Source organism: Oncorhynchus keta, chromosome 35 (genome assembly GCF_023373465.1).
Source record: "Oncorhynchus keta strain PuntledgeMale-10-30-2019 chromosome 35, Oket_V2, whole genome shotgun sequence".
In the NCBI taxonomy this organism is placed as follows: Eukaryota; Metazoa; Chordata; class Actinopteri; order Salmoniformes; family Salmonidae; genus Oncorhynchus; species Oncorhynchus keta.
This window is the reverse complement of record NC_068455.1, coordinates 9,116,789-9,175,433: the sequence shown is the minus strand read 5'-3', so window position 1 is coordinate 9,175,433 and position 58,645 is coordinate 9,116,789. Positions and strand designations below refer to the sequence as shown.

Below are 58,645 nucleotides of genomic sequence, written 5' to 3'. Positions count from 1 at the left end.
TTTCTAAGTGACCCCAAACTTTTGAATATACAAGCCCTGAAACAACAATGAAGTTTTAAGAAAAATACGAGTTAAGAAAATTTAAAATAGCAATAACGAGGCTATATACTGGGGTCAATGTTTACTACAGGTTAGTAGAGGTAATTGAGGTAATATGTACAGTACATGTAGGTAGGGGTACAGTGACTATAAAATAGACAGTGAGTAGCAGCAGCGTAAAAAAGGTGGGGGTGGGGTCAATGCAAATAGCCCAAGTAGCCATTAGATTGACTGTTCAGCAGTCTTATGGCTTGGGGGTAGAAGCTGTTAAGGAGCCTTTTGGACCTAGTGTAGAAGAAAAAGGCCATTCTGCTCCTCTCCTCTCTAGAGTCCTTCCTCCCAGACAGTTCTTGGAGCTTGCTCAAGCACAGAGTCATTTACGACCCTGTGGCACCAGGCCACATCTGATAAGGTCTCAGCCTGGCAGATCCTCACACAAGGCTGGAGTGAGAGGGTGCCGTAAACATTGATCATTTGTCAATCCAAGTAATAAGTGTTTCTTTCTCTCTCCAAGTAGTGAATGTTTAAGTTTATATCGAGGCTGTATTTATAGCCTTTATAGACATGGTGTAAGTAAAATGCCCTTTGTCATTGATTCATGTACGTATACAGTACCAGTCAAAAGTCTCCAAGAAGGAGAGTGATGGTGCTGCATCAGATGACCTGGCCTCCACAATCACCTGACCTCAACCCAATTGAGATGGTTTGGGATGAGTTGGACCACAGAGTGAAGGAAAAGCAGCCAACAAGTGCTCAGCATATGTGGGAACTCCTTCAAGACTGTTGGAAAAGCATTCCTCATGAAACTGGTTGAGAGAATGCCAAGAGTGTGCAAAGCTGTCATCAAGGCAAACGGGTGGCTACTTTGAAAAATCTCAAATATAAAATATATTTTGATTTGTTTAAACACTTTTTTGGTTACTACATGATTCCATAAGTGTTATTTCATACTTTTGTTCTCTTCACTATTATTCTACAATGTAGAAAACATTTTTTTTAAATAAAGAAAAACCCTTGAATGAATAGATGAGTCCAAACTCTTGACTGGTACTGTATGTATATTTTATAGTTATAACCCTTAACTAATACTGTTTACATGTGTGAATATCATTGTCTTATAGAACCACAGCAATAAGATTCCAAGTATCTTTCAGGTTACCAAACACAGCTGTGTGTGTGTGTGTGTGTGTGTGTGTGTGTGTGTGTGTGTGACTGTGTGACTATCAAGAGTACCGTGATGGGCCTGAACATCATGTTCTAACCAGAAAGCACTATAGAGGACAGAACCACACCAATCAGTTGTACAGTAAGTATATAACGGGTGAGGACATTCACAGCCGACCACTCAGACGGGTGAGGGCAGCCGACTGCTCAGACAGGTGACGGCAGCCGACTGCTCAGACAGGTGACGGCAGCCGACTGCTCAGACAGGTGACGGCAGCCGACTGCTCAGACAGGTGACGGCAGCCGACTGCTCAGACAGGGGAGGACAGCAGACAGGTGAGGGCAGCAGACGGGTGAGGGCAGCCGACCGCTCAGACGGGTGAGGACAGCCGGCCGCTCAGACAGGTGAGGACAGCCGACTGCTCAGACAGGTGAGACGGCAGCCGACTGCTCAGACAGGGGAGGGCAGCCGACTGCTCAGACAGGGGAGGGCAGCCGACTGCTCAGACAGGGAGGGCAGCCGACTGCTCAGACAGGGAGGGCAGCCGACTGCTCAGACAGGTGAGACGGCAGCCGACTGCTCAGACAGGGGAGGGCAGCAGACTGCTCAGACAGGGGAGGACAGCAGACTGCTCAGACAGGGGAGGGCAGCCGACTGCTCAGACAGGGGAGGGCAGCCGACTGCTCAGACAGGTGAGGGCAGCAGACAGGGGAGGACAGCCGACTGCTCAGACAGGTGAGACGGCAGCCGACTGCTCAGACAGGTGAGGACAGCCGACTGCTCAGACAGGTGAGGACAGCCGACTGCTCAGACAGGTGAGGACAGCCGACTGCTCAGACAGGTGAGGACAGCCGACTGCTCAGACAGGGGAGGACAGCCGACTGCTCAGACAGGTGAGGACAGCCGACTGCTCAGACAGGGGAGGGCAGCCGACTGCTCAGACAGGTGAGGACAGCCGACTGCTCAGACAGGTGAGGACAGCCGACTGCTCTGACAGGGGAGGGCAGCCGACTGCTCAGACAGGTGAGGACAGCCGACTGCTCAGACAGGTGAGGACAGCCGACTGCTCAGACAGGTGAGGACAGCCGACTGCTCTGACAGGTGAGACGGTAGCCGACTGCTCAGACAGGTGAGGGCAGCAGACAGGTGAGGACAGCCGACTGCTCTGACAGGTGAGACGGCAGCCGACTGCTCAGACAGGTGAGGACAGCCGACTGCTCAGACAGGTGAGGACAGCCGACTGCTCAGACAGGTGAGGGCAGCAGACAGGTGAGGACAGCCGACTGCTCAGACAGGTGAGACGGCAGCCGACTGCTCTGACAGGTGAGGACAGCCAACTGCTCTGACAGGTGAGGGCAGCAGACAGGTGAGGACAGCCGACTGCTCTGACAGGTGAGGACAGCCGACAGATCAGACAGGTGAGGACAGCCGACAGATCAGACAGGTGAGGACAGCCGACAGCTCAGACAGGTGAGGACAGCCGACAGCTCAGACAGGTGAGGGCAGCAGACAGGTGAGGACAGCCGACTGCTCTGACAGGTGAGGGCAGCAGACAGGTGAGGACAGCCGACTGCTCTGACAGGTGAGGACAGCCGACAGATCAGACAGGTGAGGACAGCCGACAGCTCAGACAGGTGAGGGCAGCAGACAGGTGAGGACAGCCGACTGCTCTGACAGGTGAGGACAGCCGACTGCTCTGACAGGTGAGGGCAGCCGACTGCTCAGACAGGTGAGGGCAGCCGACTGCTCAGACAGGTGAGGGCAGCCGACTGCTCAGACAGGTGAGGGCAGCCGACTGCTCAGACAGGTGAGGACAGCCGACTGCTCAGACAGGTGAGGGCAGCCGACTGCTCAGACAGGTGAGGACAGCCGACAGCTCAGACAGGTGAGGGCAGCAGACAGGTGAGGACAGCCGACTGCTCTGACAGGTGAGGACAGCCGACTGCTCTGACAGGTGAGGGCAGCCGACTGCTCAGACAGGTGAGGGCAGCCGACTGCTCAGACAGGTGAGGGCAGCCGACTGCTCAGACAGGTGAGGACAGCCGACTGCTCAGACAGGTGAGGACAGCCGACAGCTCAGACAGGTGAGGACAGCCGACAGCTCAGACAGGTGAGGGCAGCCGACTGCTCAGACAGGTGAGGACAGCCGACAGCTCAGACAGGTGAGGGCAGCCGACTGCTCAGACAGGTGAGGACAGCCGACAGCTCAGACAGGTGAGGGCAGCCGACTGCTCAGACAGGTGAGGACAGCAGACAGCTCAGACAGGTGAGGACAGCCGACAGCTCAGACAGGTGAGGGCAGCCGACTGCTCAGACAGGTGAGGACAGCCAACTGCTCTGACAGGTGAGGGCAGCAGACAGGTGAGGACAGCCGACTGCTCTGACAGGTGAGGACAGCCGACAGATCAGACAGGTGAGGACAGCCGACAGCTCAGACAGGTGAGGACAGCCGACAGCTCAGACAGGTGAGGGCAGCAGACAGGTGAGGACAGCCGACTGCTCTGACAGGTGAGGACAGCCGACAGCTCAGACAGGTGAGGACAGCCGACAGATCAGACAGGTGAGGACAGCCGACAGCTCAGACAGGTGAGGGCAGCAGACAGGTGAGGACAGCCGACAGATCAGACAGGTGAGGACAGCCGACTGCTCTGACAGGTGAGGGCAGCAGACAGGTGAGGACAGCCGACAGCTCAGACAGGTGAGGACAGCCGACAGATCAGACAGGTGAGGACAGCCTACAGCTCAGACAGGTGAGGGCAGCAGACAGGTGAGGACAGCCGACTGCTCTGACAGGTGAGGACAGCCGACTGCTCTGACAGGTGAGGGCAGCCAACTGCTCAGACAGGTGAGGGCAGCCGACTGCTCAGACAGGTGAGGGCAGCCGACTGCTCAGACAGGTGAGGGCAGCCGACTGCTCAGACAGGTGAGGGCAGCCGACTGCTCAGACAGGTGAGGACAGCCGACTGCTCAGACAGGTGAGGGCAGCCGACTGCTCAGACAGGTGAGGGCAGCAGACAGGTGAGGACAGCCGACTGCTCTGACAGGTGAGGACAGCCGACTGCTCTGACAGGTGAGGACAGCCGACTGCTCAGACAGGTGAGGGCAGCCGACTGCTCAGACAGGTGAGGGCAGCCGACTGCTCAGACAGGTGAGGACAGCCGACAGCTCAGACAGGTGAGGACAGCCGACAGCTCAGACAGGTGAGGACAGCCGACAGCTCAGACAGGTGAGGACAGCCGACAGCTCAGACAGGTGAGGGCAGCCGACTGCTCAGACAGGTGAGGACAGCCGACAGCTCAGACAGGTGAGGGCAGCCGACTGCTCAGACAGGTGAGGACAGCCGACAGCTCAGACAGGTGAGGGCAGCCGACTGCTCAGACAGGTGAGGGCAGCCGACTGCTCAGACAGGTGAGGACAGCCGACAGCTCAGACAGGTGAGGGCAGCAGACAGGTGAGGACAGCCGACAGCTCAGACAGGTGAGGACAGCCGACAGCTCAGACAGGTGAGGACAGCAGACAGGTGAGGGCAGCCGACTGCTCAGACAGGTGAGGGCAGCAGACAGGTGAGGACAGCCGACAGCTCAGACAGGTGAGGGCAGCAGACAGGTGAGGGCAGCCGACTGCTCAGACAGGTGAGGGCAGCAGACTGCTCAGACAGGTGAGGACAGCCGACTGCTCAGACAGGTGAGGACAGCCGACAGCTCAGACAGGTGAGGACAGCCGACAGCTCAGACAGGTGAGGGCAGCCGACTGCTCAGACAGGTGAGGACAGCCGACAGCTCAGACAGGTGAGGGCAGCCGACTGCTCAGACAGGTGAGGACAGCCGACAGCTCAGACAGGTGAGGACAGCCGACAGCTCAGACAGGTGAGGACAGCCGACAGCTCAGACAGGTGAGGGCAGCCGACTGCACAGACAGGTGAGGACAGCCGACAGCTCAGACAGGTGAGGGCAGCCGACTGCTCGGACAGCCGACTGCTCAGACAGGTGAGGGCAGCAGACAGGTGAGGGCAGCCGACTGCTCAGACAGGTGAGGGCAGCCGACAGCTCAGACAGGTGAGGGCAGCCGACTGCTCAGACAGGTGAGGGCAGCCGACTGCTCAGACAGGTGAGGACAGCCGACTGCTCAGACAGGTGAGGACCGCCGACTGCTCAGACAGGTGAGGGCAGCCGACTGCTCAGACAGGTGAGGGCAGCAGACAGGTGAGGACAGCCGACTGCTCTGACAGGTGAGGACAGCCGACTGCTCTGACAGGTGAGGACAGCCGACTGCTCAGACAGGTGAGGGCAGCCGACTGCTCAGACAGGTGAGGACAGCCGACTGCTCAGACAGGTGAGGACAGCCGACAGCTCAGACAGGTGAGGACAGCCGACAGCTCAGACAGGTGAGGACAGCCGACAGCTCAGACAGGTGAGGACAGCCGACAGCTCAGACAGGTGAGGGCAGCCGACTGCTCAGACAGGTGAGGACAGCCGACAGCTCAGACAGGTGAGGGCAGCCGACTGCTCAGACAGGTGAGGACAGCCGACAGCTCAGACAGGTGAGGGCAGCCGACTGCTCAGACAGGTGAGGGCAGCCGACTGCTCAGACAGGTGAGGACAGCCGACAGCTCAGACAGGTGAGGGCAGCAGACAGGTGAGGACAGCCGACAGCTCAGACAGGTGAGGACAGCCGACTGCTCAGACAGGTGAGGACAGCAGACAGGTGAGGGCAGCAGACGGGTGAGGACAGCAGACAGGTGAGGACAGCCGACGGCTCAGACAGGTGAGGGCAGCAGACGGGTGAGGACAGCCGACAGGTGAGGACAGCCGACTGCTCAGACAGGTGAGGGCAGCAGACTGCTCAGACAGGTGAGGACAGCCGACAGGTGAGGACAGCCGACAGCTCAGACAGGTGAGGGCAGCCGACAGCTCAGACAGGTGAGGGCAGCCGACAGCTCAGACAGGTGAGGGCAGCCGACTGCTCAGACAGGTGAGGACAGCCGACAGCTCAGACAGGTGAGGACAGCCGACAGCTCAGACAGGTGAGGACAGCCGACAGCTCAGACAGGTGAGGGCAGCCGACTGCACAGACAGGTGAGGACAGCCGACAGCTCAGACAGGTGAGGGCAGCCGACTGCTCGGACAGCCGACTGCTCAGACAGGTGAGGGCAGCAGACAGGTGAGGGCAGCCGACTGCTCAGACAGGTGAGGGCAGCAGACAGCTCAGACAGGTGAGGGCAGCCGACTGCTCAGACAGGTGAGGGCAGCAGACAGGTGAGGGCAGCCGACTGCTCAGACAGGTGAGGGCAGCCGACTGCTCAGACAGGTGAGGGCAGCCGACTGCTCAGACAGGTGAGGACAGCCGACTGCTCAGACAGGTGAGGACAGCCGACTGCTCAGACAGGTGAGGGCAGCCGACTGCTCAGACAGGTGAGGACAGCCGACAGCTCAGACAGGTGAGGGCAGCCGACTGCTCAGACAGGTGAGGGCAGCCGACTGCTCAGACAGGTGAGGACAGCCGACTGCTCAGACAGGTGAGGACAGCCGACTGCTCAGACAGGTGAGGGCAGCAGACAGGTGAGGACAGCCGACTGCTCTGACAGGTGAGGACAGCAGACAGCTCAGACAGGTGAGGGCAGCCGACAGCTCAGACAGGTGAGGACATACCAGCCAGCCATTCTTATATGGCCCTTAAGACGGATTTAGCGAACAACAGTTTTTTACATGGTCTGTAAATTCTGTGGATTTAACAACCAATACATTTTACAGCTTGGTGCTCCGGTAACGCTTTCCGTGCGGCAGCAGAGATAAATGAATAGGATGGCTGGAGTATTTGACCATTTTAGGGCTTTCCTCTGACACCGTTTGGTAAGGAGGTCCTGGATGGTAGGAAATCACATTTAAAAAATGATTTGAAGCTCCTGCCCCAGTGATGTACTGGGCTGTATACTGGGCCGTATGCACTACCCTGTGTAGAGCCTTGCGGTCGGATGCTGAGCACTTGCTCTCGATTGTGCAGCTTTTGACATTTTTGAGGATCTGAGGACCCATGCCAAATCTTTTCAGTCTACTGAGGGGGAAAAAGTGTCGTACCCTCTTCACAACTGTCTTGGTGTGTTTGGACCATGCTAGTTGGTTGGTGATGTGGACCCGCTACACTACAGCCCCGTTGATGTTAATTGTGGCGTACTTTGCCCTCCTCTTCCTGTAGTCCACGATCATCTCCTTTGTTTTGATCACGTTGATGAAGAGGGCGTTGCCCTGGCACCACACTGCCAGGTCTCTGACCTCCTCCCTATGGCCAGCAGGCTCAAGACAATATCCATAATGACTATAGAGGAAGTATTAACACTTCCAAGACCCTATGGTCAGATGTCTTTTTATAAAGATGTCATGGGAAGAAACGGAATCCAAGTTTCTGGTGAGTGCAGGGGAGAAAGAACCAGTGGAGGCAGCAACAGGTTGGTAGCAGGTAGAGGGGGACAAGGAGGGATTGGGCAATCTCATCCAGGTGTCAGGCCAGTGTGTCCTCAGCTGCGGTCCAAGATCCTCAGGCCCTCTGGAAGGGGAGACAGGATGATACAATTTGACGTACCAATTAGGATCTGGATAAAAAATACTTGTAATCAGTTATAGAACTCATTGCCCTTTATGGTAGTGAGGTCTGGGGTCCGCTCACCAACCAAGAATTCACAAAACAGGACAAACACCGATTTGAGACTCTGCATGCAGGATTCTGCAAAAAAAATAAAAGCTGAAATAAATCATTCTCTCTACTAATTATTCTGACATTTCACATTCTTAAAATAAAGTGGTGATCCTAACTGACCTAAAACAGGGAATTTTTACTTGGTTTAAATGTCAGGAATTCTGAAAAACTGAGTTTAAATGTATTTGGCTAAGGTGTATGTAAACTTCCGACTTCAACTGTATGTCCTGTTCCTCAGTATCTTAGTTGGTAGCACATGGCGCTTGAGTCGTGGGTGTTCCTTTAACCAAAAGACATGGGAGTTCCTTAAAACCAGTTGAGCTGACAGACGTTTTGCACTGTTTCGCTATGGTTTTAGTCATCAGTCTAGCAAGAAAGTAATATTGATTAATGTAGTGGTGATCATATGAAATGTTTCTGCTAGCAACGTAAAACAAATGTTTGATATCCACACAAAATTACTTCTTTACTTATTTTAGGTTTAGGGAAGTGTGTAGGTCGCATTGTTTATCGAAGAGCTATGAAAGTTATGTATTAATTAAGACCCACCTGCTTGAGACAAATTCAGCGATTACTTTGCTAAGTCTGTGGCATGAAGCAGTAGAGTTGGTTAAGTGTTTTTCTAAGGACCGCCCCTGTGACGTAACGTTGAAGTGATGTGATATAAACTGATGTAATAATGCAGCCGACCACCAGAGGGAGGCAAATACACGTTTTTTCGACAGAGGACGTTTAAATGGCTGTGTTTTGACAAATAAAATGGTGAGAAATCAATAATATAATCATGAAAGCATATTTTTACAGTAATTCTTGGGCCGTTTTTGGGGGACTGTCAAGACATGGGAGTTCCTTAAACCAAAATACATGGGAGTTCCTTTAACCAAAATACATGGGAGTTCCTTTAACCAAAGAACATATGAGGTCCTTTAACCCAGCAACTATAAAACAATGACATATTACTAAGCAAGTCAGATACTGTATACTCACTTCAGGCGGTCTGATGTAATGGTCATCAGCATGTAAACGTCCAGAGAACACTGATTAGAGACAATGGCATTTAACGCAGAGATTCCATAATTACACAAGATTTTCCATTAGAATAGCCTAACCAATGGAAAGCTGTGGTGATAAGGGACACGGCTCACAGCCAAAGCAATGTGTGTGTGTACTGTGGGTGGTGCCTGTCCACACATTACGTCATAGCCTACTGTACAGTGCAAAACGGCAGCAATCAAGTATATAAGAAGACTATTACTTGAATTGGTTTACAGAAGACGAAAACCCTGGTTAAAATAGTGATATTCTGAGGTAAGAAACTTTAACCAACTTTGATGGCTAATGTCCCTGGGGGAGTAAGATTTCAATGCCGTAGTACATCTTACTACTGCTTTGTTATTCATCAGAAGTGATCATGTTTCCATTTGCAATTATTGAATAAATTATAATTGATTAAAGACCAATTTACTTAATCTAGATAGCACGAAAAAGGATCATTTTTTTATATTTTACCTTTATTTAACTAGGCAAGTCAGTTAAGAACACATTCTTATTTTCAATGACAGCCTAGGAACAGTGGGTTAACTGCCTTGTTCAGGGGCAGAATGACAGATTTGTACCTTGTCAGCTCAGGGATATGAACTTGCAACCTTTCAGTTACTAGTCCAACTCTCTAACCACTAGGCTACCCTGCCGCCCAGTGGGTAACATTACCTAGTAAGTATGATAGAGAATCATGTGGGTAACATTACCTAGTTAGTATAATAGAGAATGATGTGGGTAACATTACCTAATTAGTATGATAGAGGCTCATGTGGGTAACATTACCTAATTAGTATGATAGAGGCTCATGTGGGTAACATTACCTAATTAGTATGATAGAGGCTCATGTGGGTAACATTACCTAGTTAGTATGATAGAGGCTCATGTGGGTAACATTACCGAATTAGTATGATAGAGGCTCATGTGGGTAACATTACCTAGTTAGTATGATAGAGGATTGTGTGGGTAACATTACCTAGTTAGTATGATAGAGGCTCATGTGGGTAACATTACCTAGTTAGTATAATAGAGGCTCATGGGGGTAACATTACCTAGTTAGTATGATAGAGGCTCATGTGGGTAACATTACCTAGTTAGTATGATAGAGGATCATGTGGGTAACATTACATAGTTAGTATGATAGGGAATCATGTGGGTAACATTACCTAGTTAGTATAATAGAGGCTCATGTGGGTAACATTACCTAGTTAGTATGATAGAGGCTCATGTGGGTAACATTACCTAGTTAGTATGATAGAGGCTTATGTGGGTAACATTACCTAGTTAGTATGATAGAGGCTCATGTGGGTAACATTACCTAGTTAGTATGATAGAGGCTCGTGTGGGTAACATTACCTAGTTAGTATGATAGAGGCTCGTGTGGGTAACATTACCTAGTTAGTATGATAGAGGCTCATGTGGGTAACATTACCTAGTTAGTATGATAGAGAATCATGTGGGTAACATTACCTAGTTAGTATGATAGAGGCTTGTGTGGGTAACATTACCTAGTTAGTATGATAGAGGCTCATGTGGGTAACATTACCTAGGTAGTATGATAGAGGCTCGTGTGGGTAACATTACCTAGTTAGTATGATAGAGGATCATGTGGGTAACATTACCTAGTTAGTATGATAGAGGCTCGTGTGGGTAACATTACCTAGTTAGTATGATAGAGGCTCATGTGGGTAACATTACCTAGGTAGTATGATAGAGGCTCGTGTGGGTAACATTACCTAGTTAGTATGATAGAGGATCATGTGGGTAACATTACCTAGTTAGTATGATAGAGGATCATGTGGGTAACATTACCTAGTTAGTATGATAGAGGCTCATGTGGGTAACATTACCTAGTTAGTATGATAGAGGCTCATGTGGGTAAAATTACCTAATTAGTATGATAGAGGCTCATGTGGGTAACATTACCTAGTTAGTATGATAGAGGCTCATGTGGGTAACATTACCTAGTTAGTATGATAGAGGCTTGTGTGGGTAACATTACCTAGTTAGTATGATAGAGGCTCATGTGGGTAACATTACCGAATTAGTATGATAGAGGCTCATGTGGGTAACATTACCTAGTTAGTATGATAGAGAATCATGTGGGTAACATTACCTAGTTAGTATGATAGAGGCTCATGTGGGTAACATTACCTAGTTAGTATGATAGAGAATCATGTGGGTAACATTACCTAGTTAGTATGATAGAGGCTCGTGTGGGTAACATTACCTAGTTAGTATGATAGAGGCTCATGTGGGTAACATTACCTAGTTAGTATGATAGAGAATCATGTGGGTAACATTACCTAGTTAGTATGATAGAGGCTCATGTGGGTAACATTACCTAGTTAGTATGATAGAGAATCATGTGGGTAACATTACCTAGTTAGTATGATAGAGGCTCGTGTGGGTAACATTACCTAGTTAGTATGATAGAGGCTCATGTGGGTAACATTACCTAGTTAGTATGATAGAGGCTCATGTGGGTAACATTACCTAGTTAGTATGATAGAGGCTCATGTGGGTAACATTACCTAGTTAGTATGATAGAGGCTCATGTGGGTAACATTACCTAGTTAGTATGATAGAGAATCATGTGGGTAACATTACCTAGTTAGTATGATAGAGGCTCATGTGGGTAACATTACCTAGTTAGTATGATAGAGGCTCATGTGGGTAACATTACCTAATTAGTATGATAGAGGCTCATGTGGGTAACATTACCTAGTTAGTATGATAGAGGCTCATGTGGGTAACATTACCTAGTTAGTATGATAGAGGCTTGTGTGGGTAACATTACCTAGTTAGTATGATAGAGGCTCATGTGGGTAACATTTGGAATCAAGAGTCAAAGCCAAATGAAATAGCCAACATTTTTAGGTTGTCAGTTGTAATTTGTCAATTTTCAACATTGACTTCCCTGAAACCATATTTAGTTCATTCAAGGAGTCTAGTTGTACTTGGACTTTTAATTACACTGGTGAACTTACTGCACCCACCTTTATATATATATACTACATGTGTTACCATGTTTCATCACTTTCAATTACATTTTTGATTTGGATGGTAACATTTATTGTGTGAATAATATATTGAAAAAATATAAAGCACTTTCTGGAAAGGCACTTTTGCAAAACTAGGGAGCCTACGATATGCTGAAGGATAGACTTTTTTTAATAGTGTTGCATAGTTGTTTTGCATAGCTGTTACATTGCTAATTGTCATCAAAACTTAATAATGTGATTTATATTTAGGCTCCACCTAGTAACTCAGACTATTTCATCATTTCGCCCTGCTAACAGATCCTGCATACAGTACAACAATGCCTCCTCCCGGTGTGTGTATGAGTATAATGCAGGAGCGCCACAAGAAAGAGGGCGTTGGGAGTCTTGCCAACCCAGAGAAACACAGCAACCAAGACTTTCAGCAGCTGACGCAGTACTGTTTGGCCAGAGGAGTGAGGTACATCGATGAGATGTTCCCCCCAGACCATAACTCCATTGGTGATGGGCTACTTCCCCCTGATGACATGGGCAGAGTGGTGTGGTTGAGACCAGCGGTATGACATCATCCCGATCTGCACACATTACAGCACAGAGTGTTAACTGATTTTAATGTGTAATTGTGAATAGAAATTATAAACATTATTAATAGGTGTAATGTGCGCATTCACTCTTACAGAAAATGGTACAGTATCCAGATTTTATCCTTGATGGACTTTCAAGGTTTGACTTTGGGCAGGGAATGGTTGGTAAGTGGATTTGGTTGTAAGCAAGCATCAACACCACACCATGCCCCCACCACACCATGCCCCCACCACACCATGCCCCCACCACACCACACCATGCCCCCACCACACCATGCCCACACCAACTTCATGCCCCCACCACACCATGCCCCTACCCCACCATGCCCCCACCACACCATGCCCCCCACCACACCATGCCCCTACCACACCATGCCCCACCTCACCTTGTCCCCACCACACCATGCCCCTACCACACCATGCCCCTACCACACCATGCCCCCCACCACCCCATGCCCCCACCACACCATGCCCCTACCACACCATGCCCCCACCACACCATGCCCCCACCACACCATGTCCCTACCACACCATGCCCCCACCACACCATGCCCCCCACCACACCATGCCCCTACCACACCATGCCCCTACCGCACCATGTCCCTACCTCACCATGCCCCTACCACACCATGCCCCTACCACACCATGCCCCTACCACACCATGCCCCCCACCACACCATGCCCCCACCACACCATGCCCCCCACCACACCATGCCCCCCACCACACCATGCCCCCACCACACCATGCCCCCTACCACACCATGCCCCTACCACACCATGCCCAACCTCACCATGCCATTTGCATTACAAATGTCATGATGTGCATAAACTTGTCATTTTTTAGGAGATTGCTGGTTTCTTGCTTCCATTGGGGCTTTGACGTTCCAGCAGCACATTCTGGAACAAGTAGTACCCCTAAACCAAAGCTTTAAAGAGGATTACTGCGGAATATTCCACTTCAGGGTAAATTACCTCAGGCTCAGTATAATATCTTTGTGAGAAATGTGTTGACCTATTACAATAACTGTCATTCGTAAAGGGTTATTAAGTAATGAAAAGGTTCTCAGTGGTATTGAGAACAATACTGAATAATGACTCTCTCTACTTAGGCTACGTCTTTCTCAAGCCACGTAGAGAATATTCTCTGTAGGAATCTTTGTCCTCTCCTCCTATCTTTCAGTTCTGGAGGTTTGGGAGGTGGGTGGACGTTGTGATCGATGACAAGCTACCAACAGTTGACGGCAGGCTCATTTTTGTTCATTCAAAAACTCCCAATGAGTTTTGGCCCGCCTTGCTGGAGAAAGCCTATGCCAAGTATGTGAGCCACATCAGTTGGTTATAAAACAGTTTAACACTTCCTTGATGTAGGACTTAATGACCTGTCTTCTTCTGGCAGGGTGTGTGGGCCACATCAGTTATTTATATAAGGAACTTAATTGTCGGTCTTATTTACCTGTTTCTTCTGGCAGGGTGTGTGGCTCCTACGCAGACATGAATTTAGGGACCCCTGCAGAGGCTATGATGGACTTCACTGGAGGGGTTCACATCACATTCAAGCTCACTGATGCTCCACCAAATCTGTGGGACCTCCTGTTCAGAGCTGTCCAATCCAAATCTCTGATGGGGTGTAACACACCTCAAGGGGTGAGCAGCACGACCACCCCCTGAAACACCACGATGGCTCTTTAAACAAGCCAGTTAGTAGAGCAGAAATGTAGCGTAACTCAAAGTTACCACGAATCATGCACCGATGTCCAGATATATGAGAATATGATAAGTTACCACGAATCATGCACCGATGTCCAGATATATGAGAATATGATAAGTTACCATGAATCATGCACCGATGTCCAGATATATGAGAATATGATAAGTTACCATGAATCATGCACCGATGTCCAGATATGAGAATATGATAAGTTACCATGAATCATGCACCGATGTCCAGATATATGAGAATATGATAAGTTACCATGAATCATGCACCGATGTCCAGATATATGAGAATATGATAAGTTACCATGAATCATGCACCGATGTCCAGATATATGAGAATATGATAAGTTACCATGAATCATGCACCGATGTCCAGATATATGAGAATATGATAAGTTACCATGAATCATGCACCGATGTCCAGATATATGAGAATATGATAAGTTACCATGAATCATGCACCAATGTCCAGATATATGAGAATATGATAAGTTACCATGAATCATGCACCGATGTCCAGATATATGAGAATATGATAAGTTACCACGAATCATGCACCGATGTCCAGATATGAGAATATGATAAGTTACCATGAATCATGCACCGATGTCCAGATATATGAGAATATGATAAGTTACCATGAATCATGCACCGATGTCCAGATATATGAGAATATGATAAGTTACCATGAATCATGCACCGATGTCCAGATATGAGAATATGATAAGTTACCATGAATCATGCACCGATGTCCAGATATATGAGAATATGATAAGTTACCATGAATCATGCACCGATGTCCAGATATATGAGAATATGATAAGTTACCATGAATCATGCACCGATGTCCAGATATATGAGAATATGATAAGTTACCATGAATCATGCACCGATGTCCAGATATATGAGAATATGATAAGTTACCATGAATCATGCACCGATGTCCAGATATATGAGAATATGATAAGTTACCATGAATCATGCACCGATGTCCAGATATATGAGAATATTAGTTCGTAAGCGTAGTTGAAGTTCAGACTTTAACATCTCTTAACCCAAAAGAGACGAAGGCTGTGTTCATATTGGGTCATATTTTGTGACTGAAACCTCTGTTGTGTTACGGTCCAGTTACTTCACTTTATAATTCCTGTAATAACCTGTGTCTATTGTTCTGTAGGAAACATCAGCAAACACGGTGGCCCCCAACGGACTAGTGAGGGGTCATGCTTACACCGTCACAGGGGTCAAACAGGTACTGTATGGAACTAACAATCTGAGAGAAATGCTTTGGAGCTGATATCTTTTGGCCATATGCTCTCTTTCCTTTATTGCCAAGTAGAAACATTGTTTGCTTTGTCAGAATAGAGCCAGCTATTTACTTTAGTTTCACCTGGAGGGAAATGGGTGAGGAAGTGTGGTATAATTCTGCCATGAACAATTTACCCTATCCCTGTGTAGCGAACATGAGTTGGACTCGTGGTCTTGTGATGAGGCAGCCTTGCCTGAGACTTCTAAATTAGTGCCAGCATTCGGTCCGCTATGGAATTCCTCTTGGTCTAATGGTCAAGATGCTGGATTGTCACATCGGGGACCCAGATTCATTTCCTGCTCTGAGATTACAGCTGGTGTTCATTCTGGTTTCTTCCACAGTTCAGGAGCCAAGGCAGGCCAGTGAATCTGATCCGCCTCTTCAACCCCTGGGGCCGGGGAGAGTGGAAGGGAGACTGGAGCGATAAGTATGAACTAGCTATTCACAATAGATAACTTTGTTCATTAGATTCTTCCTCAGTATGTGTAATTGTTCTGTTTTGCTGTATCAGCAGTATAGTCTACATATTTTGTTTATATATACACTACCTGTCAAAAGTTTTAGAACACCTACTCATTTAAGGGTTTTTCTTTATTTTTACTATTTTATACATTGTAAAACAATAGTGAAGACATCAACACACTCAAATAACAGATATGGAATGATGTAGTAACCAAAAATCTAATCAAACATATATTTTATATTTGAGATTCTTCAAATAGACACTCTTTGCCTTGACGACAGCTTTGCACACTCTTGGCATTCTCTCAACCAGCTTCATGAGGTAGTCACCTGGAATGCATTTCAATTACTTAAGAGTTAATTTGTGTATTTTCTTTCCTTCTTAATGCATTTGAGCCAATGGTGTTATACAGAAGATAGCCCTGTTTGGGAAAAGACAAAGTCCATATTATCAAATAAGTAAAGAGAAATGACAGTCCATCATTATTTTAAGACATGAAGTTAAGTCAATACGGAAAATGTCAAGAACTTTGAAAGTTTCTTCAAGTGCAGTGATGAAACTGGCTCTCATGAGGACCTCCACAGGAAATGAAGACCCAGAGTTACCTCTGCTGCAGAGGATATGTTCTTTCAAGTTACCAGCCTCAGAAATTGCAGCCCAAATAAATGTTTCACAGAGTTCAGACACAACTCAACATCCACTGTTCAGAGGAGACTGTGAGTCAGTCCTTCATGGTCAAACTGCTGCAAATAAACTACTACTAAAGGACACCAATAAGAATAAGGGACTTTCTTGAGCCAAAAAACACAAGCAATGGACATTAGACCAGTGGAAATCTGTCTGGAGTCCAAATTGGAGATTTTTGGCTCCAACCACCCTGTCTTTGTAAGACACAGAGTAGGTGAACGGATGATCTCCGTATATTTCCCCACGTAAAACATGGAAGAGGAGGTGTTATGGTGTAGGGGTGGATTGCTGCTGACGATGTCTGATTTATTTAGAATTCTATGTACACCTAACCAGAATGGCCACCACAGCATTCTGCAGTGATACACCATCCCATCTGTTTTGTGCTTAGTGGGACTATAATTTGTTTTTCAACAGGACAATGACCCAACACACCTCCAGGCTGTGTAAGGGCTATTTGACCAATAAAGAGAGTGATAGAGTGCTGCATCAGATGACCTGGCCTCCACAGTCACCCGACCTCAACCCAATTGAGATGGTTTGGGATGAGTCGGACAGCAGAGTGAAGGAAAACAGCCAACAAGTGCTCAGCATATGTGGGAACTCCTTCAAGATTGTTGGGAAAGCATTCCAGGTGAAGCTGGTTGAGAGAATGCCAAGAGTGTGCAAAGCTGTCATCAAGGCAAAGTGTGGCTGTTTGAAGAATCTAAAATATATTTTGATTTGTTTAAGTCTTTTTATGGTTACTACATGATTCTATATGTGTTATTTTATAGTCTTGATGTCTTCACTATTATTCTACAATGTAGAAAACATTAAAAAAATGAAGAAATTATTAGGTGTTTTAAAACTTTGGACCGGTAATGTCCAGAGCCTAGTCTCTGGAGCACTACCACTAGCTAACCAGTGGCCTTACCCGCATTCAAACTATTGACATGTTTGTACTTCAATCAGGTCTTCCATGTGGCAAACAGTGAGTCCTGACGATCGGAAGATGTGTCTGTCAGTGAAAGAGGATGGGGAATTCTGGTAAACCATATTATAATGCAGAAATTTGTTTTTGCAGACCATGTAAATATTTTGTTGTAAGCGATTAACACATGCAGTACAGTGTCAGTACACGTCTATACTGATATTTCAATATCAGAACCAATTCAAAATTTTGGTTGACTTCTCAGGATGACAATGGAAGACTTCTGTAGGCACTTCACAGATGTGACTATCTGCTGTCTGTGCCCTGATTTTCTCGACGGCAACTCTAAAGGTCTTTGGACACACTCCTTACATGATGGGAGATGGGTTGCTGGAACCACTGCTGGTGGTTGCATGAATTTCCCAGGTAAATCTTAGCTTGATTGACACAGAATTATATGCAGTTCATGAATTTCCCAGGTAAATCTTACCTTGATTGAAAGGTTTTTACTTTCATCAAGGAATTATTTGCAGTTGATGACTATAAATTACCAGAATTTACCGTCAACATGTACATATTTTTGTGTCTCCCAGACAGTTTCTGGACCAATCCCCAGTATCGGGTGAAGATTGGGGGATTGAGCGGTGTCTGCTCTGAGACACAGGGCGACAACAACATGTTGGTGTCTCTGATGCAGAAGCCTGACAAGAGAAACAGACGCCTGGTCAAAAGTCTCCACATCGGCATCAACATCTTTGAGGTCAGTGCCCTTCTTTGGTGCACGCCTTTCGTTATGTTACATACTGTAGTTTATCTCAACTTTATCCCCAAAAAACATGTACAGATTGAAGCAAAGCTACGTGCTTCCTCTGAGGACTTTGTTTCACTGTTATTGTCCCATAAACTGTCATGTCAGTAGTTAAACGGGAGATCTCTTTGTAAGGTCCTCTTACGTATGTTGGCACTGTGCAGTTCTCAATGCAAATATGCCCATTTGTGAACCTTCATGTATGATGTTATCCCAGAACAATACATTCAACTGGCCCAGGTATGCTATTGTTCCTGCAATTTAATTGTCTTTGTTTTACTTTCTAACAGGTGCCTGCCCAAGTAAGTAACTTTTAAACATACATTTCACAAATAACGTTATAAAAGTTAGAGCAGGCACTAGACTATCTGGCCAATATAATGGATCATCACATGTGGTAGAAATGTCTTCAAGCTCCAGATTTGAATTGGAAATGATCTGCAGCCTTAAGTAAAACATTCTATGATTGTGATCTCAGTTCAAAGGACAGAGGGGGAAGTTTCCTGCCTCCTTCTTCAACAGCAATGTGCCTGTCGCCCAAACGAAGAACTACCTGAATGCTCGAACAGTGGTGGTGTTCTCCAGGCTGAAACCTGGTGAATACCTGATCGTGCCATCAGCCTTCAACCCAAACGAAACCGCCTCCTTTATCTTGTCCATCCTCTCCAAGGTGGAGGCCCACATCCAGTAAGCACAGCTCCTCCCCATTCATAATGAAAGGGTTGTTTATCCAAGTTACATCATTTCATATTGGTTTCCTTACAAATACAGTTAGTTTAAGATGATTCGGACATAAAGCGTGAAAAATGTATCCAAAGCATGGATTGCGGTCCTAGCTTATCCATAGATTGCTTTCAGGGAAACCAATATGGAATTTTGTAACTTGGGTGAACTATAATTAATGTCACATATTTTTTTACAGTCAGTGATCATAGCAAATATTAGGACCGGGATTCAATCCGTTTGCGCCTGTAAACAATGCACCAAAGGTCATTTTCAATTGAGCCAATATCTGCAATGTTTTACTGTGAATGCAATCTCTGCGAACGCTGTAGCTTTGACTTTAAAATCTACATTATCAACACGGATTGAATCCTGGGCTGAGTTTCACTATCATTTATGGTTTCCTAACAGAAACAACAGTGTTCATTTTTTTCCTCAGTGAAAACTCAAATGACCAAGATATTGTGGAAATCCCAAAGGTATTTAAGGAAAACCTTATTTCATCCCACATGTAGATATGTAGATATTGAGGGAATTCCCAAGGTATTTAAGGTGAACCGTGTATTTTTTATTTATCTTCTGATATTGTCTTCCTTTTTAAAAACGTATATTTCATTTTTTTTAGCCCATGCCTACTCACAATAGAGCAGATATGGACAACAAACAAACTCTGTTTCGACAATATTCTGATCAGGCAAGTTCCTAATATGTTTCATTTGAACACAAAACAAGGCTATGTGAAATTAAAACACAAAAACTAATAAAAATTATAGCATTTGAGAATATTACTACTTTTTAACAATTGTTAAACTATATATATATTATATATATATATATATATATATATATATATATATATATATATATATATATATATATATGTGTTTTATTTTCACTGAAAAGTTTGAGGAGGTGGATGCTGAACAGCTTCAGAGGATTCTACATGAAACTCTCCTCCAAGGTATGTAGAGAGAAAATCAATCACCACAGAGATTCCCAGTCATTTGTCACCAAAAGCAGGAGTTTGAACAGACATACATTAGTTGTGATGAGATCAGAATCACACACAAGGATACGGTGTGTGTTTGCTGAGCAATGAGTTGCTTGGTGGAATCTGTAGGATTTCTTTTAATGTGCCAGCCTTTTTCCCATTTTTACACAGGATATGCAAAGAAAACACAAGGCTTCAGCTTGGAGTCCTGTCGAAGCATGGTGGCCTTAATGGATGTATCCTTCATGAGCTTAGTGACAGTCTCCCATTATGTTTTCTGCCGTGAAACATCTTGAACACTACTTTACAAGAGTACATTGTTCAAAACTCCCATGTAGCAGTAAAATCTGTGAATGAATGTAGAAGTTTTTGCAATGACCCTTAGGCCCTGTTTATAGCTGGTGCTAACATGCACCCTTTGTCCTGATTGTTTCTACATCCTGATTGTGCTCACCTTTGTAGACAGGTTATATAGTTGTGGCCAAAAGTTTTGAGAATGACACAAATATTAATTTTCACAAAGTCTGCTGCCTCAGTTTGTATGATATAAATTTGCATATACTCCAGAATGTTATGAAGATTGATCAGATGAATTGAAATTAATTGCAAAGTCCCTCTTTGCCATGCACATGAACTGAATCCCCCCCAAAACATTTCCACTGCATTTCAGCCCTGCCACAAAAGGACCAGTTGACATCATGTCAGTGATTCTCTCGTTAACACAGGTGTGAGTGTTGACGAGGACAAGGCTGGAGATCACTCTGTCATGCTGATTGAGTTTGAATAACAGGCTGGAAGCTTCAAAAGGAGGGTGGTGCTTGGAATCATTGTTCTTCCTCTGTCAACCATGTTTACCTGCAAGGAAACACGTGCCGTCATCATTGCTTTGCACAAAAAGGGCTTCACAGGCAAGGATATTGCTGCCAGTACGATTGCACCTAAATCAACCATTCGGATCATCAGGAACTTCTAGGAGAGCGGTTCAATTGTTGCCAAGAAGGCTTCAGGGCGCCCAAGAAAGTCCAGCAAGCGCCAGGACCGTTTCCTAAAGTTGATTCAGCTGCTGGATCGTGGCACAACCAGTACAGAGCTTGCTCAGGAATGGCAGCAGGCAGGTGTGAGTGCATCTGCACGTGTAACAGTATAACTTTAGACCGTCCCCTCGCCCATACCCGGGCGCGAACCAGGGACCCTCTGCACACATCAACAACAGTCACCCACGAAGCATCGTTACCCATCGCTCCACAAAAGCCCTTGCAGAGCAAGGGAAACTAGCGCGAACACCGCTAACTAGTTAGCCATTTCACATCCATTACACACGCACAGTGAGGAGAAGACTTTTGGAGGATGGCCTGGTGTCAAGAAGGGCAGCAAAGTAGCCACTTCTCTCCAGGAAAAACATCAAGGACAGACTGATATTCTGCAAAAGGTACAGGGATTGGACTGCTTAGGACTGGGGTAAAGTCATTTTCTGGATCTGGACAGTGATCAGGAAACAAAGCATCAATATTTTGGGTCCATGGCCAGGAAACTCCCCAGACCTTAATCCCATTGAGAATTATTTAAATCATAATTATAACGCCTTCTTAAATAATTGACATGTGGCACCATTGACTTATGACATCAATATGTGTTTTAAAATAAATAACTGCATATTATTTGTAAAGACTACCAGTGAAATAATTAGTATACAATTAGGGACCAGGAAATATGGTCTCAATGCAGACACAGTGGACAGATAAGAGACAATACCATTCCACTGGGTACAAACTGGATAATAATCAACATCATTTGTCAATGTATTGTGACGTGGAATCTATGTGGAAAATAGATTGGATTTTAAAAAAAAGTCAGTTGCACTGTTATTTTGAGGGTCAAATTTCCACAGGATTATGTCATCATGGTGACCAAATTTCCACATAGACAAACCTTATATACGATATTTTGAATTTGTTTTCATTAAAAAAAAGTCAGATCTTCATGTAATATCCACTAATACAAAAAAAACAATAGGCTGGGCAGCACCTCCTACTTGAGAGTTGATCTATCTACAGCACCTCCTACTGGAGAGTTGATCCATCTACAGCACCTCCTACTGGAGAGTTGATCCATCTACAGCACCTCCTACTGGAGAGTTGATCTATCTACAGCACCTCCTACTGGAGAGTTGATCTATCTACAGCACCTCCTACTGGAGAGTTGATCTATCTACAGCACCTCCTACTGGAGAGTTGATCCATCTACAGCACCTCCTACTGGAGAGTTGATCTATCTACAGCACCTCCTACTGGAGAGTTGATCTATCTACAGCACCTCCTACTGGAGAGTTGATCCATCTACAGCACCTCCTACTGGAGAGTTGATCTATCTACAGCACCTCCTACTGGAGAGTTGATCTATCTACAGCACCTCCTACTGGAGAGTTGATCCATCTACAGCACCTCCTACTGGAGAGTTGATCTATTTACAGCTACCCGTTGGTCTACCATTCAGGGTTATAACCAAGCCCTGCTTATCAAATCAAATTTTATTGGTTGTGTATACTGATTTTGCAATGTTATCACGTGTCACAAAATGCTTGCTCCAACTAGCTCCAACAGTGCAGTACTACCTAACTAAATGCTTGTGTTCCCAGCTCCACCAGTGCAGTACTACCTAACTAAATGCTTGTGTTCCCAGCTCCACCAGTGCAGTACTACCTAAATAAATGTTTGTGTTCCCAGCTCCAACAGTGCAGTACTACCTAACTAAATGCTTGTGTTCCCAGCTCCAACAGTGCAGTACTACCTAACTAAAGGCTTGTGTTCCCAGCTCCAACAGTGCAGTACTACCTAACTAAAGGCTTGTGTTCCCAGCTCCAACAGTGCAGTACTACCTAACTAAAGGCTTGTGTTCCCAGCTCCAACAGTGCAGTACTACCTAACTAAATGCTTGTGTTCCCAGCTCCAACAGTGCAGTACTACCTAACTAAAGGCTTGTGTTCCCAGCTCCAACAGTGCAGTACTACCTAACTAAAGGCTTGTGTTCCCAGCTCCAACAGTGCAGTACTACCTAACTAAATGCTTGTGTTCCCAGCTCCAACAGTGCAGTACTACCTAACTAAAGGCTTGTGTTCCCAGCTCCAACAGTGCAGTACTACCTAAATAAATGCTTGTGTTCCCAGCTCCAACAGTGCAGTACTACCTAAATAAACGATTGTGCTCCCAGCTCCAACAGTGCAGTAGTATCTAACTAAATGCTTGTGTTCCCAGCTCCAACAGTGCAGTACTACCTAACTAAATGCTTGTGTTCCCAGCTCCAACAGTGCAGTACTACCTAACTAAAGGCTTGCGTTCCCAGCTCCAACAGTGCAGTACTACCTAACTAAAGGCTTGTGTTCCCAGCTCCAACAGTGCAGTACTACCTAAATAAATGATTGTGTTCCCAGCTCCAACAGTGCAGTACTACCTAACTAAATGCTTATGTTCCTGGCTCCAACAGTGCAGTACTACCTAACTAAATGCTTATGTTCCCAGCTCCAACAGTGCATTAATACCTAACTAAATGCTTGTGTTACATTTACATTTACATTTAAGTCATTTAGCAGACGCTCTTATCCAGAGCGACTTACAAATTGGTGCATTCACCTTATGACATCCAGTGGAACAGCCACTTTACAATAGTGCATCTAAATCTTTTAAGGGGGGGGTGAGAAGGATTACTTTATCCTATCCTAGGTATTCCTTAAAGAGGTGTTCCTTAAAGAGGTGTTCCCAGCTCCAACAGTGCAGTAACACCTAACAATACACGCAGACCCCAAAACATAAAGAAAGGAACTAGATATATATATATATGTACACATTTATTACGTTACAGCCTTATTCTAAAATGTATTAAATAAAAACATTTGCTCAGCAATCTACTCACAATACCCCATAATGACAAAGCAAAAACACATTCTTCGTAATTTTTGCTATTAAAAAATAATAATAAAAAATAAAAAAAACGATTTACATTTATATTAAGTATTCAGACCCTTTGTTATGAGACTTGAAATTGAGCTCAGGTGCATCCTGTTTCCATTGAACATCCTTGAGATCTTTCTAAATCTTGATTGGAGTCCACCTGTGGTAAATTCAATTGATTTGACATGATTTGGAAAGGCACACACCTGTCTATATAAGTTCCCACAGTTGACAGTGCATGTCGGCTACCAGCTGGTACTCTACCTTGCACCTTAGAGACTGCTGCCCTGTGTACATAGTCACTGAACACTGCACACTTTAATAATGTTTACATACTGTTTTAACCACTTCATATGTATATACAGTATTCTAGTCAAGGCTCATCCAATAAAACAATTCATACAGTGGCTTGTGAAAGTATTCCCCCCCTTGGCATTTTTCTTATTGTGTTGCCTTACAACCTGGAATTAAAATACATTTTTTTGGGGGGGTTGTATCATTTGATTTACACAACATGCCTACCACTTTGAAGATGCAAAATAGTTTTTATTGTGAAACAAACAAGAAATAAGACAAAAAAACTGTACTTGAGTGTGCATAATTATTAACCCCCCCCACCCCCCCGAAGTCAATACTTTGTAGAGCCACCAGTATCTCGTGGTATGTCTTTATAAGCTTGGCACATCTAGCCACTGGAGCAAAACTGCTCCAGCTCCTTTAAGTTGGATGGGTGCACAGCAATATTTAAGTCATACCACATATTCTCAATTGAAGATCTGCTTTGACTAGGCCATTCCAAGACATTTAAATGTTTCCTATTAAACCACTCGAGTGTCGCTTTAGCAGTATGCTTAGGGTCATTGTCCTGCTGGAATGTGAACCTCCGTCCCAGTCTCAATCTCTGGAAGACAAACAGGTTTCCCTCAAGAATTTCCCTGAATTTAGTGCCATCCACCATTCCTTTCAATTCTGACCAGTTTCTCAGTCCCTGTTGATGAAAAGCATCCACACACCATGATGCTGCCACCACCATGGTTCACTGTGGGGATGGTAGTCTCGGGGTGATGAGAGGTGTTGGGTTTGCGCCAGAAATAGCCTTTTCCTTGATGGCCAAAAAGCTCAATTTCAGTCTCATCTGACCAGAGTACCTTCTTCATTATGTTTGGGGAGTCTCTCAAATGCTTTTTGGCGAAAACCAAATGTGATTGCCTCATTTTTTTCATTAAACAATGGCTTTTTTCTGGACACTCTCCCGTAAAGCCCAGCTCTGTGGATTGTACGGCTTAAAGTGGTCCTACGGACAGATACTCTAATCTCCGCTATAGAGCTTTGCAGCTCCTTCAGGGTTATCTTTGGACTCTTTGTTGCCTCTCTGATTAATGCCCTCCATGCCTGGTCCGTGAGTTTTGGTGGGCTGCCCTCTCTTGGTAGGTTTGTTGTGGTGCCATATTCTTTCTATTTTTGAATAATTGATTTAATAGTGCTCCGTGGGATGTTCAAAGTTTTGGATATTTTTTTATAACCCAACCCTGATCTGTACATCTCCTCAACTTTGTCCCTGACCTGTTTGGAGAGCTCATTGGTCTTCATGGTGCCACTTGCTTGGTGATGCCCCTTGCTTAGTGGTGTTGCAGACTCTGGACCTTTCAGAACAGGTGTATATATACTGACATCATGTGACAGATCATGTGACACTTAGATTGCACCCAGGTAGACTTTATTTAACTAATTATGTGACTTCTGAAGGTAATTGCTTGCACCAGATCTTATTTAGGGGCTTCGTATCAAAGGGGGTGAATACATATGCACGCACCACTTTTCTGTTTTTTATTTTAGATAATTTTTTGAAACAAGTTATTTTTTAAATTTCACTTCAACAATTTGGAATATTTTGTGTATGTCCATTACATGAAATCCAAATTGAAATCCATTTAAATTACAGGTTGTAATGCAACAAATTAGGAAAAATACCAAGGGGAATGAATACTTTTGCAAGGCACTGCAGTTAGTTCCACCAACATAAAAAAGACCACATAACTAAACACAATGGCTTTAGCCCATTACAGGGCAAAATGTACAGACTTTTTATATTTTGCCTTTGTAGATTTCCTTAACCATTCCTTCTCCAGACATCAATCACTGGAAAATTGAACAGTTCTGAATTTCTACATCTATGGAGAAAAGTTACCGTGTACAAGGTAAATTCATTAGCACGTGTGGTAAAAGGTTATTAAACATCTAATTACAGCCTCCCGGGTGGCGCAGTGGTCTAAGGCCAGTGACAGGCCCTGAGACTCTGGGTTTGAGCCCAGGCTCTGTCGCAGCCGGCCGCGACCGGGAGGTCCATGGGGCGACGCACAATTGGCCCAGCGTCGTCCGGGTTAGGGAGGGTTTGGCCTGTAGGAATATCCTTGTCTCATCGCGCACTAGCGACTCCTGTGGCAGGCCGGGCGCAGTGCACGCTGACCAGGTCGCTAGGTGCACTGTGTTTCCTCCGACACATTGGTGCGGCTGGCTTCTGGCTAGGATGCGTGTTAAGAAGCAGTGCGGCTTGGTTGGGTTGTGTTTCGGAGGACGCAAGACTTTCGATCTTCGTCTCTCCCGAGCGAGCCCGTACCGGAGGTGTAGTGATGAGACAAGATAGTAACTACTAAAAACAATTGGGGAGAAAAATTGGGGAGAAAAAAGGGGGTAAAATTAATTTTAAAAACAAACAAACAAATAATACTATTTTTTTCCAGAATACCTGAAAATATTAATATTTTCTTATATCTTCCAGGACATCTTCTTACGTTCAGATGTGAACCATTCTGGAATGTTGTCATTGAGTCAACTGAGGAACGCAATCATGGCTTCAGGTAACTTCTGGCTAGACCAACAAACAGGGCCTGCCACTGACCTTAGATAACCGTACCTGCTTACAGGGACTCATGTAAAAAAACAGCCACCTAACTAACTGACATCAACGCATGACTGAAGAGTTAGGACTGTCAAATTAGGATGACCAGATGGATTAAAGTAACCTCTGCCGTTACGACTAAACAGCAGTCTGTTTGCTGCTCAATAGTTTAAAGTTTAAAGTTTTTTTATTAGTCGCATGTATACAGGAAACACATGCTATACACCGTCCAATGAAATGCTTAGTTGCAGGTTCCTTCTCTACCATACAACAATAAGAAGGAATAATAAAGGATAAGAATACCAACATAAAGTAAATGGCTCAGTAGAATAGAATAAACAGTTTAGCATCAGTATAATACAGGAAGGCACAATTTATAGTCCAATATTTACACGTGGTTTGGGGAAGGAGGAATTGGGGGGGGGCAAGTGTTTAATTTGTGCAGTAATTATTATTTAGCAATCATAATAAGAGTCTGGTCACATGTGATGTGTGTGTAGCGTGTGATGTGTTTGTAGCGTGTGTGTGTGTGTGTGTGTGTGTGTGTGTGTGTGTGTGTGTGTGTGTGTGTGTGTGTGTGTGTGTGTGTGTGTGTGTGTGTGTGTGTGTGTGTGTGTGTGTGTGTGCGCGCGCATGAGTGAGTGCTTGTGTTCTACGGTGCGGAGAATCAGAGCAGGTGGTCGGTCCTGTTAGGGTTTGAATCAGAGCAGGTGGTCAGTCCTGTTAGGTTAGAATCAGAGCAGGTGGTCGGTCCTGTTAGGGTTAGAATCAGAGCAGGTGGTCAGTCCAGTTAGGGTTAGAATTATAGCGGATGGTCAGTCTAGTTCAAGTGTTCAGCAGTCTGATGGCTAGTAGATACCAACAGGCTCTGAGACAGTTTCTATCAGACCTCATGCTCTGATACCATCTGCCTGACAGTAAGGGAGAGAACAGCTCTTGGCTGGGGTGTGTGGGGTCCTTGATGATGCTTACTCAGGCAACTTTTCGAGTAGATGTCCTGGATTGGTGGGCGCACGGTCCCAGTGATGTACTGAGCAGTCTTCATCACCTGCTGGAGGGCCTTGCAGACATGGACTGAGCGAATCCCGCACCAGGCTGTGATGCAACCAGGTCACGATGCTGTCAATGGTGCAGAGGTTGAATTTGGAGAGAAGCTAAGGTGGCATACCACATATCTTCAGCAGCCTAAGGAAGTAGAGACGCTGTTGCTCCTTCTTGACAAGAGTGGTGGTGTCCATGTCAAGTCCTCTGTGATGTGGATGATGAGGAACTTAAAACTTCAGACTCTCTCTACTGCATTCCCATTGATGTGGATCGGGGCATGTTCCCTCCTCTGCTTCCTGAAGTCAACAATCAACTCCTTTGTTTTTCTGACATTGAGGGAGAGGTTGTTGTCCTGACACCACAATGCCAGTTCACTTACCTCCTTCCTATAGGCTGACTTGTCGTTGTTGGTTATCAGGCCTACAACCGTGGGGTCATCAGCAACCTTATGATGGAGTTGGTGTCGTGCAAAGTCACACAGTGGGTGAACAGGGAGAGACAGTATGGAGGAAATGTTGCTTCCAATCGTTACAGACTGTGGTCTGTCCATCAAGAAATCCAGGATCCAGTTGTGTTGGTTGTTATCCAGACCCTGAGATCTGAGCTTCGTGTCGAGTTTGTAGGTAGAAATAGTGTTGAATCCTGAACTATAGTCAATGAACAGCATTCTCACGTAGGTGTTTCTCTTGTCCAGATGTGTTACAGCCGCGTGAATAGCGATGGACATGGCATCTTCTGTGGATCTGTTGGAGCGGTAGGCTAATTAGAGTGGATCCAGTGTGCATGGCATGCTGGCTTTGATGTGGGCCATTTACCAGCCTCTCAAAGCACTTCATTAGGACTGGGGTGAGAGCAACAGGGTGACGAGCACCTTGTTTTTCTTGGTCACTGGGACGATGGTCCTTGAAGCAAGGTGGGCAATACAGCCTGGGACAGGGACAGGTTGAAGACGTCCGAGAAGACCCCTGCCCAGTGGTCAACACACTCTGAAGACGAGGCCAGGGATGCCTTTTGGGCAGGAGGCTTTGTGAGTATTCACTCTTTTGCGAGTCTTCCTCACGTCAGCCTCGGTGAGAGAAAGACCCTGGACCCTGAAAAGCAGCGAGAGTCTTCCTGGATGGCACGGTATTGACTGCCTCGGTATTGACTGCCTCGGTATTGACTGCCTCGGTATTGACTGCCTCGGTATTGACTGCCTCGGTATTGACTGCCTCGGTATTGACTGCCTCGAAGCGAGCATAGAATGTGTTAAGCTTGTCTGGGAGGGAGGCAAAAATGTCTAAAAACCTATTTTCACTTTGTCATTATAGGGTGGATTGTGTGTAGATTGATGTGGATTGTATTTTAATTTCATCCGTTTTAAAATAAGGCTGTAATGTAACAAAATGTGTCAAAAGTCAAGGGGTGTGAATACTTTCCGAATGCACTGTATATTCCCCAATGTTGATGGATGAGTCCTGGGTGGATGAGTCTTTGAACATATTCCAATCAGTATTCTCAAAACAGTCCTACATCATGTTTTTCTCGTGGGGCAGGATACATGTTGGTGATATGCCTATTACATTTTTTATTTGAAATGTGCTTGGTTAAAATCATCTGTGACAATAAATGCTGCTTCCAGGGAGAGGACTTTTTCTGGCTAATTATCTTGTATAGTTCGCTGAGTGCCAACTTGGTGTTTGTACACAGCTTTAATAACACACGTGAATTCCCTCGGCATATAGTGGGGTCAGTATTTTAACATTTTAACAACTGAAACTCCATGTCGGATGAACGTGAGCTCGAGATCTTTTCAACTTTGATACACCAGGAATTGTTGACGAGGAAACATACCCCTAACCTTACTCTTAACAGAAGCTGCCGCTCGATCGATATGGAAAATTTAAAAGTTGTCTGGTTGAAAAACAAAGACACAGCATTCCCTGATGTCTGTCCGCGATTGAAGCCTTGCTCTGAGTTCAAAGTTTATTTTCCAGCGATTGGACATTAGCCATCAGGATGCTAGGAAGAGGAGGACATGTAGCCAGTGTTTACAGCCTAGCTTGGAGTCCCCTAGTGATTGGACATTAGTCATCGGGATAACAAAGGAGCGAATGTAATATAGAGATAAAAGTGTGTAGCTTCCGATTTCATGATCCATAAGGCTTTTCGTTCCTAGAAAATTATTGTGCAAACATTCTGAGTCAAAAACAATGGAGTAATTAATGTAAGAATAGCAATAAAAAAGCAAAGTTGAGCAGGAACCGTCAAGACACACGCCCTCCTCAGGGCCGACATCTTAATACCTGTGAAATAACTGTGGCATAAAAGTGTGAGGTCTGTCTGTCCTCCACAGGGGTCAGGCTGAGTGACAGTCTGTTGAACCTCATTGCTCTGCGCTACGGTGGATCTTCTGGAAACATCAGCCTGGAGAGTTTCATCAGCCTCGTTCTACGCGTGGACCGCATGGCCAGTAAGTCCACAACTAAAATGAAAAGGAGACCAATTTTTTTTTCCCGCTGGGATTAAAAATTTTCCATCAGTGGCATTCTAATGAGCGCGTACAGTTAGGCTTTCGTGGCACTCACAGGATCATCCTAGTTAGTTTTGCAGGATGAGTGTTTGAAGCCGTGGCCTTTGTATAATTTAATAAATTGTGTAATTCATTCCACTTTCAACAGAAATATTCAGACAACTCAACGAGGGAGGGGCCATATCTCTTCGAGACAATGAGGTAATAAACTGTTAATAATGCACCAGGGACTTTCAACTCTGATCCTGCAGTACGAGGTGTACGGGCTTTCACTCCAGCCCTGCAGTAACACACCTGATTCAGTTAATCACGGTCCAGACTGAAGGCCATAATTGGCTGAACATTTTGCATCAGGTGTGTTAGTTCTAGGCTGTGCTGGGCTGCAACAACAGCCCTAAAGTCTTGCTTCGATTGGTCTAAATCGCAGCAAACCTTCCGATGATTGATTGTAGACAACATAAAACGTTGCCTTAAACCAAAGGTCACACGTGTGTGCAAGCAGCATATTCTTATCTGAGAGATGCGAAGCTTGTGCAAAAATGTCATCAAGACAACAAAAAAAAAGGGTGGCTATTTGAAGAATCTGAAATATAAAATATATCTTTGATTTGTTTAACACTTTCTTGGCCACTACGTGATTTCATATGTTTCATAGTTGTGATGTCTTCATTATTATTCTACAATATAGAAAATAGTTAAAATAAAGAAAAACCCTTTAATGAGTACAGTAGGTGTCCAAACTTTTGACTGGTCCTGTATATACACAGAAACATATGTGGACACACCTTCAAAATAATGGACTAAGCGATTCCAGCCACAACCGTTGCTGACAGGTGTATACAATTGAGCACACAGCCATAAAATCTCCATAGACAAACATTGGCAGTAGAATTGGCCCGTACTGAAGAGCTCAGTTACTTTCAACACGTGGCACTATTAAACAAGTCAGTTTGTCAAATTCCTGCCCTGCTTGAGCTTCCCCGGTCAACTGTAAGTGCTGTTATTGTAAAGTGGAAACGGCTAAGAGCAACAACTCATAGAACGGTACCGCCGAGTACTGAAGCGCGTAGCCTGTAAAAAAAATAGTCTGTCCTTAGTTGCAACATCAGCACGAGAACTGGTCGTTGGGAGCTTCGTGAAATGGGTTTCCATGGCCGAGCAGCCGCACACAAGCCTAAGATCACCATGCGCTATACCAGGCGTCGGCTGGAGTGGTGTTAAGCTCGTCGCCATTGGAAACGTGTTCTCTGGAGTGATAAATCACACTTTAATCAATCACCAATATTTATAAAGCCCTTTTTACATCAGCAGATGGCACAAAGTCGTTAAACAAAAACCCAACCTAAAACTCAAAACAGCAAGCAAGCAATGCAACGCATCAAGCAAGTCCAAAGGGCGAATCGGTGCTTGGCGGATGCCAGTAGAACGCTTCCTGCCCCAGTGCATAGTGCCAACTGTAGAATTCGGGGGAGGAGGAATAATGCTCTGGGGCTGTTTGCCATGGATCGGACTTGGCCCCTTTGTTCCAATAAAGGGAAATATTAACGCTACAGCATACAATGATATTCTAGACTATTCTGTGCTTCCAACTTTGTAGCAACAGTTTGGAGAAGACCCTTTCCTGTTTCAGAATGACAATGCCCACTTACACAAAGCGAGGTCCATACAGAAATGGTTTGTCAGTGTGGAAGAACTTGACTGGCCTGCACAGAACCCTGACCTCAACTGACCTTTACTTACAGAACCCTAACCTTTATTTAACTAGGCAAGTCAGTTAAGAACAAATTCTTATTTACAATGATGGCCTAGGAACAGTGGGTTCCTTGTTCAGGGGTAGAATGACAGATTTTTACCTTGTCAGCTCGGGGATTTGATCTAGCACCCTTTCAGTTACTGGCCCAATGCTCTAACCACTCGGCTACCTGCCGCCCCATATACAAATCCTTCCCATAAGAGTGGAGGCTGTTACAGCAGCAAAGTGGGGGGGACCAACTCCTTATTAAAGCCCATGATTTTGGAATGAGATGTTCGACAGATCAGGTGTCCACATACTTTTGGTCACGTAGTGTAAGAACCTGAAATACACCGTCTGAGATGCAGTTATCCAGAACAACTTTAGCAATATGTTAAGATGTCATTTCATTGTTTCTATTTTATATGACTAATGAACGTGTCGTTTTTTCCTTTCCTTTTTCTTCCAGTGGATGTACCTTACTATGTACGCATAAACAACAGACCTAATAGGATGGACAGAAGACCGTTAGAATCGTAAGGTTTGAAAGAGTTCAATGACGGTGCTTTGCTGGACAAATCAATAAACTTCAATAAACTTCTCCGTGACAATTTCAGAGTATTTCGTTGCACTTAAAAAACTTGATGGAGCATCTTGATTAATAATCCCGAAGCACCTTCTTTTGCACCAATCCACACGCTTGTCTTTTCTAACGAGCACTGACTTTGCTGATAGCTACTTTAAAGGAAGAATTGTATTTAGGCTACTATGACTGAGGTGTGGTTGTCTCCCCGAGCCATCTTAAGATGGATGCACTAACTGTAAGTCTGATAAAGGACAAAAAGCCGCCATGAAGGCAAAGGATAGATACTTTGAAGAATCTCAAATAGAAAATATATTTTGATTTGTTTAACACTTTTTGGGGGGGTTACTACACGATCCCATATAAGTTATTTAATAGAAAACAGTACAAATAAAGAAAAACCCTTGAATGAGTAGGTGTATTGAAACTTTTAACTGGTACTGCATTTGTATATATATATATATATATATTTATATATATATATATATTATATATATGACAAACTTTACATTTTTTATATACATATATATATAAATGTAAATTATGTCATATATATATATATATGACATACTTTACATTTATATATATATATATACATATGACATACTTTACATTTATATATATATATATATATGACATACTTTACATTTATATATATATATATATGACATACTTTACATTTATATATATATATATGACATACTTTACATTTATATATATATATATATTACATACTTTACATGTATATATATATATATATTACATACTTTACATTTATATATATATATGACATACTTTACATTTATATATATATATATATATATATTTATATATATATCTATATATATAAAACATACCTTACATTTATATATATATATGACATACTTTAGAAACAGATGAATGTAATTAATATAACACAATTCTAAAGAATAAAGTAATGGCTTATATTGCTGTATTAAACAGCTTTTAAATACATTGAACCAAATACAGCCTATTAATACCGTAGCTGCATACTGAGAGAGAGCATGCCAACCTATAGTATAGGCCCTGCAGCCCTGCATTTAGAAACTACACCATGTCCGGGCCAGTAAAATTCTGTTCACGCTAGTAGATTTTTGGCCAACTGGCCCAGACGTGCCAGGGAGAAAAAAAAAGTTAACGTTGGAACCCTAGCCTACGAATAGGAACCAGAGTTTAACCTTAACAGGTCATGAAATCAGGAAAAACTTCCAGGCCCCAGAAAAAAAAACATGCACAGTTTGCCACAACACGTTTGGAACCTGTGGTGCAACCTCTGAACAGTACTCTTGACATCGATTGGTTCATAGTCTATAAAACATTACGGGTTACAGTCTGGTACATTACATGAGATTACATATTACATTACATATTGCTAACCTGAAGTACTGCAAGCAGAATTTTTTTAAATTATTATTATTTTTTTAACCTTTATTTAACCAACCAACTAGTCAGTTAAGAACACATTCTTATTTTCAATGACAGCCTGGGAACAGTGGGTTAACTGCCTGTTCAGGGGCAGAACGACAGATTTGTACCTTGTCAGCTCAGGGGTTTGAACTCACCATATTGCAACCTTCCAGTTACTAGTCCAACGCTATAACCACTAGGCTACGCTGCCACCCCAAGAATATACTACACTGTCACCATATTGCTAACCTGAAGTACTGCAAGCAGAATATACTACACTGTCACCATATTGCTAACCTGAAGTACTGCAAGCAGAATATACTACACTGTCACCATATTGCTAACCTGAAGTACTGCAAGCAGAATATACTACACTGTCACCATATTGCTAACCTGAAGTACTGCAAGCAGAATATACTACACTCTCACCATATTGCTAACCTGAAGTACTGCAAGCAGAATATACTACACTGTCACCATATTGCTAACCTGAAGTACTGCAAGCAGAATATACTACACTGTCACCATATTGCTAACCTGAAGTACTGCAAGCAGAATATACTACACTCTCACCATATTGCTAACCTGAAGTACTGCAAGCAGAATATACTACACTCTCACCATATTGATAACCTGAAGTACTGCAAGCAGAACATACTACACTCTCACCATATTGATAACCTGAAGTACTGCACCTATCTGCCAGGTAACTCACCTCCTCCCTGTAGGCTGTCTTGTCATTGTTGGTAATCAGACCTACCACCGTTGTGTCGTCTGCAACTTGATGATTGAGTTGGAGGAGTGAGTGGCCACACAGTCATGGGTTAACAGGGAGTACAGGAGGGGGCTGAGCATGCACCCTTGTGGGCCCCCTGTGTTGAGGATCAGCGTAGTGGAGGTGTTTCCTACCTTCACCACCTGGGGGCGGCCAGTCATGAAGTTCAGGACTCAGTTGCACAGGGCGGGGTTGAGATCCAGGGTCGCAGAGATTAATGATGAGCTTGGAGAACACTATGGTCCCTTCTTCATTGTTCATTCCTCCTGCAGCCGTTGGATAGGTCTATAATTTACTTTCACTTGCCCACTATAATGCACAATTAGCCTACCGGTTAGAGTACTCAATCTAGTGGGCCAGTAGGTTTCTAATGGGCTGAAATCTGGTGGGCCGCTGTAGGATTATAATGGGCTGCAATCTGGTGGGACTGCTGTAGGTTTATAATGGGCTGCAATCTGGTGGGCCGTTGTAGGATTTAAAATAGGGTTGCAATCTAGTGGGCCGCTGTAGGTTTATAATGGGCTGAAATCTGGTGGGACTGCTGTAGGTTTATAATGGGCTGCAATCTAGTGGGACTGCTGTAGGTTTATAATGGGCTGAAATCTGGTGGACCGCTGTAGGATTATAATGGGCTGCAATCTAGTGGGCCACTGTAGGATTATAATGGGCTGCAATCTAGTGGGCCGCTGTAGGTTTATAATGGGCTGAAATCTGGTGGGACTGCTGTAGGTTTATAATGGGCTGAAATCTGGTGGGCCGCTGTAGGTTTATAATGGGCTGCAATCTAGTGGGCCGCTGTAGGATTATAATGGGCTGCAATCTAGTGGGCCGCTGTAGGTTTATAATGGGCTGCAATCTGGTGGGACTGCTGTAGGTTTATAATGGGCTGCAATCTGGTGGGCCGTTGTAGGATTTAAAATAGGGTTGCAATCTAGTGGGCCGCTGTAGGATTATAATGGGCTGCAATCTAGTGGGCCGCTGTAGGATTATAATGGGCTGCAATCTAGTGGGCCGCTGTAGGTTTATAATGGGCTGAAATCTGGTGGGACTGCTGTAGGTTTATAATGGGCTGCAATCTAGTGGGTTTATAATGGGCTGCAATCTAGTGGGCCGTGTAGGATTTAAAATAGGGTTGCAATCTAGTGGGCCGCTGTAGGATTATAATGGGCTGCAATCTAGTGGGCCGCTGTAGGATTATAATGGGCTGCAATCTAGTGGGCCGCTGTAGGTTTATAATGGGCTGAAATCTGGTGGGACTGCTGTAGGTTTATAATGGGCTGCAATCTGGTGGGCCGCTGTAGGTTTATAATGGGCTGCAATCTAGTGGGCCGCTGTAGGATTATAATGGGCTGCAATCTAGTGGGACTGCTGTAGGTTTATAACGGGCTGCAATCTGGTGGGCCGTTGTAGGATTTAAAATAGGGTTGCAATCTAGTGGGCCGCTGTAGGATTATAATGGGCTGCAATCTAGTGGGCCGCTGTAGGATTATAATGGGCTGCAATCTAGTGGGCCGCTGTAGGTTTATAATGGGCTGAAATCTGGTGGGACTGCTGTAGGTTTCTAATGGGCTGCAATCTGGTGGACCGCTGTAGGTTTCTAATGGGCTGCAATCTTGTGGGCCTGTATATTTATAATGGGCTGCAAACTAGTGGTGTAGTTGCGAATTTAGAGAGCAGTTTGACATAGGACACAGTCACACACACACACACAGCCCCCGGTCTCCAGGATCCCAATTTAATTCGCTTATATTTGCTGTGCCCATGTAGTTCACTAGGAGAATAGTTGCCTTAAAGGGGAATTGCTACTGTTAGTCAGGAACCATGGATAACGTCATTAATAGTTGCCATTATACACAGATTAGGTGTTCGCCTGGGCTACACAGCAGAACGTTGTAGTGAATTTAGAGGGCGGACTGACAGGGACCCCAGGTCTCTTCACAGTCAGTGCCAACAGTTGTTTATGCTTAACGCTTCATGGGAAATAGAAGAGTGTAGGACTAGTCTGAAACTGCCAGGGAAATACTGGTGTGTGCGTGCAAGTCATTAGATCGATAAGCTTGAGTGCACAGTGACGCCTGTTTGAATTGCATTGTTTTGACCTTACTTTTTACCGCCCACACACACACACACACACACAACTGCATACGCACACACACACCTGCATACATACATACACACACCTGCATACACAAACAGACCTGCATACACACACACACACACACACACACACACACACACCTGCATACACACATACACACACTTGCATACACAAACAGACCTGCATACACACACACACACACACACACACACACACACACACACACACACACACACACACACACACACACACACACACACACACACACACACACACACACACACACACACGCACACACACACACACACACACACACACACACACACACACACACACACACACACACACACACACACACACACACACACACGCACACACACACACACACACACACACACACACACACACACACACACACACACACACGCACACACACACACACACACACACACACACACACACACACACACACACACACACACACACACACACACACACAAACAGACCTGCACACACACACACACACACACACACACACACACACACACACACACACACACACACACACACACACACACACACACACACACACACACACTCAACCCGTCTCTGTCTACTGTATATACTGTATGAAACCACAGTGTGTTTCCTTCTTCTGAAAAGACCCAATCTGTGGCACAACCTCTTTCAGGTCCTAATACTTACATTATTGTTTGCTTAAATAGAAATGATTACCTTCTTACTAAAGCCAATTCTAAAGTATAGTTTCACCAGTCATCTAACTCAGGCATTTCAACGGTGGCGTGCTGGGAGACAAATCCTCTACTTTCATATTGAAATATAACTGCGACTTTATTCCCAAAATGTGACTTATCAAAATAAAATGTTAGTTTATTCTCAAAATATTGCCACTCAAAACATTGACTTTAGTCACAAAAATGTTTTAAATACTTTATTCTGGAAATATCTACTTTATTTACAAAGAATTTCACGGTTTTAAAGTACTATTCATGCAAAATAAAAATCCAACTACCACCACCCATCACTGTTTATTTCCTCTTCACTTGTCCCTGATACTCTTCCGTAGTGTTTGTGTTAGGTCGGGACTGATCAGTTGGTAATCACTGTTCATTTCCTCTTCACTTGTCCCTGATACTCTTCCGTAGTGTTTGTGTTAGGTCGGGACTGATCAGTTGGTAATCACTGTTTATTTCCTCTTCACTTGTCCCTGATACTCTTCCGTAGTGTTTGTGTTAGGTCGGGACTGATCAGTTGGTAATCACTGTTCATTTCCTCTTCACTTGTCCCTGATACTCTTCCATAGTGTTTGTGTTAGGTCGGGACTGATCAGTTGGTAATCACTGTTCATTTCCTCTTCACTTGTCCCTGATACTCTTCCGTAGTGTTTGTGTGAGGTCGGGACTGATCAGTTGGTAATCACTGTTCATTTCCTCTTCACTTGTCCCTGATACTCTTCCGTAGTGTTTGTGTTAGGTCGGGACTGATCAGTTGGTAATGGGCTGTATTAGGGCTACGCTGTGAGCTAAAGGAAGTCTTGGTCATATCATATAATTTATCACTCTTCTGCTCAGTGGAGCAGCAGGTCACATCCAGGGAATTGGCATTTCTTAGAAGATAAATGTGAGAAACACAAAAATGTACATAATTTAGTTGACAGGGTTATATGTTTGTCAATTAGTTATTGGTAAATCTATGATCATACAGTGTATGTAGGTATAGTCATTTAACATTTACATTTAAGTCATTTAGCAGACGCTCTTATCCAGAGCGACTTACAAATTGGTGCATTCACCTTATGACATCCAGAGTCAGTAGCTACAATATTGTCTCATTGTCATCCAGGACTACTGTTTATTTTCTCATTGTTAACTATGACTACAGTTTAGCTGGCGTATTATCTCATTGTTAACTATGACTACAGTTTAGCTGGCGTATTATCTCATTGTTAACTATGACTACAGTTTAGCTGGCGTATTATCTCATTGTTAACTATGACTACAGTTTAGCTGGCGTATTATCTCATTGTTAACTATGACTACAGTTTAGCTGGCGTATTATCTCATTGTTAACTATGACTACAGTTTAGCTGGCGTATTATCTCATTGTTAACTATGACTACAGTTTAGCTGGCGTATTATCTCATTGTTAACTATGACTACAGTTTAGCTGGCGTATTATCTCATTGTTGTCCATGACTTGATAAACAGAAATGTGAAATAAATCATTAGTGGTGTTTTTCCTAAGTAGGTCAGATATACTCACTTCAGGCAGTCTGATGTCATGTCTTCATGAAGCTCACGTCCACAGAACACAGACTAGAGATTATGGTCTTTAACTCAGAACTCGCCAAGGAGTTTTAACTAATGTGTTCAAGTATGTTGTGATGATTGCCTTACTCTGAATGCATCCACAGAGAGAGACCAGTATTAGAGTGAAGCAACGTAGAAAGAAAAGTAGAAAGTACAAAACATCTCTTCTCCAAATATACCTTCGCTGCTTCCCATGAACCATCGTTGGAGTCGATCAGCGCTGACAGTGTAGTGATTTTGGTGGCTCTCCACTTTGTGATGTCATCAAGAGTGGCCACACGAGACACGGGCCCCAGCACCTGGAACTGATAGTCAACAATGCCTGATGAAGAAGCCTGTAGAACACGATTTTTCACAGAATAATTCATCCTCGGGTCATTTTAACTAATGAATCAAGGAGTCAGTTTAAAAACTGGACTGGTCTTCCTAGAGTAGAGACCTGCACGGCCATAGTCATAGTTTCCATTCTGTTTCTAAGAGGCAAACGTCAAACGGACATATTGATAACATTATTATTATATATATATTATATTATTATATATTTTAGCTAAAATCATCATCATCCAATGTTTCAGCATCAAGATTGTCTCAAAACGTTGGTGTCCAGATCAAACTGGGTCACGTCAAAGCCGAAGGGGAACTAGGCGTCTGCGATGGTCGACTGGATGATGCTGCCAGTGGTGCATCCTGTTGAAATGCAGCCAATGGTGAGAAAGAGAAGTCATATGAACATGAACATAGACACCCACCTGCACACAAGCATGCTACCCATGAAAATCTCATAGCTAATGATCAATTAGTCTTTTTTTAAAAGCTGTTTCTCCAAGATGATTAGGGCATAGTGGGTTTACCTGCTCCTCGTTAGGATCTCCGGAGTGAGTTGAGCTGCTCTTCAGCTTCCTCTTCAGGGTTCCCTTCTTCCTCAGCTGGCGCATAAAGAACTTGAGGAATGTTCTTTCCACCTCCTGTCTATACCAAACCAAACATTTTTTTTTTTAAATCAATTTTTCATCAATATGAATACGCACCTTTTTACAAAGATCACAAGTGTAAACGTGCTCTTGTGAACAGGCTCCAGAAGGTTTTGGAGTCAGATACAATGGTAGGGTTCCAAGGTCTTCCAATGTTTGTTGACAACATGGTGTTTCTGAAAAGTTCAAGATTGTGAATTGTATTCTTATTGCATGTACAACGTGTGATTTTATTTTGATAAAAAAAGTTTTCATACCCATACTGTGTTGTCCATGAAAGCAGGAGGGTTTCCATGGCAGTGACCTGAGTCGCTGTAGAATGAAAGGGGTCAGAGTTTGGGATGTAGGAGCCGTCCATAGTGTACACCATGTTACCCAGTACCTCAACATTGTCTTTGTAACACTCACTCCCCGAATTCCCTGAATATTACACAGCAAAGTGATGCATTAATTAATGAAAGGTGATTCATAATCTTATGTTTCTATATAACTGCATTGACCTCCCAACATTCTGTACTTGTGATTGGCTATAGCCTAGGGGATATATTTTGTTTTAATTAGGCAAATCAGTTAAGAACAAGTTCTTATTTACAATGACGGCCTACCCCAGTCAAACCCGGGCGACGCTGCGCCAATTGTGCGCCGCCCTATGGGACTCCCAATCACAGCCGGATGTGATACAGCCTGGATTCAAACCAGGGACTGTAGTGGCATCTCTGGCACTGAGATGCAGTGCCTTAGACCACTGCGCCACTCAGGAGCTATCAAAACCACAACCTTTCCAGAAATCCATTGCAAAAGAAAGAAGTGTGCTGAAGGTGTGATAGTGTTGGTCTTGGTTTGTATGATAGTGTTATCAGATGTCAAATCAAATAAAATCAAATCCAATTTTATTTGTCACATACACATGGTTAGCAGATGTTAATGCGAGTGTAGCGAAATGCTTGTGCTTCTAGTTCCGACAATGCAGTAATAACCAACAAGTAATCAAGCTAACAATTCCAAAACTACTACCTTATAGACACAAGTGTAAGGGGATAAAGGATATGTACATAAAGATACATAAATGAGTGATGGTACAGGGCAGCATAGGCAAGACACAGTAGATGGTATTGAGTGCAGTATATACATATGAAATGAGTATGTAAACAAAGTGGCATAGTTAAAGTGGCTAGTGATACATGTATTACATAAGGATGCTGTAGATGATATAGAGTACAGTATATACGTATACATATGAGATGAATAATGTAGAGTATGTAAACATTATATTAGGTAGCATTGTTTAAAGTGGGTAGTGATATATTTACATCATTTCCCATCAATTCCCATTATTAAAGTGGCTGGAGTTGAGTCAGTGTGTTGGCAGCAGCCACTCAATGTTAGTGGTGGCTGTTTAACAGTCTGATGGCCTTGAGATAGAAGCTATTTTTCAGTCTCTCGGTCCCAGCTTTGATGCACCTGTACTGACCTCTCCTTCTGGATGATAGCGGGGTGAACAGGCAGTGGCTCGGGTGGTTGCTGTCCTTGATGATCTTTATGGCCTTCCTGTAACATCGGGTTGTGCAGACCTAACTACCCTCTGGAGAGCCTTACGGTTGTGGGGAAGAGATGACAAACAGGAGGAGATGACAAACAGGAGGAGATGCCAAACAGGAAGAGATGCCAAACAGGAAGAGATGACGAACAGGAAGAGATGACAAACAGGAAGAGATGACAAACAGGAAGAGATGACAAACAGGAAGAGATGACGAACAGGAAGAGATGACAAACAGGAAGAGATGACAAACAGGAAGAGATGACAAACAGGAGGAGATGACAAACAGGAAGAGATGACGAACAAGAGGAGATGACAATGAGATGACAAACAGGAAGAGATGACAAACAGGAAGAGATGACAAACAGGAAGAGATGACAAACAGGAAGAGATGACAAACAGGAGGAGATGACAAACAGGAAGAGATGACAAACAGGAAGAGATGACGAACAGGAAGAGATGACGAACAGGAAGAGATGACAAACAGGAAGAGATGACAAACAGGAGGAGATGACAAACAGGAAGAGATGACGAACAGGAAGAGATGACGAACAAGAGGAGATGACAAACAGGAAGAGATGACGAACAAGAGGAGATGACAATCAGGAAGAGATGACAAACAGGAGGAGATGACAAACAGGAAGAGATGACGAACAGGAAGAGATGACGAACAAGAGGAGATGACAAACAGGAAGAGATGACGAACAAGAGGAGATGACAATGAGATGACAAACAGGAAGAGATGACAAACAGGAAGAGATGACAAACAGGAAGAGATGACAAACAGGAAGAGATGACAAACAGGAAGAGATGACAAACAGGAAGAGATGACAAACAGGAAGAGATGACAAACAGGAAGAGATGACAAACAGGAAGAGATGACAAACAGGAAGAGATGACAAACAGGAAGAGATGACAAACAGGCTGATATTTACTTGTAATAGAGTAGCATGTTTAAGAGATAATCTGCAAAGTTCAGGTAGAGGTTGTCTTTCAGTAAATTGTACATGCAGGTCAACTGTGGAGAAATGAGTCAATCATGTCCAAGATGTATTAGCTAAGTGATGTTCATAAGTGATGTCGAGACCATAACAGTCTCCTGAGAAAAGGTCAGGAGAGCTCTGGGGATCAGTATGGCCACGGCATCAGGTATGTTTACAACCAACGCGTTGGGGTTTTCATTGATGATGATTATCTAATAGGGAATGACAGTGGAAAGACAACTATTTTGTTATAACAAAGAATGTGTCCCCTTCGTCATGTTGAGGAATTTAGGTGCAAATACAGTATCTTATATCAGTGTGACCCACAAAACTGTTACTGTAGCCAATACAACATCCTCAGATCCACCTGGTACCTTGCTGATGTAGGCTTCCTGAACAATCTGTTGGGCAGCCAGCATGTTGGTGACAAACAGAGCTCTGGGATGCTGTCAACAGCTCAGTGGCTGAGATGTTCATTATCATCGCTGACAAAATGCCCCCAAGGACAGTGCCCAGTGAGATCAGGGAGGAGGCAGTGTTTTATCTGTCAATGAAATAGTAAATCAGATCAGGCTCATTCAAGTGTGATTATAGGCTCATTTAAGTGTGATTATCAATTAAAAATATTTGTCGTTTTATTAACCCATTGCGACACAGGGAGACGTTTTATATTTTCTTATCAAACATACTTTGATCCATCCAAACAATGCAGTAGAACATCGGAGTCAAAATAGAAGGCTGAGACTATGATTCTATGGGTATAAAGGAGATGGCGCCCTCACCTGGAAGCCTCCGGTAGTGATGACTGCACTGGCCTGGCCCAGGTTCCAGGCACTCACAGAGCTGAGCGTTGACAGGGACGACACAAGCACTGAGGAAGAGACCGAGGAGATCTGGGTGGTCGTCCGGCCAGTGCTGCTGTTCTCCATAGTTACTATTAGACAACAGTGCAGTAGATACATGCTGGGAAAACATTGTTATGTCTTGAAGCAAAGTAGGGTTGAGGTCATATCATGACCAGTGTCGACCAGTCATTCAGGGCTGTTTGCATCCCCATATTTTTAGCAAAGAAATGTACTTTGTTTTTGTTTTGGGGGATGCCTGTTCTGTTTGTTATTTTGGCATTAATACATGTGACTTGTCAGTTTGAAAACAATGCTTTCTTGACTAAGGCAGCTCCAAAATGGAGGTGGTTCAGCCTAGCTCAGTGCTTTCTGTGGAGGTGGTTCAGCCTAGCTCAGTTCTTTCTGTGGAGGTGGTTCAGCCTAGCTCAGTGCTTTCTGTGGAGGTGGTTCAGCCTAGCTCAGTGCTTTCTGTGGAGGTGGTTCAGCCTAGCTCAGTGCTTTCTGTGGAGGTGGTTCAGCCTAGCTCAGTGCTTTCTGTGGAGGTGGTTCAGCCTAGCTCAGTTCTTTCTGTGGTGGTGGTTCAGCCTAGCTCAGTGCTTTCTGTGGTGGTGGTTCAGCCTAGCTCAGTGCTTTCTGTGGTGGTGGTTCAGCCTAGCTCAGTGCTTTCTGTGGAGGTGGTTCAGCCTAGCTCAGTTCTTTCTGTGGAGGTGGTTCAGCCTAGCTCAGTTCTTTCTGTGGAGGTGGTTCAGCCTAGCTCAGTGCTTTCTGTGGAGGTGGTTCAGCCTAGCTCAGTTCTTTCTGTGGAGGTGGTTCAGCCTAGCTCAGTTCTTTCTGTGGAGGTGGTTCAGCCTAGCTCAGTGCTTTCTGTGGAGGTGGTTCAGCCTAGCTCAGTTCTTTCTGTGGAGGTGGTTCAGCCTAGCTCAGTGCTTTCTGTGGAGGTGGTTCAGCCTAGCTCAGTGCTTTCTGTGGAGGTGGTTCAGCCTAGCTCAGTGCTTTCTGTGGTGGTGGTTCAGCCTAGCTCAGTGCTTTCTGTGGTGGTGGTTCAGCCTAGCTCAGTGCTTTCTGTGGTGGTGGTTCAGCCTAGCTCAGTGCTTTCTGTGGTGGTGGTTCAGCCTAGCTCAGTGCTTTCTGTGGAGGTGGTTCAGCCTAGCTCAGTGCTTTCTGTGGAGGTGGTTCAGCCTAGCTCAGTGCTTTCTGTGGAGGTGGTTCAGCCTAGCTCAGTTCTTTCTGTGGTGGTGGTTCAGCCTAGCTCAGTGCTTTCTGTGGTGGTGGTTCAGCCTAGCTCAGTGCTTTCTGTGGTGGTGGTTCAGCCTAGCTCAGTGCTTTCTGTGGTGGTGGTTCAGCCTAGCTCAGTGCTTTCTGTGGTGGTGGTTCAGCCTAGCTCAGTGCTTTCTGTGGAGGTGGTTCAGCCTAGCTCAGTGCTTTCTGTGGAGGTGGTTCAGCCTAGCTCAGTGCTTTCTGTGGAGGTGGTTCAGCCTAGCTCAGTGCTTTCTGCGGAGGTGGTTCAGCCTAGCTCAGTGCTTTCTGTGGAGGTGGTTCAGCCTAGCTCAGTGCTTTCTGTGGAGGTGGTTCAGCCTAGCTCAGTGCTTTCTGTGGAGGTGGTTCAGCCTAGCTCAGTGCTTTCTGTGGTGGTGGTGGGGCAGCCAGCGGGAAATGTGGAGCGTAGGGTTTGGTAATGTTCTCTAGTTGCGCCGTGATTGGCTCAGTGTTCTATCACTCATTGGGACGCCACGTCACTGCCAAATCTAAGGGTGAGCTCGAAAATGCAAGCCCCTTGGGTGCTGCCATAGAGTTACATTAGAAGTGTCATTCCAAGAAGTCTCAAGGTAAGCCACAGATAAAATGACGTCAAATCTACAGTAGCTTTGATTGGACTGATCATGTCAACATCATACTTTCAAAATTTTAGCTAGCAGTCATCATCATAAATCAAATCGACAATCTACGAAGAGAAATGACAGATAAAACATATTGGTGCTCATCGGCCATTTCACATAAACATTACACAACAAGTTGGAAATTGCAAATTTAACAATGAGTGGTTTGGAAGGAATCAGTGGCTAACTGCAGGCTTTACAAGCATTCATTAGTTTGCTATTCAGGGGAGAGGGTGTGTGGTCCCAATTCTAGGTTTAAGGTTATTTCTTCCAAGTTTAACATTTATAAACCTTCAACATTGGCCATGCTGTTAATCCTGTGTGATTTCTGCCGCGCTCAAAACAACAGTTAACTCAGAAATGGAAACCCATTTTGAACAGTCATCCAACTTGGGATTGTAAATCAGGACCTGAAGATCACTGATTCAACCATGATTTGACCTTGTATGTTTTTTTTTTTTGAGTTTCCAGTTGTCTTGAAAGAACCATAAATCATAAAGAACCATAACCATAACCATAACCATAAACCATAAAGAACCATAAATCCAGACTTTGTGGACAAGGTTTGATGCAACTCCCCGGTCTTTAGTGATTGCAAGCATACCCATATAACATGATTCAGCCACCACTATGCCTGAAGATATGGACAGTGGTACTCGGTGATGTGTTGGATTTGAAACAAACGTAACACTTTGTATGCAGGATAAAAATGTAATTGCTTTGCCACATTTTTTGCAGTATTAATTTAGTGCCTTGTTGCAAACAGGATGCATGTTTTTGGAATATTTTCTCATCTGTACAGTCTTTATTTTCACTGTCAATTAGGTTCGTATTGTGGAGCAACTACAATGTTGCCATTCAACTCTGTAACTGTTTTAAAGTCACCATTGGCCTCATGGTGAAATACCTGAGCGGTTTCTTTCCTCTCCGGTAACTCAGTTAGGAAGGGCGCCTGTATCTTTGTAGTGACTGGGTGTATTGATACACCATCCACAGTGTAATTAATAACCGCACCAGGCTCAAAGGGATATTCAATGTCTGCTTTTTTTACCCATCTACCAATAGGAGCCCTTCTTTGTGAGGCCTTGGAAAACCTCCCTGGTCTTTGTGGTTGAATCTGTGTTGGAAATACACTGCTCGACTGAGGGACCTGACAGGTGTGTGTGGGTTACATAGATGAGGTAGTCATTCAAAAATCATGTTAAACACTATTATTACACACAAAATTAGTCCATGCAACTTAAACACATTTTTACTCCTGAACGTATTTAGGCTTGCCATAACGAAGGAGTTTGAGTACTTCACTCAAGACATTTCAGCTTTTAATTTATTTGTAAATATCTCAAAAAGTCTAATTCCACTGACATTATAGGCCAGTAACAAAAACAAAATCTCAGTTCAATCCATTTTAATCCCCATGTTTAAAGACATGTTTAAAAAGTCACTATATCATGTGAGGAGCATCTCATATAAACAACTGTAGGGTAGAGGCCGAACATAGTTTACTTAATAAAAACATTTACAAAAATTAAAGTCATTTCCACACTTCCCCTTCCATCAAGTCCTCTAGGACCCATCACTCACATTAGAGACAAGGAAAGAAAAAAAAATGCTTTACCTAAATTTGATGGAGTTGTCTTTGAGGGGTGTGAATACTTTCTCAAGGAACTGTAAACTGTACTACTAACATCCTTATCTTAGCGCTACTACAGCTACTGTTGCTACCACTATAAAAGGATACTTACCACAGAGGGTTGTGTGTGTGTGTGTGTGTGTGTGTGTGTGTGTGTGTGTGTGTGTGTGTGTGTGTGTGTGTGTGTGTGTGTGTGTGTGTGTGTGTGTGTGTGTGTGTGTGTGTGTGTGTGTGTGTGTGTCAGAAATCAAGGTAAGACCCAGATGCAGACATGTCAATTTGACAATGGTTTAAATATTCCAACAGGAGCAGGCAGGCAACAGGGTCAAGGCAGGCAGGGGTCAGTAAACCAGAGTTGGGGCAAAGTTACAGGTCGGCAGGCAGGCAACAGGGTCAGGGTAGGCAGAGGTCAGTAAACCAGAGTTGGGGCAAAGTTACAGGTCGGCAGGCAGGCAACAGGGTCAGGGTAGGCAGAGGTCAGTAAACCAGAGTTGGGGCAAAGTTACAGGTCGGCAGGCAGGCAACAGGGTCAGGGTAGGCAGAGGTCAGTAAACCAGAGTTGGGGCAAAGTTACAGGTCGGCAGGCGGGCTCAGAATCAGGACAGGCAAGGGTCAAAACCAAGAGGGCGAGAAAAAAGGCGAGACTGGTACAAGCAGGAGCTGAGAACAGAAACGCTGGTTGACTTAACAAAAAAGCCAAACTGACAACAAACAGACAGAGAACACAGGTATAAATACACAGGGGATAATGGGGGAAGATGGGCGACACCTGGATAGGGGTGGAGACAAGCACAAGGTCAGGTGAAACAGATCAGGGTGTGACAGTGTGTGGCTGTGTGATGTTAGGAGGTGACGTTAGTATAGCTGTGTTGATAAAGAACTGGTTCTCCAAGTAGATAATCTTCTAACCCAATGACACAGATATTCATACACTGTCTTATTTACACTTCTAGTGTACAATTCCTGTATCATTCATAATAGGTCAACATTTATATTTACACCTAAATAGACATTACCAAACATAATTATTTTTCATGAGATGGCCATGAACAATGACGTTGCATAATTTTGGAAAGGTCTGAGGCGCAACTTTCTGGTAAATAAAATAGTTATAAATTGCTGAGGTGTACTCATTTGAAGTCAGCGCTGCTGAGAGAGTTGGAGGAGAGAGCAGACAGATAGGCTTTGTGAGACTGTAAGACATTACGGTGTTCACAGGGCGCTTTGTACACCAAAATGTCCGTCTGAACCGGTCCAGAACCGCTTAAAAGTCCACCATTTTGGGGACTGAACATCTAAAAAGGTTGTTTCAAGGGGAGTCGAGGTCCTCCAGAGAGAGAGAGAGGTAAAGTCAAACACACTGGTGTAGTTCAGAAACATGTCGGTGAAGGTCAGCTCTGGGTCTTTGGCACTCAGGTCCAAAAGCCTTACAGAGAAACAGAAGAACGAGCATCTGTCAATGCACTTACGTCATACAGTACCATCACATGCTGGCATCATTCGCAAATAAATGTTAGTCAACAACCTGCAATGGATAAACACATCCTATGACAGATGAATCATCTCAGTGGAGGATTTACAGGAGATAATCACATCCACGGGAATATGGCTGTGTGGTTAGTGGAGGTGTTTTAGCCTGTGTCAAACCTTTGTGATAGGAACAAAGGCTGTGCATGGTGTCAAGAGTATTACGTTTTATATAATCTAACGTGCAAAGAAAAGATTCAGGATTCTCTCAGTCAATTAACAAAAAGGGGGGGGGGGGTTAAGGGGGTTTTGTACTTCAGATGATCTCTGACGAGGCTCCTGGTGAGGTTAAACCAGGCGATCACCTGTGACCTATCGCCACTGTTCAGGGCTAAAGACCAGACACGGGGGGAAAGGTCAGCTGTGTCACAGCATCAGGGACATCCTCCTGAGGAGAGAGATGGGATGGGTTGGGCTGAAAATGCCCCATGTTCTCAACACTTTGCTTTTCATATCAAAATTTGGTCCGAAGAAGAAAATGTGTCAAATACTCATACCAAGTACCTTCAAAAACAAGAATACAATTCAGGAAGTAGAATAGCTGCTTCCTAGTACATATGTTGGAACCGTTGCCAACCACGTCAGGTTGACTGAGGATGTGACTCTGCGCCGAGGAGGTTATGTAATTCAGGAGCTGCAACGCCGGGAGAATTACTGATTACCGATCGATCACTAAAGACACTTAAAGTTGTACTAAATCCAATGTTCTAAACTGGGTGGTTCAAGCCCTGAATGCTGATTGGCTGTGTTCTACTATTGGATACAAAGAAGAAGATTAAAAAGTCCTCATTACTTCAGGTTTGGCGTGCGTCTGACCTTTCGAGTGAAAACCATTGACAGGTCTGGGGAATCCGAAGCCAAGGGACGTGGTTCTCAAAAAATGAGTAGAAGCTTCCGTTTCCATAGCGTTGCAGTGGTGTAAGACAAAAGGAATGTTCAAATGCATTTTTTTTTTTTATCAATATGGCCCAGTGTTAAACACCTGAATTACTGTAGGTTCCTAGAAGCAGATAGAGGTACAGTTTCAGACTCCAATCCATACCATCCAGGAAGAGTAGAGGATTGCTGTATATTTCCCTCGGGCACCACTGCGCAAAAACTGGTTGATTAAATGTTGAATCCATGTTACTACAACCCCCAAAACATGCAATGCGAAGACATTGAATTAACATTGAAAATTGATTGGATTTGAAAAATGTCATCAGCATAAGGGAATTATAACATGGTGCATTTTTTGTTATTGTTATTTTCAAGATTAATTCATGTTAGTTGACAACTAAACCAATTTAAAATCAAAACTAGACAAAACTTGAACTAACGTCTGTGCCCTGGGGGTGATTTCTCCAGTCAGTGTAGAGAGCAGTGTAATGACATTCTGAGTGTTTCTCTTGTCAGTGTAGAGAGCAGTGTAGTGACATTCTGAGTGTTACTCCAGGCAGTGTAATGACATTCTGAGTGTTACTCCAGTCAGTGTAATGACATTCTGAGTGTTACACTAGTCAGTGTAAAGACATTCTGAGTGTTACACTAGGCAGTGTAGAGAGCAGTGTAATGACATTCTGAGTGTTACTCGAGTCAGTGTAGAGAGCAGTGTAATGACATTCTGAGTGTTACTCCAGGCAGTGTAATGACATTCTGAGTGTTACTCCAGTCAGTGTAGAGAGCAGTGTAATGACATTCTGAGTGTTACTCTATTCAGTGTAATGACATTCTGAGTGTTACTCTAGTCAGTGTAATGACATTCTGAGTGTTACTCTAGTCAGTGTAATGACATTCTGAGTGTTACTCTAGTCAGTGTAGAGAGCAGTGTAATGACATTCTGAGTGTTACTCCTGTCAGTGTAGAGAGCAGTGTAATGACATTCTGAGTGTTACTCTAGTCAGTGTAGAGAGCAGTGTAATGACATTCTGAGTGTTACTCTAGTCAGTGTAGAGAGCAGTGTAATGACATTCTGAGTGTTACTCCTGTCAGTGTAGAGAGCAGTGTAATAACATTCTGAGTGTTACTCTAGTCAGTGTAATGACATTCTGAGTGTTACTCCAGTCAGTGTAATGACATTCTGAGTGTTACTCCAGTCAGTGTAATGACATTCTGAGTGTTACTCCAGTCAGTGTAATGACATTCTGAGTGTTACACTAGTCAGTGTAAAGACATTCTGAGTGTTACACTAGTCAGTGTAATGACATTCTGAGTGTTACTCTAGTCAGTGTAAAGACATTCTGAGTGTTACTCTAGTCAGTGTAAAGACATTCTGAGTGTTACTCTAGTCAGTGTAAAGACATTCTGAGTGTTACTCCAGTCAGTGTAAAGACATTCTGAGTGTTACTCTAGTCAGTGTAAAGACATTCTGAGTGTTACTCTAGTCAGTGTAATGACATTCTGAGTGTTACTCTAGTCAGTGTAATGACATTCTGAGTGTTACTCTAGTCAGTGTAAAGACATTCTGAGTGTTACTCCAGTCAGTGTAAAGACATTCTGAGTGTTACTCTAGTCAGTGTAATGACATTCTGAGTGTTACTCTAGTCAGTGTAAAGACATTCTGAGTGTTACTCTAGTCAGTGTAAAGACATTCTGAGTGTTACTCCAGTCAGTGTAGTGACATTCTGAGTATTACTCCAGTCAGTGTAATGACATTCTGAGTGTTACTCCAGGCAGTGTAATGACATTCTGAGTGTTACTCCAGTCAGTGTAGAGAGCAGTGTAGTGACATTCTGAGTGTTACTCTATTCAGTGTAATAACATTCTGAGTGTTACTCTATTCAGTGTAATGACATTCTGAGTGTTACTCCAGTCAGTGTAATGACATTCTGAGAGTTTCCAGAGAAAAATAAACAGGAGACCCTAATGCAGAAATAACGAGCTTAGTGGCCTAGTTTCAAAAGGCAAAGGCTTGCTTGAGAGAGAGAGAGACAGAGACAGACCATTTTACAATTGGCAGCAACATCTTGAATTGTGAGCACATTTGGATATAAAAATTAGCAATACTAAATAAAATAGAGTAAACATTACTTTACTGATATCTGTCAAAACAATTTCAGGATTGTAGAAATACAATTCAAATCAGAAACGTCAATGCTGAAAGGCCAGTAGAGAGATTTGTACCTGAATAGCAGGTCAGTGCATGTCAAAGGACAGTCCAAAGTTAGCCGATGGCTGCCATGTGCCCCCTTAATTAGGTTGGGAGGGAATTTTTGCGAGCTGAGCCAGCTAAGATAGGAATGAGGAGAATTGCTGCTTCAAAACCTGGAAATGAAAAACTATTAAAAAAGAGGTGCCTTCTTAAAGGACCTCATAACAGATTTTAGGTTATTTTACCACTTCAACTAAACAGCTGATGCTTAGCTCATTTAATGTAAAAATCTAAAAATAGCTTCAGACTCAGAACTCTAATAAATGAAATAGTAACTCTGACAACACCTTGTGACTCCATTGAATTCACTCTTCAGGGTCACAAAGTCCAAATATGAAGCTTAGGTCTGGAATTGTTCAAAATTGCTTCCAAGCCAATCCCTGTCATCATAGTCTACACACAGGAGAATACTTGGGGTAACGAGACCAAATCTGGTGACAATCTACCTATTCGTTATTTATAGCTTTAGTTATTCCATCAGTCCAATAGATGGCGATGACACTCTCTTATGGTGATAATAGGGAAGCAACAAGTTAAATATTACATGCAACATCTGGGTCACGTTCAGTAGCCAAACGTTGCAGATGGAAATGCCATGAAAAGAACCAATGTGATTCCTTATTCTACATGTCAGAGATGAGCGTGGCCTAACACATATTTATATCTGAACGTTCCAAAAAAGTGTGTGTTGCTGAACGCCCCCCTCCTATCTGCATGCAAAGGGAATATGAAAGGTGTGTCATAATTGCTAAATTGTTTTGAACTTTCATCCAACTCGGAATTCCAATGTGGCATTTTACATTTTTTTTATTTTAACGAGTTCCCAGTTGTCTTGGAAGCACCAATAGAACTGGTCCCAGATGAGTGTTCCATTCCACAAATCCATTCTGGAGTTGGGCCTCTTATGACATCAATTCTATGACATCAACCAAGGTCAAGAATGTACCAGAGCTGCCGAGCTAGCAAGCTAGCTGCTACACTCAGATTCTCCTGATTTACTGTACACTATGTGAACTCTGCCACGGCACAGGTAAGTAAAACCTTCCAATATTAATAGGAAATGTTGTCACATGTATAATACTAACTCGTGAGGGTTTAATAGTGTGCAGCAGTTTTTTGGGGTTATTTTTGTCTGAGGTAAAATTGGGGAAATAAGTATATCAAGTTTATTTGTCACGTGCGCCGAATACAACAGGTGTAGTAGACCTTACAGTGAAATGCTTACTTACAGGCTCTAACCAATCGTGCAAAAAAGGTATTAGGTGAACAATAGGTAGGTAAAGAAATAAAAACAAAAGTAAAAAGACAGGCTATATACACAGTAGCGAGGCTACATACATACAGACACCGGTTAGTCAGGCTGATTGAGGTAGTATGTACGTGAATGTATTGTTAAAGTGACTATGCATATATGATAAACAGAGAGTAGCAGCAGCGTAAAAAAGAGGGGTTGGGGGGGCACACAATGCAAATAGTCAGGGTAGCCATTTGATTACCTGTTCAGGAGTCTTATGGCTTTGGGGTAAAAACTTAAAAGGCCCAATGCAGCCATTTTTTTTATTTTTTATCTCAATATCATTTCTGGGTAACAACTAGCTAAATACCTGACAGTTTCTTTTCCATTTTAATTGAAAACAAACAAAAATAGCTTCTTAGCAAAAGCAATTATCAAGCAAGAATGTTGCTTGGACTATCTGGACTAACTAGCTGTCATTGGGGCAGGGAAGTTTGGAACTCTTTCTTATTGGTCTATTATCCAATTTACCACCCCCGCTGATGTCACCAGGAAGGCCAAAACTCGATCCCACCAAAACAGGCTGACATTTCTAGCAGTCTTTTCAAACAGCTCTTATACATTTTCAACAGTATTATTCCAACCCCGGTGTGGAAATGCATATAAAACACAGGAAACCACGTTTTTGACTGCACTGAACCTTTCAAAAATGTTATGCTAGCTAGTTAGCGTCTGTCAATTTTTTTATGCCAGCTAGTTAGCGTCTGTCAAAAAAATGTTATGCTAGCTAGTTAGCGTCTGTCAAAAAATGTTATGCTAGCTAGTTAGCGTCTGTCAAAAATGTTATGCTAGCTAGTTAGCGTCTGTCACAAAATGTTATGCTAGCTCGTTAGCATCTGTCAAAAAATGTTATATAAAAAAAATAGAATAAAATAGACTTTGGGGTTTTGAGTACATCTATATGTATTTTGATGGGGTGGCAGGGTAGCCTAGTGGTTAGAGTGTTGGACTAGCAATGAGAAGGTTGGAAGTTCAAACCCCCGAGCTGACAAGCTGGCTCCCCTGAACAGGCAGTTAACCCACTGTTCTAAGGCCGTCATTGAAAATAAGATTTTTTTTCTTAACTGACTTGCCTAGTTAAATAAAGGTATAAAGCACAGAGTTATTTTGTATTTCTGTTTTAGTTAAAACTGTGCTCAGGAGTTGTTAAAATTGCTGCCACCTCTGTGTCTGCTTCAAATTGACTTTAGTGCAGCCGAAAGCTAATTGCATTTGTGTAACAATAAGGCCAGGAAACACACTGAAACAAACAGATAGCACCCACAGAAAATAGTATTTTGAGTTTGAGGAGTTATTGTGTTACCTAACGTCAATGGATTGGCCTGTCATATAATCCAAGGTGAACATGAAGGTTTGGACTACTTCAGTGACAGTTGATGGACCACGTTACCCTTGATGCTGTGTAACAAAACAGTTTTATTAAAAGACAAGACCACATACTAACAGCAATTGTGTAGAATAGACATCTAGAATATACAGCATTTGGCAGTTACAGTTGAAGTCGGACGTTTACATACACCTTAGAAAAATACATTTAAACTCAGTTTTTCAGAATTCCTGACATTTTAATCATCGTAAAAAATCCCTGTTTTAGGTCAGTTAGGATCACCACTTTATTTTAAGAATGTGAAATGTCCGAATATTAGTAGAGAATGATTTATTTCAGCTTTTATTTCATTCATCACATGCCCAGTGGGTCAGAAGTTTAAATACACTAATTTAGTATTTGGTAGCGTTGCCTTTAACATTTTTTTTTAACCTTGGGTCAAACATTTCAGGTATCCTTCCACAAGCTTCCCACAATAAGTTGGGTGAATTTTGGCCCATTCCTCCTGACGTAACTGAGTCAGGTTTGTAGACCTCCTTGCTCGCACACGCTTTCTTCAGTTCTGTCCACAAATCTTCTATAGGATTGAGGTCAAGGCTTTGTGATGGCCACTCCAATACCTTGACTTTGTTGTCCTTAAGCCATTTTGCCACAACTTTGGAAGTATGCTTGGGGTCGTGGTCTATTTGGAAAACCCATTTGCGACCAAGCTTTAACTTCCTGACAGATGTCTTGAGATGTTGCTTCACTTATATCCACAATTAGCCTGCCTCATGATGCCATCTAAGTGCACCAGCCCCTCCATTGAAGTGCACCAGCACCTCCATGCAGCAAAGCACCCCCACAACATGATGCTGCCACCCCCGTGCTTCACGGTTGGGATGGTGTTCTTCGGCTTGCAAGCCTCCCTATTTCCTCCAAACATAACAAATGGTCAATATGGCCAAACAGTTCTATTTTTGTCTCATCAGACCAGAGGACATTTCTCCAAAAAGTGTGATCTTTGTCCCCATGTGCAGTTGCAAACCGTAGTCTGGCTTTTTTTATGGCGGATTTGGAGCAGTGGCTTCTTCCTTGCTGAGCAGCCTTTCGGGTTATGTCGATATAGGACTTGTTTTACTGTGGATATAGATACTTTTGTACCCGTTTCCTCCAGCATGTTCCCAAGGTCCTTTGCTGTTGTTCTGGGATTGATGTGCACTTTTTACATCAAAGTACATTCATCTCTAAGAGACAAAACTTGTCTCCTTTCTGAGCGGTATGACAGCTGTGTGGTCCCATGGTGTTTATACTTGCATACTATTGTTTGTACAGATGAATGTGGTACTTTCAGGCATTTGGAAATTGCTCCCAAGGATGAACCTAACTTTTTTTTTCTGAGGTCTTGGCTGATTTCTTTTAATTGTCCCATAAAGTTAAGCAAAGAGGCACTGAGGTTGAAGGTAGGCCTTGATACACCTCCACAGATACACCTCCAATTGACTCAAATTCTACATCCATGACATAATTTTCAGGAATTTTCCAAGCTGTTTAAAGGCACAGTCAACTTAGTGTATGTAAACTTCTGACCCACTGGAATTGTGATACAGTGAATTATAAGTGAAATAACCTGTCTGTAAACAATTGTTGGAAAAATGACTTGTGTCATGCACAAAGTAGATGTCCTAACCGACCTGCCAAAAACTATAGTTTGTTAACAAGACATTTGTGGAGTGGTTGAAACACGTGTTTTAATGTCTCCAACCTGGGTGTATGTAAACTTCTGACTTCAACTGTATCTGCCAAATCATATTCAATCATCATTAGTCCCTTTAAACAGAGCTGAAACTCACATTGCACTATTTTTATTTTAGCAGAGAGTCACATTGAGATTAAAAATCAATTTTACAAGAGAGCCCTGTATACATTACAATAAAAACAGAATAATAAATACACACATGTATTTGTATAAAACAATAGAATTCAGCAAACAAAATAAACATATTTAATAAAACCAATCATATTCAACTACATAGAGGTCCTCAAATCAATAATGTAAACTGGCACCAGCACAACTAGCTGCAGTGAACTCTGCAGATTGTTCCACAAATTAGGGGCGAAAAAAAAACAACCTCAGATTTTCTGTGGAGACGGAAGGTATATCTAGTGTTGCCCATTCCTGAGAACGGGTTTGGTAGCTTATGATTCTTAACTTAATTAAGGAAGTTACATATGAAGGGAGTTTCTGTAAGATTGCTTTGTAAATAAATGAGAGAGTGCAGCTCTTCTTACAGAGGTCCATCCTGAAATTTTTACACAGACAAAGATTCATCCTAAAATTGCCCCCTGTGATAAAACGTATTGCAGAATGGTAGACTGTGTCCAAGGGTTTTAAAACAGAGGTTGTGCCACGTGTATGTAAACAATGTCACTGTCACGCCTTGGTCATTGTATTTTGTGTTTTCGTTATATATTTGTTCAGGCCAGGGTGTGACATGGGTTTATTGTGTTTCGTATTGGGGTTTTTGTAGGCATTGGGATTGTGGTTGATTAGGGGTGTGTCTAGTATAGGCTTGGCTGCCTGAGGCGGTTCTCAATCAGAGTCAGGTGATTCTTGTTGTCTCTGATGGGGAACCGTATTTAGGTAGCCTGGGTTTCACTGTGTATTTCGTGGGTGATTGTTCCTGTCTCTGTGTAGTTTCACCAGATAGGCTGTATTAGGTTTCACGTTCCGTTTGTTGATTTGTATTTGTATAAGTTATGTTCATGTATCGCGATTCATTTATTAAAGACATGAGTAACCACCACGCTGCATTTCGGTCCGACTCTCTTTCGACAAACGAAGAACGCCGTTAGTCACCAAAATCCAATACAGGGAGAAGTGTTGTTTGAACAATCATTCTATTTTCAATACTGAGGCATAATTTATTTTGATATAAAAATTTAAAAAATGATATTAGCTTATTGGTCAGATTCTCTATATGCATCAATCCAGACACCCAGGTTCAGAAACAAGCTCAATTTGGGCTCCATTTATAGCGCACATATACAGGTCCTCAGGGTCAACATTTTGTGACCTAGATAACAGCATGAGCTTGGTTTTTCTTGTATTCAACAATAATGTAAGATCTGTAAGTGATTTCATGACGAAGTTCACGAATAGCCTGCTGCACTGGGTTGGCACAGGAATACTAAACTGTCATCTGCATATATATGAATGTTACAGTGTTTCCTATGTCATATACAATACCATTATTGTTCACCTTGTAATATACAAGGTGAACAATAATGGACCCAAAATAGAACCCTGAAGAACACCTTTTTGAATATCAAGAAATTCCGATTCAACACCATCTGTCAAGATGGCCTGAGTTATGTTGCTAAGATAATTCTGAAATCAAAAAACAGGCTGTATATCCCAGGCCTATTCTTGTTAACAGAATGATCAACCCGTGTACAACGCCTTTGACAGGTCAATGAACATGGCAGCAGAGTTCTCTTTAGCATCCAAGGCAATGACAAGATCATTAACAACTAGCGTGATTGCTGTGGTAGTACTACGCCCAGGCCTAAACCCTGATTGGTTTATATTGAAAATACAATTATCAGGTAAAAAGAAACAAAGTTGTACCTTAACCAAGGATTCAAGAATCTTAGCTACTGTGAACAAGGTAGTATTAAAATGGGGCGATAGTTGTCAAGATCATTTGTATGCCCACCCATTTCCATGTTTTCCATGCCCACCCATTTCCATGTTTTTGGAATACTTCTTGATAACAATGTTAAATAAAAAATGTGAGCTACTGAGCTACACACTTAGGCCAGGATCTAAATGATCAGCCCCTGTGGATTTGTTTTGGTGTAATGTTAGCAAAACATCCAGGACTACTTTGTCAGTGAATTTCCAAAAATAAAACTCCTGACCAGCATTTTCAGTATCATTCAACAGATTTTCAACATCAACATCCAAACTACTCTTTTTTAAGAGCTGTCTTTGAAATGCATTCAAATATGTAGCCCGCAGAGATAAAAATTGTGATTTAATGCATTAATGATATCAATTGTCAGT

General features: G+C 43.6%; 2 protein-coding genes and 6 long non-coding RNA genes across 14 annotated transcripts; 5 read left to right on the top strand and 3 right to left on the bottom strand.

Annotated features, from left to right (window-relative positions):
• The first annotated feature begins 2,133 nt into the window (after positions 1 to 2,133).
• Positions 2,134 to 4,012, top strand: LOC127915821 (uncharacterized). Its single transcript, XR_008092362.1, has 3 exons — positions 2,134 to 2,305; positions 2,856 to 3,288; positions 3,998 to 4,012. It is a non-coding gene; the product is annotated as an uncharacterized LOC127915821 (long non-coding RNA).
• A 2,461-nt stretch (positions 4,013 to 6,473) lies between these two features.
• LOC127915822 (uncharacterized) lies at positions 6,474 to 6,971 on the top strand. The gene is made up of 3 exons (XR_008092363.1): positions 6,474 to 6,589; positions 6,694 to 6,762; positions 6,841 to 6,971. It is a non-coding gene; the product is annotated as an uncharacterized LOC127915822 (long non-coding RNA).
• Positions 6,972 to 9,039: 2,068 nt separating this feature from the next.
• Positions 9,040 to 33,255, top strand: LOC127906023 (calpain-1 catalytic subunit-like). The gene is made up of 22 exons (XM_052496397.1): positions 9,040 to 9,202; positions 12,235 to 12,491; positions 12,614 to 12,683; positions 13,363 to 13,481; positions 13,699 to 13,832; positions 13,988 to 14,162; positions 15,412 to 15,486; positions 15,885 to 15,970; positions 17,648 to 17,722; positions 17,872 to 18,032; positions 18,200 to 18,366; positions 18,705 to 18,716; positions 18,893 to 19,101; positions 19,577 to 19,616; positions 19,763 to 19,831; positions 20,041 to 20,098; positions 20,300 to 20,364; positions 26,202 to 26,270; positions 26,852 to 26,930; positions 30,351 to 30,467; positions 30,676 to 30,728; positions 32,729 to 33,255. Exons 2-22 carry the CDS (start codon positions 12,255 to 12,257, stop codon positions 32,753 to 32,755), a joined length of 2,097 nt encoding a protein of 698 aa, XP_052352357.1. The 5' UTR covers positions 9,040 to 9,202; positions 12,235 to 12,254; the 3' UTR covers positions 32,756 to 33,255.
• Positions 33,256 to 34,437: 1,182 nt separating this feature from the next.
• LOC127915819 (uncharacterized) lies at positions 34,438 to 35,048 on the bottom strand. Its single transcript, XR_008092359.1, has 3 exons — positions 34,904 to 35,048; positions 34,712 to 34,855; positions 34,438 to 34,663 (listed from the first exon to the last, which is right to left on the bottom strand). It is a non-coding gene; the product is annotated as an uncharacterized LOC127915819 (long non-coding RNA).
• A 951-nt stretch (positions 35,049 to 35,999) lies between these two features.
• Positions 36,000 to 38,600, top strand: LOC127915818 (uncharacterized). Of its 4 annotated transcripts, XR_008092357.1 has the most exons (4): positions 36,019 to 36,102; positions 36,238 to 36,273; positions 36,347 to 38,321; positions 38,401 to 38,545. It is a non-coding gene; the product is annotated as an uncharacterized LOC127915818 (long non-coding RNA). The 4 variants fall into 4 exon arrangements; XR_008092356.1 differs by having other exon boundaries at positions 36,000 to 36,102; positions 36,238 to 38,321; positions 38,480 to 38,600; XR_008092355.1 differs by having other exon boundaries at positions 36,000 to 36,102; positions 36,238 to 38,321.
• Positions 38,601 to 38,626: 26 nt separating this feature from the next.
• LOC118368032 (uncharacterized) lies at positions 38,627 to 40,753 on the bottom strand. Its single transcript, XR_004822258.2, has 5 exons — positions 40,702 to 40,753; positions 40,325 to 40,438; positions 39,653 to 40,160; positions 39,427 to 39,561; positions 38,627 to 38,770 (listed from the first exon to the last, which is right to left on the bottom strand). It is a non-coding gene; the product is annotated as an uncharacterized LOC118368032 (long non-coding RNA).
• A 1,878-nt stretch (positions 40,754 to 42,631) lies between these two features.
• LOC118369249 (uncharacterized) lies at positions 42,632 to 47,393 on the bottom strand. Its single transcript, XR_004822528.2, has 3 exons — positions 47,305 to 47,393; positions 43,747 to 43,898; positions 42,632 to 43,508 (listed from the first exon to the last, which is right to left on the bottom strand). It is a non-coding gene; the product is annotated as an uncharacterized LOC118369249 (long non-coding RNA).
• Positions 44,064 to 46,044, top strand: LOC127915574 (cytadherence high molecular weight protein 3-like). 4 transcript variants are annotated; one of them, XM_052495821.1, is made up of 2 exons: positions 44,064 to 44,219; positions 44,484 to 46,044. In XM_052495821.1, the coding sequence occupies exons 1-2, from the start codon at positions 44,148 to 44,150 to the stop codon at positions 45,483 to 45,485; spliced, it is 1,074 nt and encodes a 357-aa protein (XP_052351781.1). In that variant the 5' UTR covers positions 44,064 to 44,147; the 3' UTR covers positions 45,486 to 46,044. The 4 variants fall into 4 exon arrangements, with proteins under 4 accessions (XP_052351781.1, XP_052351783.1, XP_052351782.1 ...); XM_052495823.1 differs by having other exon boundaries at positions 44,064 to 44,417; positions 44,781 to 46,044; XM_052495822.1 differs by having other exon boundaries at positions 44,064 to 44,450; positions 44,781 to 46,044.
• Positions 47,394 to 58,645: the final 11,252 nt, after the last annotated feature.

Excerpts from the sequence above, each read along its gene's own strand:
- LOC127906023 (XM_052496397.1), top strand. The coding sequence starts at position 12,255 with ATGCCTCCTCCCGGTGTGTGTATGAGTATAATGCAGGAGCGCCACAAG. Across the intron at positions 13,833-13,987 it reads CTGGAGAAAGCCTATGCCAA|GGTGTGTGGCTCCTACGCAG; the intron begins GTATGTGAGCCA and ends TTCTTCTGGCAG. Across the intron at positions 30,468-30,675 it reads ACGCGTGGACCGCATGGCCA|AAATATTCAGACAACTCAAC; the intron begins GTAAGTCCACAA and ends CACTTTCAACAG.
- LOC127915574 (XM_052495819.1), top strand. The coding sequence starts at position 44,148 with ATGGAGGTGGTTCAGCCTAGCTCAGTGCTTTCTGTGGAGGTGGTTCAG. Across the intron at positions 44,484-44,714 it reads GCTCAGTGCTTTCTGTGGAG|GTGGTTCAGCCTAGCTCAGT; the intron begins GTGGTTCAGCCT and ends CTTTCTGTGGAG.